This window comes from Sturnus vulgaris, chromosome 9 (assembly GCF_052056855.1).
Source record: "Sturnus vulgaris isolate bStuVul1 chromosome 9, bStuVul1.hap1, whole genome shotgun sequence".
Classification (NCBI taxonomy): Eukaryota; Metazoa; Chordata; class Aves; order Passeriformes; family Sturnidae; genus Sturnus; species Sturnus vulgaris.
The window spans coordinates 16,120,555-16,192,136 of NC_142251.1; the positions used below are offsets into that span (position 1 = coordinate 16,120,555).

The following is a 71,582-nucleotide window of genomic DNA, read 5'->3' on the forward strand; positions in this document are numbered from 1 at the left end:
GACGCACAGTATGGCTATTTAAGTGAAAGAAGGAAAGAACTGGAAATCATCTCAGAATAAATGGTCAGCTTTCAAGCTGGCCAAAACCATAACTCTGTTGGAGAGCTGATATTTTCTAAAAAAATTTAATGATATGAAAATAACAATAAGGTTGAAAAATATGACATATTTGGCTACTCAAGGTTATGGAATTTGAAAAATTGAAACTAAAATGCTGTTGTAAAACCAAACAGGGTTGGTTTATTCTGTGAGGCATATGGCTGCATTGCTATTGCTTGTTAATGTAATCACTAACTCAGTTTTCTGAGCCACAAATCAAAATAACAATATTAGTTTATTTAATTGTAAAGGGTCAATGTCAAAACTGTGCAAGTGGAAAAGAGCCATTTCCCCCCCACAGCCTCTGTTTTCTGGCATCTTTTCTATCACATGGAGTAACTTGGAGTTGGCCGACTTGTACTTTTGCCTATGGACTAGAGCAGGATAACAGAACAGTTGGGATTTTTATTTGCCCCAAACTGAGCTCTTTTAGATTTATCATTCCCTTCCTCTCTTTTCTATCCCACTTCAGCATGTCCTAGGTGGTTAGAGCCAGAAACAGCAAACTAGAAAGAGCTGCCTAAAAGTACTCAGACAAGCCTGGGAACTTGAAAGAAAGAGAGTAGAAAGGTTTAAATTGAAACCCATTTGCGTACCTTTAAATACATACCAAAATGAGTGAAAAAAAACCCAACATACCAAAACAAAAACCAACCAAGCAACCCAGCATATGTTCTGTAGGAGGTAAGTCCTTCACGCTTGTGTTTGCCCTGTCAGAAAGGGAATCTTAATTGGATCCGGATCTGCCCAGTTCCAGGTGTCTTCTCTCTCAGGTCCCCAGAGCCATTTGTTTGTTTTGCTGGTGTGCCTCAGCTTGGCAAAGTATCTTGATTGCTAAGTGAATGTGGATTCAGCCAGCTCTGACCAGCTCTGGCATCCGAAAAAATCCTTTTTTCTTCCGCTTGAATTTCTCTGCCAGCTGCCTTCGACTCAGGATTTCCCAGCCAGCAGCTCTTGTTATTATCTGTTTTCACTTGCCTTGATGTTTACCAGATTGGACTGCTTTTATCTCTATTAACCCTCCCTTACTGTGGAGCCCCAGTACTACACACCCTGTGTGCCTTTGCCGCTGGGTCAGAGCAGAAATAAGTAAACAGATACTAAATCACCTTATTGAGAAAAGTGAGGTCTAAAATGTTGGACAAAAATAACACAAGTGATGATGATCTCAGGGAAGAAAATAACTAAAAGGCCAAATGAAGGTAGTAAAAATCAAAGCTTAAAATAATTGACAGCTCATTAGACTAAATCTGAGCTCTGCTAAAATTCCCCACCAGATGAAAACTCTGGTATGAAAATAGTGTCGAACAGCTGAGAGCAGGACAAGCTGGCCTGATTTTTTCTGGTCTCCGAAGTGAATTGTTGCTAAGAAATGCTTTCATTTGTAACCTTAGATACATCATATAGTCATTTAGACCAGAAGGTCTGATTAAAAATGCATCTAAAAATATTAAGGGGAAATTCTCATTCGATAAAGGGATATAAAGCTATTCTGAACAAGCACCAAAAGATCACCTCCCATCTCCTCCAGTGCTTGAAAACATGGGAAAGAAATAAAACATGGAAAAAATTAGCTTGTATATATATATATATATATTTTTTTTTTTAAATTCCATTCTGATCAAGACCAATATACTTTCAAAGGTAACAGATTACCTCTAGTTCAAAAGACCCGCACGTCTGGTCGCGTGTCGGCTCAGTGTTCAAGAAATATTTAAGGATATCGGTGGTTTTTCAGTTAAAGGAGGAAAATAAATTTTCTAGTGGATTTCGGGGTGAGATCAGGATCAGTTCGGCTTCTTCATCAGTGTCCTGTATCCAGCCTCTGGAGCCGCCGTGCAGGAATCCGTCCCTGCGGTCCCAGCGGTGCCGCCCCCCGCCCGAGCTAAAGCTGCCTTCGACTTTTTGGTTCCCTCAAGGGCTCATGATAGACATATAAAATAACTTTCCTCCTTCCCCATGATAATACTTTAATAATTAAGCCACGCAATTTGAACTTGTCGCTGTTTTCTTTGGCTCACGCACCAGGTTCCGTTTACCTGCGCACCGACAACACCCCGCAGGTTTTGCCTCCCGCCTCGGCCTCGGCCCCGTCCCCGCTCCCCAGCGCGGCCCCGGCGGGTCCCGCCTCCGCCCCCGGCCCGCGGGCACCTGAGCGCGGCGGCTGCGCGGGGGGCGAGCGGGCGGGGCCGGCCCAGCCCGGCCCTCACATGCGCGGCGCCGCGGGAGCCATTGGCCGCCGCCCGCCGGCCCCGCCGCCGCCGGCAGCCGGTGCTGTCCGCTCGCCGAGCCATGCGGGTGCGCGCTGCAGGGCGCTGCTAGGAGCCGAGCCCGCCCCGCCTCTGCCCGCCCGCATGGCAGCGCCGCGGGACTGACCGCCGCCGAGAAGCTCTGCGCCCCCGCCGCACGCACGGCTCGGCTCGGCCGGGCGGCTCTCGCGGTCCGCAGCCCGCAGAGCCGTCCCTGAGGTGAGGCGAGCGCGGGGCCGGCGGGGGGCGGTCGGGCAGGCGGCGGAGGGGCCGCGGGGAAGGGGCGGCATCTTCACCGGCGCCCCCGCCGCTCCCTCTCCTCGCTTTCCGTCGCGCTTCTCTTTATCTTTTTCTGCGTGCAGACCGGCCTGGGCCGGTTCGCTGGTGCTGCTCCAACGCCGGTGTGCCTCGGCGGAGCCCCGGGGGCGGCTGCGCTCGTGGCGCTGCTCTCCCGCGGGATGCGCATCCACGCAGGACGTGCCCGCATGGGCGGGGGGCAGCGGCGAGAGCGGAGCTGGCCCGGGCGGGTTCGGGAGCACGGCGCGGTACTGGGGAATGCGGCTGGAACTGCGAGCCCCTTTCGAGGCCAGTGGGGTTGGATCCGGCCCTCCGGGGGCCGCCAGCTGTGCGGCTTTTGTGTGGGGTCAGCTGTGCTTCGTGTTGCAGCACACGCAGATTGAAGGGGCCCAAGCCAGTCAATAAAGCACATCTTCAGGGCAGAACCAGCCCTTGTCAGATAACCATCTCTGTTTTCTCGAGGCGCGTCTCCTCCCTTCCCCCTGCTCCCCAGTACGTGGCAATACCGACTCCTGCTCCTTTAGGATCCCTGAGCTTGGCACAGCAGCTCGTGTCTTCAACCTCCATTTCCCCCCCGTCACAAGTGCTGCCACTGCTATTAAACAAACACGAATTCAGGCGCAGAAGCCTTGTGACTTGCCCAGCATCCTTTAAGGGAGCTGGTCTGCGGTCACTGGGGGGATTCGGGCTCTGCGTTTACAGCACGCCTGCAGCCCGTGGCACTTTCTCCGCTGGACGTTCCCAGTGTGTAAGAGCCATGAGATAGGTTATTCAGACTTGAAAATGGAGGACGGTAGTGGTGGTGGTGTTGTTTGGTGGATAAGTCTTAGCAGTACTTCCTGTAATGGTGGTGCTGAAAGTGATGTTTTACTTGACTTAGCTGCTGGTGCAGAGAGCACTTTGGCGTACCTGCCACTCGTAAGCTTTGCCAGTTACAGCTTTAAAAAATTCTCAAACACTATAGGGAAGTATTTGGGTTTTTTTCAGCGTTGTATCTGTCACTGTGATAGGAAAGGATAGTGTTTTCTGCCTCTAAAACTGAAGGTGGGGAGTGATAATGCTCGCTTGTTTGGGAGAGAGGGCTTTAGGATGGGAGAAATTTGCATGAACAGGGCTGAGATTTTAAACACACAGCTCTGAGCTATCAAAAAAGCGCTCTCATGCCAGATGGGGTAGCTAAGACCCTTTCTCTGTGCTGTTATTTTTTTCTCTTGTATTTCTGTCTTTGTTGTTTCTGGTTGTGGTGTTTTGTTTTGTTTTGTTTTTTCCTTCACCTCTTCCTGGAGGCAAAGGAAACCATCTTTCTTCAAACTTAGGGTAAGGTTAGTGTTGTTATTTGCTCTTGATTGCCATCTTAAATTGATTCACCAAGCTTTACTTGGGGCCAGGATCCTATTCATTCCTTGTGCCTTACAAATGCCCTATAAACCTTTTATTGTTAGTTAGAACTGATTTATGGGGTCCTGACCTATGAATATGCTTCTGTGGCTGGTTTTTTTTACACAATTTTCTCCTGTGTCTCTAGGCAAGCATAGCCTTTATAGTAAACTCATTTGGTGCTTTTCCTGTATCTTGCTTAGAGTCACAAACACTTCTGTTTGCTGTGTCTATTTTCTTGCACATAATAGCAGGGAATATTAAATAGATGCTGTTATTTGTAATTTTGATTACTTCAGCACAAAAGATTAAAAGTTTACAGCGACTGTGTGAGGTTATGTGGGGAAGTGAGCAGCGTTAAGCTGTCATTTGTTTTGTAAGATCTAGGTATGCACAATAGAGATCTCTACCAGTCCTGACATCCTCTCAAGGATGGTAATCTGTTTGGTGTGTTGAGATCTGGAAAAGGAATTCTGAGCAGCAGTACCAACAACGAAGAAAAACTGTGTGCTGCAGTCATAGGAAGGTAATTATTAATAGGAGCCAACCTCTATAATAACAATGCAGAGAGTGAAAGCACTCGGGTGCTTGCCCTGCAAAGATTAACTAGTGAACATTGTACCAACACATAGCTGTGCACCTGAAATGTAGTTCTTGCATTCTTAGCCCTTTGTGCTTATTGCCTCCTTCTCTTGTATACCAATACGTAAGTGGTGGTACAGAGATACCACAGCTCTGCCTCCTTTTTATGGACAGTTTTCTTGCCTGCATAGGCAGGGAAAATGCTAATGCTGTTTGTGCTGGGCTTGCAGTAAGTCCTGCCAGTGACAGGAGGATAAGAAAATAAAGGCTAGTGGAGAAGAGGGTATGTCCATGCCTGTGGTGAAAAGCACTTGCAGCTATGTGTGTTGTGGCTTGGCACAATTTTATAAGAAGGGACCGTACTAAAGTTTTCTGGGTTGACTTGGTTCTTTTAAATTCTCTAGGTCTTCCCATTTCTTCTGTGTATTGAGGTCCCATTCGAAGTCTGCTAAAGCCAGTGGCAGTAAGTGGATTTTGAATCAGGCTGAGTTTCTTACCTGCTGTGTGTTCTCTGACGCACCAGGGGCTGCGTCAGGTCCTGCTTTTGTGGCGTCCTGGAGGCTTGGGCTGCTGTGCAGTCAGAGTGCTGAGTCAGCATCCCAGCCCGGGGGCTCCCTTTGCTTTCTCCTGCACCCCTAAGAGCCAGAGGGGAGTTTTGGTGCAGGTACATGGACGCTGGGATCACTGAGGTAGTGCCTGAGACTTAATGCACTTAATCTGTATGGGGCTGCTGAAGGCTGTTTTGCTGAGAAGGAGCTTGAGTCACAAATGGGGGAACATGAGGGAACTCGGTAAACAAGTTTCTCAACTGGGTGCCAAAAAAAACCTGGGAGTTCCAGGGTAAGTATTGCATGAAATGATGAACTCTGAAGGTTTTCATTTCCTTTCAAAAAAGCAGTCTTTATCTTCCAATTCGCTAAGTTGCTGTAGATTCCTAAATATCATAAAACACAATTAGCAATATTTGTTATACTCAGATGTTACATATAGTGGCACAGAACATTAAATGTAAAGAACAAAACCTGTTATTTCAGTTTCTGCTATTTAAATTCTTCCATTTCTTGCTAGCATTGAAATAGGGCTGCACAGTTGTCCTCTTGTGTTTTTTTTTTTTTCTTTCTGTTTTATTTATTTATTTGTCTCTTGGTGGTGGGAAGATTATATCCTAACCAACATAATAAGAAAAAACTAATGCTGTGTTAAGAAAAATGGAAATATTTTCCCCCAGAAACCTTAGATTTAGATAAAGAATTGTCTATGCCTTTGCATAACTGACATTTTAAACATGTTTTTTTAACAAGCAGTGAAAAGTCTGTGGATTTCACCATGCAAAGACTTGTGTTCATGACTGATTTTCCATGTATGTGTAGTTTCATGAGTCCACATGTATGCAGGAGGCTCTCTGGGGTCACACTAGAGCTGCTTGATCTTGGAAGTGTTTATTCTTGGCTGTGATGATGAGCTGCTGTGAGTCCACACAGGGCTGAAATATGAAGGAAAGTGCTTGTGAAATGTAGTTTTCTAGCAGCTGCTAGCATTATGTTTTGTGAAAGCAATGGTAATTAGTGTTTCAAGGCTATCCTGTGCCTCTAACCTTGAGAACACTTCGAGCTACGGTTTTTGACTTGCTTGCATTGGGGATGGGTTTGGCTCAAGATCATTTGGTCGGAGCAAATTGAGTACAATTTTCTTTTAGCCATATAACAAAGAATAGGTACCACTTGCTTGCCAAACAATTTCTCCTCTCAGAGATTACAAACAAATTTAGGAAAGAACAAAGCCAGGATTTCTAGTGTTTAACTTCTTGAGAATCATCTTGGTTTTGGCATGTTAGAAAGAAAAATGCGTCACGAGTCAAGTTGGCACCTAACACTGTCAGTAATACTAATTTCCACGTCATTAATTTTAACTGACTGAAAACTGCTTCAGTCTTTCTCTTACCACAAATTTATTTAATTAAAAGAATTGAAGCTCTTTTAATTTATTTCTATATTCTCTTCAGCTGTAGCAAGAACAGGTTCTTGTCCCCCTTCAGGAAGAGAAGTTAAAAGATATTCATGTAGCAGCTGCCAGAATGCTCAGAAAGATATCCTTGGAAGACGAGAACTTGTTTTCATGAAATCAAGCCAGCAAAATGCCACTTCTGCCCAATGCTTGGTGGCAAGCAGTAGTATGGGAAGTGAGTATGGCTGCACCAAAGACTCATTTGTTATAACGGTTTTAAAAGAAATACCTTAGTTTTTCTTTTCCCTCTTCAAGTATAAATCAGGACACAAAACCATATTGTTCATGTAGCCTCAAAACTAGTATTCCTTCTTTCCACTTGAGCTCTTTCCTCAGAAGTGATTTGTTCTGAGACTGAAGTAATTGCAACATCCAAGACTTAGTGGTGTAAAATACAGCCACCCTTAGGGAGGAGGAAGGATAGTTGTTGGTCAGATACTTTTTCTTTTTGGAGGCCCTTTTTTGTTGAAGGTAACTGATTAAGAAGCAGAAAGAAATAACTAGGCTGAAAGCATGTGGCATCCAGCAGTGGGTGAGGATAGCATTTATGTTTATTCATCATAGTCTTGCTTTTTGTCTTGTGTGATCAGTAGAAGAAATAGTCTAGTTCTTGTGATCTGCCTTGCTCCTTGTTAGTGTTAAAAAAAAGCAACAACAAAACAAAACCCCTCTGTATATGGTCTTCTTGTCAAAAGGTAGGCATCTCAGGTGTCCTATCTTATGGTGGTCTACTTTGAAGACCAGAAAATTGCAGTGGAAGATTTCTCAGACCTAAGGGGTGGGCACTACAGATAATTAAATGCTGTTGTTACCTTTTCCCATCAGATATCTCTTCAAACTGTTTGTTGTGTGTATAAATGAAAAAAGAGTTCTCAAACTGGAGTTTCAAAATTTCTCTGTTCATTTGCTCAGGATTTTCTGTCTGAGTTGTATCTCCTGATGATTTCCCCTGGTTAGGGGACCATGGGTGAGGTGGATCAAGTGTCTGTTGCTGTTTTAAATGTCTTACCTGTGACATTGACATGGAGCTGGTAATTATGATGAGACCATCTGCTGGAGACAGCGATGCTCAAGGTGAGCCCCCTTCCTGCGTTCCTTATGTAAAGGTACACAGAGAAAGGAAAAACCTCATACATGAAGGCTCTTTATAGTCCTGAGGAGGCAGTGAGACAGGCTCCTACCTGTCCTCATGCAACCTAATGGCTACAAGTCACAGCCAAGATACAGCTTTGTCTTTTTTTCCTCTCTTGAACTTCATTCTTTACAAGTCAGCATTGAGATAAGTTTCTTTGTAAAAGCTATTCGTGATTGCCCTTGGGTCCTATGGAAGCCAGGGCTGCCACACCTCTAGTGTTTTCAAGTCTGGCCAATGGCACAGATACCAACATGCCTGTTGGGGATTTTTTTGTATGGAAAAGATTTTGAAGCACTTTACTCTTGCTGCAGTGATTTTCCAATCTGTGATTATAGCTTTAAGAACAGAACAAATGCATGGGGTGTGTATATGAATATGATGGCTGAATATTTAATATTTACCTGTTCTTCATCCATTCCAGGACAGGAAGGAAAGGAAGCTTACATGCTTTCAGCTGGTGTGAGAAGTTGAATAAAAAATGTGGATGCCTGCAATTATCCCAGTGCAGGGTTGCTGAATCTGTGTGTGGTAGGGATGGATATATTTTGACTTGTGCACATAAAAAGTTTTTTTTCATGTTATGTCAATAAAATATATGGCTTATTGTCCGTCTCAAATAAACTGATTAAATAACCAAGCTTATATAACACTGATTTGGTAATCATTGAAAATAACCTTTTGGTTCAAGAGCTTCCTCTGTGAAAATTAATATTTTATACAGAAGTGTTATGTAATAGACATTTTGTTGCCTTTGCAGTCCTGCACAGAGGAACACGGTGTTAAGCTGATGTAGTTTGGATTGTTCTGTTTAAATTTGTCCACTAAACCAATGCAAATACCAGTGAATAATGGGGAAAAAAAGTCCATATTGCATATTTGTAGGTGGTGGTTAGTGTACAGATCATGGAAAGGGAGGTCTGACAGTCTCTGCATTAAAACTTGAGGGAGCAGAGGTAGTGCAGTGGCTTGCTTTGTTTCCAGGCACCACTGTGGTTGCACTCGCTTTCCACATGCATTAGCAATTGCCTTCATCAAGGATGCGTGGAGGAGCCGGACTTCACGCTTAAGCTGACTGGTGTTTAAAAATACAAACTGAGAAGTCCACGTACAGGGTTCCTCTCAATGAAGAAACTTTTATGCACTTACTTTCTGACTAATTAAATTAAGAAACAAAGCCTAACCTTCCTAGTTCCTAGCTGAGGAACTGACAAAAGGGAAATGAAACTTTTCATGCGCTTGAATTTTTTAAAGTAGCGTTTGCTGGTTTATAACTCGTAGTAAATTTCTTCACAGTTTTGCCTTGTTGGCCTTAATAGTAGAGAGAAAGGGAAAGCTGGCTTGATAGTTTTCCTCCTCTCCTTTTCTCTCCTTCTTGCAACAAATCTATTGGCTCTGGAAACAAGGAAGTGGAGGAATGCAGATACGTAAAGGCTTGTTGGTGCTGCAGAAATTGTGAGTTTAACTACTGCTGGTGTCCCAATGAAAAGTGGGTAGGAAAGGGTCTAACAGAAGAGTAATAGAAGAAAAGTGTTCTGAGAAAAAAGAGTGGACTGAGAGAGAAACAAAATTGTGCTAATAATCATTCAGAAAAGTGAAAAATGCGCAGGTTTGGACAAGATTTTTTTTCCAGTGTTTGAAACTTGTATTTATGCTATATTTATTCTTAGTGAAAGTTAATTTAGGATGTGCTTAGATTGAAAGGTGAATTTAAGAGTGTCTTTATTAGCATTGATCAGTTTAACCCAAACAGATTTTAAAGAAAAAAGCCACTGAGGCCAGAGTTACAAGAAAACAAAGATAGTAAAGCCTGAAAATAAAAACATGAGAAACATGCAAAATTACGAAAGAAAATAGTAATAGTGAGGCATAGGAAAGGATATAACAAAACTGTGACGTGTGAGTAAATATAACATAAAATTATAAAGCATGAGGTTATATTTACTTTTCTACAAGTGGAAAAATTATGAATTCTGTTTGTTTGAGGGTGCCTCATTCCAGAAACAAGGCTTTCGTGCTCACAGTGGGATGACCAAGTTTTCTCTGTTTGGAGTCAGCCTGAAAGCAAAGTATTTGAAGAATATCATTGCATGAAATGTAATGGGTACCTGAAGCTTATGGGTTGAATAAGTACAAGCCTGGTTTTGGCTAATGGTTTGCACATGCCTCATTAGTATTTTAAGACTGTAGTCTGTCCATGTGCACAGGGGCCCAGAGCAGCCTGGAAACAGCCAGTGAGCAGCTGGTCAGTGTGAGGAGCAGAGAGCCCCTTCTCTGCTGTTTCTTTTCTGCATGAAGAGAGGATGGTGGCCCTACACTCTCACGGCTGCCGATTTCTGTCACCTCATCCATATTAAGACTTCTTCGGTGTCTGATTATTTACCTATTTGCTGTTTTGAACTTGTAAAATCTTAGATCTGTGTTGTCATCTGCTAAAGAGTGTAATACCAGAGCTACCAGCAGCAGCCCCCTCTCATACTGCCTGTGGGTCAAACAATGAGTTAGCTGTAGCAGGGAGAAGTTTTGCCTGCTTGACCAGCAAGGTTTGGTTAGTTTGTCTTTGCTATATTCCTGCTGTCTGCAGCAGAAGAGAGGAAGGGGAGGAATTTGCACTCGGCCTCTGGCTCATGGATGGGGGAAGAGGAGGTGGCCACCAAGAGAAGGGTGGAATTACAGGGAGCTCCCAAATTAAACTGGGTGTTGGGTGTCATGTGAAAAACTACAGCAAGAGCCTAGAATGGACAATGAGCTCCGCAGGGAGGGGCAGTAGGATCTTGTTGGATCCCATGGAGCAGGAGCAATGCCTAAGGTGCTTTCCAAGGGGAGTGTGGTTTCAAGACCAGCTGGAGCAAATTTGAGCTTGCACTGCTGTTGAAAGGGGAAGTCCTGCCTTCCAGCCCACTCTCTGCTTTGGGCAAGATGCCTTTCCCAGGCACACACCATAGAGAGAGCAGGAATGCTAAGTAGCAGGGTGGCCACAAATCAGCTTCAGCTAATTGCAAAACTTACTGAGAGATAGCAACAAAATCTAGTATTCATCTGGTTAGGTTACATGCTACTTTTGACAGTATTTCTGCAGTACGTATCTGTGCTGGGTTTTTTTTCTCTCCTGATGGCATGACACTTCTCCTGTGTGCTGTTTTGTTGTTTTTCTTATGCAGCAGCAAGGGAGGAAGATGGCATTTTAACTGAAAAGATTGTCAAATGTCTGCTGTTGTCTGGGTGTGTGGAGATATATGTAGAACTGAGAATTATTCAGTTGTGCTGAAACTGAGCCTCTAATGGCTGGAACTGCTTACTTATTTAATTAGCTGAGGTTGTTGGGTTTTTTCCCCCCAAAATCTCTACTTCCCCAAAATACTGTGACTTCCCTCCCTTTCTTTTATCTACAGAATTCGTAATGATTTGTTCTGAGTGCATTGTTTGGGTTCTTTTCACTCTTTTAACAATGATTATTTCCCTGTTAAAAGCATCAAAAGTATTGTTTTCCTTAATAGAAAAGATGTTTGATCAAACGACTGTACAAATGGAGGCAGCCACATGTAGGCTACTGTATGTAGGACGTGGCATTTGGAGGTTGCACGTGTTGTGCCTGAAGTGCCAAGTGCCTGGCTGCGATTCAGATGAAATTGGCACTGGCTGATGCCAACACCCCAATGTAAATGTGGTGTCTTTCCCTATGCTGTAGGGCCCTGAAAGGAAAGTATTGAAGTGCATGAGTGCCAGAGGGGATGAGGTTAAAAGAGGAGTGGTGCATGTGCTTCTTATTCAATCTCCTTCATAGCCACAGTCCCACATACTCACTATACCAGTGGGTATGTATTCTTGTATCAAAGCAGATGTTTCTGTAAGAAAGATGTTGCTTTGTTTTAATAAATTGAGGTTGTCACTTCAAAAGTGGGAGAGGGAGGTGAAGGAAGTAGCATAAAGTGAGAACTTGTCAAATGGGATTTGGAACAAAATCCATGAGAATTTTTGTGGTAAGAACTGCAGGGAAGAATTCTTCAGTAGACTTGGCATTGCCCAAACATCTACTTATGCACTGCTATGATTTATGTAAGAATTTCTGCTTTTAGATTGGTTTTTGTTTTCTTTTGTTTGTTTTAAACCAAAATTTTGTAAGTGTTTTGTTGTTTGTTATTCTTTACATTTCCTCCAGGTATGATCCAATCCATGTGCTCAGCCTGTTCTGGGAAGGGGAGGGTGGCAGTGATGGACCTCAGCAGTCTTTCAGATTGTGATTCAGCTCTTGAAGAGAAGCTCTCCTGTTCTTCCATGCCTTACCAAGTGTGGTGGTGGTGCTGTTCAGCCTCTCCTGGCCCCTTTCCTTAAATGCTGATACATTCTCAAAAAACACAGTCCTCCTACTTTGAATGTGGGAGCTGCCTTTGCCTGCTGTTTTTGGGAATGGCTTTGGGGCAGTGTTGAGGAGGGATTGGAGGGCATGGTGAATTCTGTGTAGGCCCTTCTTACATGGCTCTCTGACCTCGTGAAAAAAAAGGGTTACAGAAGCAGCCAAGGTGAATGGCCCCGTGGCTGTGAGCATTTTCTCCTAGACTTCAAGTATGATCCAAAGGTCTGTTCTGAAGTCTACTTGCTTTAGACCTTTGGAAAGTATCTGGTCACAGTTTTTTCTTCCATGTATTTAAAAACCTAGAGTCTCTGAAAACTCCAGTTCTGCATAAAAAGATTTGCTCCTCCTGAGATCACTTGACCACTCCCAAGCCCTTTCAAGAAGAAAAGTCTGAGGCATATTTTATTTGAGGATTTGACAATGTTTTCACCATCTCCTTATCCTGGGTCTCTACTGCTAAGAAAAAACCCGGAACAGCAGGTTCCTGCTGACCTTTAAAATGATCTCAGTGGAAAGCCTGACACAGGGCTTGTTCCTGTGTGCTTCTGAATTCCAGTGGGTGCCACCCCTGAAAAAGCCTCGGAAAAAAATTAGAGGGAGATCTGGGGGGGAGGCTTGGTTTGCATTTTTTTCTGCAGTGGTTTGGGAGCAGCTCAGGTGGGTGAGTGCCCTGCTCTTGGTGCTGGGTGCAGACCCCTACGGCAGAGCAGCTCTGCTGGAGGCACTGCTGGGGTGGAGGCAGTGGGCTGGGGGCTGAAGCAGGGGATGCAGGGATGCAGCTGGTTGTCCCTGGCTGTGGAGCATCCTCTGCTCTGGAGGGCTGTCCCTGTACCTGTACTGTGTGCCCAGGGCTTGCTGCCCTCACAGTGCGTGCCTGCTGCACTGGTGTTGCCACCCTGGCACAGTGCTGTGGTTGGCAGTGCTAGGAACGCCTTGGGCACACAGCAGTGTTGCTTGGGGTGCAGCAAGGCAGTGGCAGCCAGCTCTGCTCTACAACATGTCCTGTGGAATCCTGGCTGTTGCTAAGGGACTCCTTTTGGATGTGGAGCAACATTGGTTTACACAGCAGCTTTCCCCATGTTTGTTGATTGGAGGCAATTACTGTAAAATACTTGATTTATAACAAGGCATACTTAATAAGCAACAAACTAAAATAAATATTCATGAATTACCTGCTGGAGTCTGGCTGTTCTTTTTGCTGGTTGTTGCTTTCTGTCTGTGTGCTCTGCACAGCCCTGGAGCCTCTGGGTCTCTGGAGGTGAAGGCAGCCATGCTGAGTCTTAGGTGGTGGAAGTTTTGGGCTGAAGAAGGAGGGAGACAATCCCACTTCTTCTCTATTTTATTCATTGCAGAGGGTAGAGCTGCTTTCCTAGGATTTCTCCAAGCAGCTCATTTGACTCAAGGTGATCTGCTTGCCTGGCATAGGGCTGTAATGCAGTAGTTGAAGTGTCATTGAAGTGTTTGTGTGAAGCACATGCATGTGCAGCTACCACATCGTTGGGGTCTGGTCTGGCTTTTGTGATGGTATAGGGAGGTGATGATAGAGAAGTAGCAGTGCTCTTGGTTAAGTCAGGATGTGCCAGTATGTTTAAAAAAATATGTGGAAATGACAAATTGCTCATTTGGGATCTATGCTCTTCAAGAACAGGATGGCTCATTTAGAGTAGTTCCAAAGTTATTATAAAAAGGATGTGCTCAGTCTTCCCCAGAGATGAAGCACTGTCAGCAAAAGGATGAGTAACCTTTGTCTTCTGTGTTGCAGAGTGGCATTCCTCTGACCCCCGCTACCATGACCACTTCATTTGGCCAGTTTGATTCACAGCAGTTTATTTTTATATAGGAGGAGTCTGTGGCGCTTGTCAAAATGAGAAAGTGATCATCAGAGTCTGGCTTGGTATTCCTGCTGCTGGAGCCTTCAGGAGCCAGCACTCAGCCCAGCTGAAGCCAGAGGAGGAGGGCGGAGAAGCACAGCCTGATCAGGTACTGAGCCAGTAATGGGAAAAGTTGTCTGATGCAGAGTTAAGTTATGGATGATCATTAGTTATAAAAAGTTACATTTTTAGAAGGTCTTGTTAACATGTGTGATGCAGTGGAGGCCCAGCCACATCTGTGAGCCTGGCATGGCTGTGTGTCTGAAACAGATCTGAGGTGAGCATAAACAAATATAAGAAGTTTTCTGGGATATTTGATTTGCACATGTAATGTGCAGTACTGCTCAGTACGTGTTTGCAAATACCATTTTCAGACTTCATGGAAGTTCTAAAGAATGGGCTAGGAATACTCTTAACGAAAGTTTGAATGTTGAAGAGCAGTTTGTCTTGAGGAAAGACTTTTCCTCAGCTTTATTCTTTGGTCTAGTAGGGAGACTGCAGTGCCAGCTTTTGATGAGCAGTGTGTAATGTGGGAACTGTAGAGCAGAAGAGAGGTAGCAGACTGAGGGGTTTTAAGACAAAACCAGCTGTCAGCTTGCTTGCTGTGTTTTTATTTGCTGAGATGTTCGTAACCATTCCAGGAAACTGGTATTTATTCTTGCATTCACATCTTTCAGATTGTCATACTTGAGAAGATTTAGTTAGGTTCATCTTTTATGAAGACAGAGAAGTTCAAGGTTTTGGTTTATTGTATTCAGTCTGGGGTTTTTGCCTTATGTAACTGTACCTTCCAGTTTAGATTGAACTCCTGCTCTGAGGACCGTATTTTGAAAAGACTTTGCATATTTTTATGTGCCATTAGAGATCCTTTAAGAACAGGGCTATTACTTATGTGATCTTGTACAACGCTTGGGATGGCAGTGGCATGCAATTCACTGTTAGCGGGAGCATTCTTTAAAGAGGCATAATTTTTTTTTCACCTCAAGTGGTGCTTTCTCTCCAGAAAGGCCAGCCTCTGTTGCTTAGACTGTCTGAATTTATTAGTCACATTTTTGTTATTTTATTTATTGACCCAGGTGGAAGCAGTGAGGATTTGTTTAAAATCTGTTAAGAAAATTATTCCTAGTGTTCTAGAGGTAATTTCCAGCTCTGATTTTATCTTTCCTGGTGTGGTTAAAAGATAGGGACTCTTTTTTCCTAGTATCCATTGTGAATACTTCACTTTTTTTTTTTTTTTTTTTTTTTTTTTTTTTTTTTTTTTTTGTCTTGGGAAATAAGAATCAGCATTTATTTGATTCAACAACCAGCTTCCTGCTTCCCAAGGAAAAGATAGTGGCTCATTTGCCTGCAAACATCCCTCCTGTGGAGAGTCTTTGTTGGGGAGCTAGAGGAAAGCTAGTAGTTCCTAGTGAAATAGCTGCATAGCAGGATAAAGAGGGATTATTGAAGCATTACTAGGAAATTCATGGCTGTGTGGAAGACCTTATGTACTCCACAGACGAGCTGACCTAAATTCTGCAGCCAGGCCTTACTGGTTTCTGTGTTGATGTGATGTGGCAGTCTGGATAACCTGCAGCAGATCTGGGGTTTAAAAAAAAGGCAGAGAGAGTACAGAGAACATTTGTATTTGAGTGGAAACACAGACAGGCAAGTTGTTAAAAGTGTACTGAATTTGTCTGATTGTTTTGTTGTTTTCTAACCCACACTTCTCTATTCTTAGTACTGTGTGTTTTTCACATAGCCAGGATGCGTCTGTATTATAAGGATGCTCATTAGGAAAAGTGGAGATGTTGTTTACTCCTGGATGGGGAATACGTGGATGGTTTTGCTCATAAGAGGCTTTTGCAGATGGCTTGGAGTTCTGAGATAGGCTTTAACAAAGAAATTGTGCTAAGTATCTTATCTTTCTTAGTGAAACAGTTAACACAACTGACTCTTGAACTCTTAGGGAGAATAGGGTTAATACCCACTTGACATAAATGGAATGGCTTATGCTTGAGTTTCTAGGCGATGTTTGTTTCTCAAGATTATACGTCACACAAAACATGACACAAAAATCCAAATAGAAAACAAAATGCCAGGTCTATCACAGTCAAGTTGGTCACTCTGACCTGTGTGCAGTGTTTTCATGCTGTTATTTCTTGTAGTAGTGTTGTGATTTTGCAGTTTAGTTTCAGCTGGCACAAACGTGGTGTGAGGGCAGTTACTGCTTCCTGCCTTTTTCTGTACACATTAGCTGGACTGATGCAATGCTCTCCTTTGCTTTCACTCTTCCCACTTGCACACTTCTGTTACCTGGTCTCACCACTTCCTTCTCAGGTTCCTCTACAGGTATGAGTGGAGTTTTTTTGCTAGTACTGCTTATACCATGTCCTGGGAAAGGAATGGTTTATGCAGGCAGAAAAATTTTGCAATCACTAGAAGGGCTTTTACATTAACATTTTTGCTGGCATAGTTGGGAAGCAAGAAAAAAAATATTGGCTGATACAGTTCAATAAACAAAATGTTAAAGTGTGGCTAGAGGCTTTCCTGTATGAGTGTTCTGGTCTGGTTACTGTGATGGAGTCTGTGTATATTTATAATACATTTTTGTCTGGAAACCCTTTTTTATGGGAACATAAGCTTTAAGTCTTGAATTGTTGTAGAGGAATTTCTGCAGCTGCAGCATCCTGAAGTGCCAGGGGAAGTAGTGATATTCTGAAACACTGCTGGCTTATTTTAGATCACATTTCACTTGATGTGATTTTGATGTGTTTTAAGAACAACTTGTCTGTATAAGCTATTTGTTTACTATACTGGCATAGTAAGCAGCAGTGCTGACCTTCGACTGGAAACCAGAATGACTGCTGGTCCTGCTGCCCCACTGCCAGGGACAGGTATGGTGAGGGGATTGGAGAGCAAAGGCTGTTTCCCTTCTGTGTGTTTCAACACCACAAGTAGTAATTAGAAGCTTATTAAGTGACAAATAAATTAAATTGATTGAAAATCCCTCAGAAATGATAAACCGGTTTTTGCTTGCAACAGTGTTATTTCCAAGGCTACCTCAAGGCAGCAGCAATGTTTTCCTTAGTGCTGATATAGATGTCGTTTTGAGTAATTCTTTGCAATGAAAAGAACTTCTGTGTGTCTTACTCCAGTGTTGCAATTTTCATGTTGGTTTATCTTTTCTTTTTTCCTGTCCTTCCAGCAGAATTTTCAATGTTATTGTTAGAGACAGAAACTGAAAAATAACTAGAAAATAGCAGGAAAGCAGCCCCACTTCAGTGGTTTTTTCGCTGTTTTTGCTCTCATATTTTTTTACCTAGACAGGTGACTTGTCCATTGCTTGTCCATTGCAAAAGCCAGTCCCCACAGCCATGGGTCAGTGAGCTGAGCTGCTTCCAGCTTGTCCTGCTGGAGCCTGACCCCAGCCTGGCCACGGGCAGTGGCACTGACACAGCACGGGAGAGGAAGGAGATGGCACCGGCAGGGCTTGTCACCAGCTGGCTATAGCAGAGAAAAATCTGAACAGGGTCAGAATGCAGCACTGCTCTCTTCTAGTCTTCCCTGGAGTAATGTCTTGTTGCATGGTTTTGTGTTCACAGACCTGTTTTGTACTGAATGTGTCTCACATTCAGTGGGCTGCAGCATTCTTAGCTCTGTGTTTTGACAAATTATGATTTTGTTTTGAAATACCTACCTGCTCTCAGTTCTTGACTGGAATTTCAGACAGTGCCTTTTGGATGGATGGGAAGTAATTCTCAATATGTTGCTCCCTCAAGCTTTGTCTGTTGTCTTTGGTGGGTGATGGTGTTTTGAAGAAGGCAGCACCATCACAGTTCTTGTTCTTGGAGGTAGAACCCAGGAGCACTAAATTAGTGTAGTGAGGTGCAGCATCAAAGAGTGAGATCTGCCCGTCCTAGTCCATGCCTGATTTGGTTTCAGGAGAGGTGAAACACTTCCAGCAATTGAGAAACCATAGGAGCGGTTGGACTGGGGAAGAGTTGACCTTCCCAACACCAGGTTTTCCTTGTGTAGATTCGTCCAACACATCTTTAATGCTGTATTTGCACATGATGGTAAAAAGGACATGCCATAAGATATTGGTGACATTATTGCCTTGCACCTCAGATAGTAGAGATGGGTGAAGAGAGAGATTTGCAAGGGAAAAAATGAACAAACAGCTCTTTGTTGCTCAATTATTTTAGTGGTTCTGTGGTTTGGTTGTTATATTGTGTTACTCTGTCCACAGCTTTTTATGGGCCTCTTTTAGAAAAATTTTAAATTTACATAAATAATACATTTCTCTAGTTTTATTTATTATTTCAAGTGCTAAAATATGCTTGAAATTATAACATTCCACTGCCTCTGGTGATTGGATATATAAAATTCTGACCTTTGTTGCTGAACAATGAGCTCCCAAACTTTCTGCTTATCTGACTGCATTTCATGAAGTAGATTTTGCTCAGTGTATTACTGGAAACATGGAAAAGTCTTCTATGCATAATTAGAATTGTTTTGATCAATAAAGCATCAGTCTCTTTTCCATTGCATTAACTCTTATATTCTGCAGGAGCTGGGAAAAAAAGTTTGGTTTTTTTTTTTCTGCTTATAAACTGAGTCTGCTACCTTTTGAGGTAAAACGTTTTTCTAGGCAGACTGCAAAACAATTTTCATGGGCAGTTCAAATAATTATTTAAGGAATGTAATGGTTGTTAACATTACTGATATTTAAACACTGGGGGAAAGCAATTCTATGAAAAGAAATCTTTAAGAAAGGAAAACGCCATACAGCCCTTTCGTCCTGGCCCTGCCACATGCTGTTTTGAAATTCTGTGGTAGTTAAGGGGAGCACTGCCCAGGTTTGGATTTGGTTTGTTTTTTTCCAATCTTTACTATGGAGGAAGAGTTGTAGTTCAAGGCTTTAGAGGCAGAGCTCAAACATCACTGCGCTCTTTGCCTGCAAAACCCCACCAGATGGTTGCTTGTACCAGAGCTGCACTCTGGTGTCCAGCTGTCCAGTTTGCAGCTGGATCTGACAGTCCCACACACTTTGCCTTTTTGGCAGGTCATGTGTTTTGGTGACTTGCTGCCTCCCATGACACTAGGCTGAGGTGCTGGTAGTGCTGCCAAAGGCTGGGAGCAGCAGACATTCCTGTGCCATAGCTAACATGGGAAGGACTGGAAATAGGGGTGCTGCATGGGTTTTTCTTTAGATGCAAGAAACGGTGAGCTGTGATAGAACCAGACAATCACCTCTCAAGTCACCACCTTTTGGCTGATGGCTAATGGCTGTTTTTTTCCTAAGTCTCTGTGCTCTCTAGTCCTTGGGCAGTTACTGATTGGTGGTAACTTGCAGTCACAGCAATACCGGCTTTTCCTTCTCAGCTCAGGGAATGGGATAGGGAGCCGCAGGTAACCTCTGCAGGACCTGGGTGAGTATTTGTGAAGGCAGAGGTGGGTGGTGATGGAGCTGGGAGGTATCAGAAGGGAGAACATGGAACATAAAGCACAGCTAATCTTGCAGGAGTGTTTTGGCCCACTCCTCTGGATTGTGCTGTCCTGGTATGTGTATTTAAACTGAGACAATCTGAAATAACTGGCTGTCAACTTGTTAAAATAATCAGGTTGCCAAGAACTCTATCATTCTGTTAAGCTTCATTTCAGGTTTATTGCATATTTTTTCACCTTTAATGGAACTAATTCAGGGGATGTAAACAAGAGGTTTAGCACACTAGTTCCACTCCTTGCAGTTCATTTAAATTTTCTTTTGTTTGCTTTTGCACCCCTGCTCTGTCTCAAGCAGAGTTCAGTCTGAAGGCAGCAACTGAGAAACTCTTCCCTTCACTGAAAGGGTATGTCTAGCTTGTAGGAGATGGGAAAATGAGAATTGGAGCTCTCGTCCATAAACATCAAACAAAGTTTATTTCAACAACCTCTTTTGTCTTTGTTAGAATAGCTGGAGGTATGCCGACCAAAAAAGCCCCAAACCTGCTTTGATTGAACTTTCATCTAGGTCTTTATGTATAGTATCCTAACAAGGCAGAGCTACTTCTGTTTTTCTTGTATGTTGGATAGCACTTTCATACATTGGTGGTGGAACTTGGGTGGGTTTTTTGCAGTGCCATTGAGTTTCTTTTCCTTGTGTGGGTTGTTCAAATAACTGTGCTAGAGGGAAGACAAACACTTGAAATTGAAAAATATGATGAGGCAAGGGCTGTCAAGTATCATGCATCAATTTTGTACTTTGCATGCTGAGGTCCTGACCTGCTTGAGGTCTCTACGTACTTCTGCAGTGTAAGTGTTTAGCAATGATAAACTGCAATGTCTGGCAGAGGGATTTGGTGTGCAAGGACACCTGAAAAAACAACCTTTAATCCTTTCCCTGAAATGAGCCGGTTTCCAGGTTTCTGTTTTTTCAGAGAGGTTGGACAGGGTGCTTCCATTCAGAGTGTGCTGGCATGACATTCAGTGGTCAGCACCTTGTTTTAGTAGTTGTCAGCCAAGTCATATTGATAGAGATGACTTATTGGAATTTTTTTCCCCTGCATTGTATGACACATTAATTCTTTGAATGTATTTTTTTTTCTCAGAAGTAATCATTATACTAGGAAAAGCCCTATTCACCAATAACATCTGAAAACAGCAAAAAGAAGAGAAGACCAGAAAGCCCCCAGATATCCCTGAACAGCAAGAACAAAATGAGCTATAGTTTGGTTAAGGAGAGAGCTGCTCGTAGCCAAGGGCACTTGCTAAGAGAGAGACAGATTATGAAAGCCCACCATTTATCTTTCATTTTTGAATGAGGGAAAATGTAATGGTGTTCTCTAAATAAATATCTGGAGTAGTTGCATTAGGTGTTGTTCCTTACAGTATTAAATGGCTTGTTAATATTTATAGTTTCACAGCTTGTCACAAAAGGCCTTGGTGTTTATTCTTGGTTTTCTAGATAGTCTGATTACAGATGATGGAACTAGACAAGCTAAAAGGTCATGGCGTTTTAGAAAGAAATTCTCTAAAGAATATCTCAAGGACCATTTAGAGTTAGAGGTGTCCCCCAGATAAGCTGTTACTGATCTGAGGCCATGGATATGAGTGTTTCTTGCTTGTGAAAAGCCCCAAGCATGAGTAGATGTGTGTATGGTTAAAAGGCTCTGTGAAACAGCACTGACTGAAAATGTTTTCTGAAGTTTGTATGGGTTAAACAGTGATGTTTCTTGACACCTTTTCTGCAGTGTCATCTACCCTATTAACAGCATATTTAGGGGATGGGCTTGTTTTCCTTCTGCACAATCAGAGTGCACATAAGGAATGTGCATCTTGTTTTCGTAGCAGTCATAGACCAGTCCTCAGGAGCTGACTCACTGCTATTTTGTAAGCAGGGTTTGCCTTCCTTTTATGCGGTTCTGCATTTTTCCATTCCACAGTCCATGGTAATTTAGATCTTAAGTGTGCTGGTGTTAAAAAGCCTGCTTCCTGGAGTTGATTTTATCCCCATGTATGTGGTGTGTGCTTGGCCTAATTTGATACTAACAAAAGTAATTTTTGATTATTTCACTTTTTTCTAGTTGGGTCTTAATCACAATATGTTACAAAGGCACCTTCCCTGCAGCTAATATGATCATGGAAAAACAAGTATTAATGATTTGGGGAGATTTGTTAGTTACTGTTACACTGTCACACTTGTAGGGGCTTGTTTTCAGAGTTTCCTGTACGATATTTGACTTTCTTGAGTTTCAGATTAATTGTCTGTCTGGTTCTACTTGCATTTTAACTGAGTTTTGCTATTGGGTTGTGTTGGATGGGACTGGTAAAAATGGGCTGCTGGAAGGATACAGAAGAAAGGCCATGGCTCCCTATAACTTGAGCATTCAAGTTAGAATTTCTAGTGTGTATCATACCTTGAATAACACTGGATTCCATTATTGACTTCCAAAATCACTTAAACTCACTCTCATAACTTAGTAACACTTTATTCATGGCAAGTCAGATATTTTGCTGTGACTTTTTATTACTTGCTTTTACTTGGCTCAATTAAATTATTTTTTTTTTCCACACTGGCATCTTTGGAAAAAGTAATGTGCTAGAAATCTTCAGTGCTGTTGTGATTTCTATTTTTTAATGAAAATAACTGCGCACCAACGTGTAAATCAAACTTTTCCCAAAGTTCTGCTACCTTGGTAATTTTTTTATAGCTTTCCTAGGTAAAAGTTGAAAGAGCAGATTGTTTTAATTGATGTTTTTGCAAAACTTGTGTGGCTGGAAAACTGACAGTAGTCATGTGAATTTCGTATTACTTCTGCATGATTAAAATCAACAGCAGCACTCTGGGCTGCTACTAGAAATACTTCCAGAAAAACCACACAGGAGAGACTAGGGGAGATAACCCAGCAGAGACTTTTTTTTCGTTCCCCTATTTCTCGTATTCTGTGGTAGCTCCGAGGCTGAGCATAGTAAAAGGGAAAGATGTAAACCATTCTGATGGAAAAAGGGTGAAGTGACACTGCTTTTCCTGGTAGTAGCCAGGAGGCTGCGGAGACGGGAGAAACAATAGGAAGCTTTTTTGTTTCCTGGGTGGAGTTTCACATTTGACACTGTTAAGTGGGAGCCTGATCCAAAGGCATCCGGCCCTAGAGCAGCAGCACCTTCTCTGGGAGCTGCTGGACTTCAGCCTGGGTGTTCCTGCAGGAAACTCCACCCTCTCCTTCTATCTCTTTCTGGTACGTTTTTTAAGACTTGATGTCGTCTTGTTACTGCTGGCAAAAAGTTACATGTGTGGGAGATATGCAAATGTGTTGTAATGTTCTGATATAAATTTAGCACAGGAAAAGAGCAAGCTCTGTACATAGGTATCACCAACTGAGCTCCAGTCTTGCAGCTCAGTTTATTTAGTAGAGCTGTCAAACTTTGAGAAGAGATGTGCATGGATGTGGGGTATAGGATCAAGTTCATAATTTTGTAAACTTAAAAAGTAGCTTCTGTCAATCTACAGTTGTCTAAATTCCTTTACAGACAGTAGAAACTGTCTGAATGGGTGTAGAAGAATTGTATAGTTCAATGACATGATAATTGAGGATTTCTGGTGATGTGAATCCTCTTATTATTTACAGTGTATACTGTTGCTGGAAGAATACTGGCTTTGCAATGAATGACTGAGGTGGACTTTATCTTCTCTCGTTTCTCTCAGTGTAAAGTTCTAAATACTGTTTTGCCTTTTCTCTTTTTTTTTCTTTATTTCTTTTTCCTTTATTTGGATTGGGTTTTTGGTGGTTTTTTTTTGTAATTTTTCTTTCGAGATATAATGAGGGCTTGATGATCTTGTGGGAGAGGGATGAATCTACTAAAATCCTTTGTCATACATACAGGGCTAAGTATCACACTCAGGAGGGTAATGTTCCAGTGGAATTGCAGTCTCCCATAACAGTTTAGACTTTGGTAAAGCAAGTGGATGAGTCATTGCAGGGATTTGATGGCTGAAAAGATTGATTAATAATTAATTTAAAAACAAGATGCCCTTTCCTCTGTGTCCTAGCTTTTAGCCATTCAAAATATCATCAGATTCCCACATGTAGTTTAACATTTGAGTACTGGGGACGTGTTTATTTTCATGTCTTTCCCTGAACTGCAAATGTTGCTTTGTCTTTGCATTTGCTCACACATTATTTATAGAGATATAAATGTCAAATTTGATTTAAGTGTTCTGATGAGGTTACAGCACTTAGAAGGAGCCAAATGTTCCCATTTGGTGTGCTGGGGTTATCTTTGTCTCATGACCTCTTTGAAGCACTGATATACCAGGTGCTTCATGGATAATGGCATTCCTGATTTTCAGGAATTCTCACATACAGGTTCTTTGCTTCAGTAGACATTTGTCAGTCAAGGATTTATATTTCTACAGGTGTGGATTTGAGCTGGATGTCCAATGGGAAACCCTGAGTCCAGGGTGTTTTCTGTCTTTATGCTGGGATAGTGGTAAAAGTGAAGAATGCTGCTGACTGCAGTGTGACCCTGAAAGGATGACTCAAAATGGGCCTTTTGAATTCAGTTAAGTTAACATAAATAATGTCTATTTGAGGGGGCGTTCAACAGCAGTAGGTCAAAGATGTGGGGTCAGTCAAAACCAATCCATGAAAGGCACGAAAGGGTCAGCAACCTTTTGGAATCCTTTAAGATTCCAAAAAGGAGCACCTTCTTGAGTGTTCCTGTCTGGGACAGATCTTTGATACAAAGGTCTTGTGACTCTCATATTAGAAGAAGTAATAACCTGTGTTTTGTCTTTTTGGTTAATTAAAAGCTCACTATGTGCAATCCTGGACAAATTAGGTACTGAATCTTGAATATTTAATCCATGGTGAACATACATCAAGGCATTTGTTTGCTGACAGTGTACAAAAAAACCACTCTCCAAGCTTTCATTTTTACTTATTTATAAGAGTGAAAGGTGAATGAAAATGCATAATAATCTTACCTTGAGCTCTTGCTATCATTCATAATTTAAACCTGAAATGCTTCACATTTTCAGTGTAATGATCCCCTTAATTCTGAACTATGGCTTGGCTGTTGTCTTCTCATCAGGCTTCTGTAAAAAGAAAAATGCTGCCAGATAAGTGGTACTAAGATGTAGCTACAACTTTCTGATGTTGGTGTTTGTGACATTTCATGTTGTCAGATATTTAAGGTACAGCAGCTGATCCCTTGCACTTTGAAAAATCTCAGTCTTTGAAGATTTGTCTAAATTTCCAGCCTGCAGATAATGAAATACTTTGGCCTCCTGTAACTGCAAACATTATTTTACTGTGGTCAAAAGTTAAGATTTAGTTGCACTGCTTTATAAATGCTGTATAATAGTTATTGCATACTGCAGAGTTTCTATGAGTCGGGATTTTAGCCTTTACAAGAGTAGCATTGGAGTTAGGCTTCAGGAAGTTTTGTAAAAAGAGGTTCTTTTTTGACCTTTGTGATAAAACTACCGTTTGCCTGGGCACAGAATATGGAAGGAGAAAGCTCTCCCTCCCACTACCTCTTTAATTTGTGTTAAAAGCACTGAAAATAAGAAATGTGGACATGAGATTTCAGCTGCAGGGAAGAATATGTAATCTGATTTATAGAATTAGACCTTCTTGAATGCTTGTTTTACTCCAGCAAAACCTCCTTTGGTAAACGTCATGTGCAGGTTTGAGTGGGTGTTCACCTGCTGGTTTGTAAAGAGAGGAGGACAGGAAAGCAGTTTGCTCTTGAGGGGTGCTGGGGAAGAAGTGGATGATTTAACAGCTTGAAGCATATAAAACTTGCTCTGGTGTCAGTATGGGCAGTGGAATTTGACAAGAAGTGGGAGGGGAGAAGTGTGTGTGTGACTAGGGTGATACTTTGCATTCTGGAAGGAAGAAGCAGGGTCTGGAATTCATGGTTTGACATTTCTGAATATGAGAAGGAAGCCAAAGGAAGCTAGTGGGTGTTGGGACATGACTGATTTGCTCCAGTTTGCAAAGTAGGTGTGGACAGCAGAAATCAGAAGGACGGCAAGAAATCACCAGGTTTTGTTTTAATCCAAGGGACAAAAACCTGCCAGTGGAATGGTCACTCAAGGCACCCTAGCCTGCTCTAGGTCCTGATGTTGGAGCCTGGCAGTGCAGCTGTTTTCATTTCACAACTTGAGAGCCACTTTGCTCTGGATTCCTGCCATTGGAAACATCCTAAGGCAGAGAAATCTCTAAAGAGAAGTAGCTGCAGTTCATTAGCTTTTTCTCTGGGATCACTGCAGAGATCCTGGATGGATGAGATAGGGGTCAGAGATGGATTGGTGTTTCCTCCAGACCGTATCAGATTTGCCTGTGGAGAGAGATTTGTGAGTTGAGCAATGGAGCTGTAAGAGGATTCCATGGCAGAGTGGGTGAATGTGGCTACTGGAACTTGCCCTAAGGAGCCAGCCACAACAGGGCACCTCCCCTGAGTGTCTTGGTCCAGAGCCTGTGAAGTGGGAGTTCACATACACAAAGTATGGCTGGACAATCTTTTGGCATTAACTTTGGTAATTTTTATAAGGTATCTCCTGTTAATTACCTCACTGCTGAATAGGTGAGAAGTGAGATTAGGTTTTTTTTTTCTTTTTATTAAGCCGAACTAGAAATAGTCCCTATGGGTTTTGAGACTTGGTCACAAGAACATTACTTATCATGTGGTGTCACATCAGCTGAAATCCTCAGACAGTAAGCTTGCTGGATTTCCTGACGCTTGCCTTTCTCCTAGTCTGTCACAATTCTTCCACCGTTCAGATTGGTGTTTGGGTTATGGGGGCAACAAAGCTTGTGAAACATGACAGTCTGTGAAAAATAAGTCTGTAATGTTCCTTCAGCTTTTCCACTGGGATAATTTTTCACATGTACATTTGCATTAATAGCAGTTAGCTTCTAGTTAATAAATACAGTGCCCTGTGAAATTAATGGGTTATTAGGGTTGGATGGGTTCCTATGGCAGCCTTAGTGCTGCAGCTTTCACTAGCTAGCTGTGCCTTTGCCTGTGTGCACAGCAGAGTTGTTTACATGTTAGGAATATGCTAGAGGCAAGGAGAAAGGAACAGCTTTAATGTAATGCAGCTTAGATGCTCTGTGGGGGAGGCCTCAGAATTGTTCATAACAGGATCAAATGTCAATCAATGTTGCGAGAAGAATAAAGTTACTGTTTATGAGAAAATTAAAGAGTAGTTTATTACACGCTTTTCCTCCATCTATTTTTGCCCCTGTCTAGGAAAATGTCCCTCTCCCGTGGTTCTTTTGGACCCTGTAAGAGTATCAGTGGTGCCTAGGAGAAGCATCTATGCAGACCTCTCCTTTTGGTTCCAGACACTTCTCTGGGCTGCCTTTGGTAAGAAAACAAGTAATTTGCCAGCCAGCTTTTTTCAGCTCTTCCATGAGAAGCTGCTGAGTGTGTTGCTGAGGATGCTGCTGGAGCATTGTGGCTACTATTAAATTTCTTTTAAAGGCACGTCTGTGGATTTACTGCTCTATAGAGTAAGAAAACAGTTACTGACATCAAGCCATGAACATGAGAAAATGGCTTCTCCCTTATTGCAAGGGAGGAGAGAGAAGTGGAGAAGAAAACAGCTGAAAACCTCCTCCTCTCCCTCCAGAGCTATTTTTGCCAGTGACAGAGAACGGTGGGATGAGCAAAGCTGATCTATATCTGCAGCAGGCTGTGGCTCTGATCTGAAGATGTATCCTCAGGAAAAAACAATGAGAGCCTAGCTGTGGGGGAGGGAGCATCTGAAGTCAAAGCACTTCTCTGCTGTTTCTGCACCTGCAGTTTCTGTTCCAAGCTGCTTTGCGTTGTAGGCTGGTGATGCTTAAAATTTGTCAAGAAGGGACTGTCACATTTTGTCTTAGATTGTGCCCCATGTGTCAGCTATTAGGGCAACAGGCTGGGGTTTAGAAGAGCAGCTGGGGAGTGCAACTCCTGGAGAAAGGTAGGGATGGGGAGGGAAGGACTAGAGAGGAATCATGGATAATAGTGTCAGAATAAAAGGCTTTTAAAGCCAAGGCTAGGTGTCTGCTAGAAATGCTTCTCTAAAACCTGACAAATACGGAGTCAGGAATTCCATTTACCAGAATTCAAGCTTTTCTGATTGTGTGGCTTCTTGCATTCTTCTTAGAATGGTTTGGTGTTGAACCAGTGTCCTGATGTGTTGTGTTGTCTGGGCCTGTCTCCTGAGGGAGATATTTTGGACAGTTACTCCCAAATAAATTCTGTGTGTCATTCTGGAGTTAAGAGCTTGTCTTCACATGCCATTAAGAAATTATTCAAGTCAGCTGAAGGTGTGAATTTAAAGTGAATTGTTTCAACGGTTCTACATCTTTGAGGCAGAATAATTGAGAGTCACTATGATTCTGAAGAAGAGCATCTAAAGAAGGTCTCAAGCAGTTTAATCAAGTCAGTTTTTTAATTTGCATGGTTTTTGTCTTAAGAATTAATCCGAAGTGCCTTATGCAGACAAAGCCTCAAAGTGGATTATATTATAATAGGAAGGCTATTCTTAAGGATTTGGGAGAGTTTATGTGGATGCAAATGTGTTACTAGTTAGGAATAGCACTTATATTTTAAAGTCACATTGTACTTTCATCTGAATTCATTTTTCAACCTTCTACTCTGCTAACCTTAGTCAGAAATTATGAGAGGATGCGAACTGGCTTTAGTCTTTGCAATAGACCTTTGAAATGCTGCTGATGGCATCCGTAAAGCTGTCACTAACCATGTAATTTCAGTAGAAACTTCTAGTTCACATATTTAATTGTTTACAGTGAATGGAATGCACTTTAGTGAGTAAAGCTGCTGATTTCTTCTGAGATTTTCTAAGCTGATGGGAGGAGGGTGAAGGAAGTTAGAGGAGTACAAGTCCTCTGAACAAATCTTGGCCTTCCACCACAAACTGAAATTCTTCCCATCCCATACAAAGTCTTTTTTCAGATGTGTGTATGAAATAGGGACCTTTAGCAAAATCTGGGTAGTAGAAAAAGGCTGAATGTTCTGTTATCTGAGGCTTTTGGCATAGTTATGTTTACCTCAAGGGTAAGGGACACGGAATCTGGCCCAGGGATTGTGCACTTCAGACTGAACTGTCTGTGCAGACTGGCAACTTTCAATATTTGCTGTCTAATTGAGGGAGAATTCGTTGGAGAAGTTATGGGCAGAGCTCTCAATTTTGCATTTTAATTGCTACAGTCTTTTTTTTCCTTCTTTTCTTCCTGCTTTAATAAAAAGAGTAATGTCTGAACTACTGTAGGTGTTTTTCCTTAGTAATTTTCACTTATGCAAAATAAGTTGCAGTGGCTGATGTACAGCAAGAACACAGATTATTGCCTTTTCAGTTACTGAGTTTAGACTTGTGAAACATAGGAAGGAATTTCTAATTTAACTTAATTCATGTAAGTATGTATTTCAGCAGCCTTGTGAGATTAGGTGGAAAGGTCCATCATGTATGTTGAACTGCAGAATTCCATCCAGTAGATTGCTACTAGAATTGCTATGCTTCTAGAACACACAACAGATCACTGTGTGTGGATAGTTAGCATATTATTTAAATAAGGCTGTGAAAATTGAAGATTCTGAATGTTTTTCTTACTGTTGAGGCAATTATAAAGTCAAATGTTGTTTTCTTGCTGAATGTTTGGTTTTATTGCCCTGTGAAAGACTTGGTCCTAGAGACTAAGGACTGATTCTGTACTAAGGTTTAATTGACAGGATGGAGAAATGCAGGTAGAGCCCAGATGCCTTCACCTTGGGCAGAGGAGGGATCTACAGGAGAGGACTGTACATGGGTGGTGCCTCTTGGCATGAGATACATAGCTTCTCTGTTAAATATTTCAAGAGGAGAGATCTTGTGTGTACACTCGGTGCATGTGCTTTGCACTGCCTTTCTTGGCTGAGGAGCTGTGCAGTTTCTGTGGCAGTGTCCCACTGGGATCACATTGAGATCAGTTCATTCTGCCTTGTTCATCAAACAAGCAGCAGATGGCTGGGCTGTGCAGAAACTGCTAACCAGAGAGGGGCAGGCTGATGGTAGGAGTCTGAATTTGTATGTTGTCCAGTCTGGTTGACTTAGCAAGTTGGTTACTTGGTAAATACCTCATCTTTAAAGTCAAGGACTAGATTTTGAGGTGCTTTTTAGAGATGGCTGATGAGCACACACACAGGTTTGTTTCCCTTTGTATACTCTGTTAAGTTTTGTTTTGGTTGCCTTCAGAGTGCTGAACATCCTGTTGGCACCATGGAAAGATCTTCAGTGCCATGGAAATTTAGCCCACTGCAGGTCAATTCCTGTTTCAGGTCTTCAGCTATAAAAGCTGCTGTGGACTTTGGTATCACACAGATAGAAGTTGGTGGTTGCCATGGGACCATCGAGTGTGACCCATTTATGTAAAGGATAGACAAACAGAGAGTAGCCCCAAAGAAGTTAGACTTAATGCTTCAAAAGAGCATATTTGTCATCACAGAGAACTTCATGTCATTGTAGGAAAAAAAAAAAGTATGGAAAACAGATCTCTATAAGAAGATACTAAATAGTCCAAAAGCTGAAATTCTGGTTTAAAGAAAGAAGACATCTAAACTAACAGCCCTCTGGTTTCAGGACACATCTAGACATTTCAAAGAAAAAGCAGTAATTAAGGGGAAAATGGATATATGAGAATGCAAGTTAGAAGTTAATGAGGTATGTTAGAAAATTAAGTGAGTATTTTCTACAGCTCAACTATGTTAGAAATAATTCCAGTTACTAGACAGAGATAATAAAATAGCTCATGCAAAAAAAGTAGAAATATTTGTTAATACTCTTCTGTAAAAGTGTAAAATAAAAGTAGGTTGTGAAAAAAAAGAAAAGGTAGGTCGTGTAGGTTGTGATACTATCATTGCAATTTCAACAGAGAATGAAGTCTGATTTACTAAATGAAGATTTCTTCTAGGGATGCCTGTATGTAAACCAGCAGTGCTGTGACTTGATTGTTCTAAAGACCTTGATGAAAAGTCTGTAGGCATACAGACAGTTTTTAATAACTGTTGTTATTGGGGGTCTGAAAATAGACAAGGAAAGAGTGGGAGACTGACTTAATCATATTCCAGCTAACTTGACATTAATAGTCACCAAAATACTGGAAAAATTAGAGCAGCCAGGACTCTGAGATGTAGTAAAGCTATGTCTTCAAAGGCATCTGATGCAAGGGGGATGGAGACAGTTCAAACCCACTGTGGTCCTCTGCTGCTGCCTGGCTCCTTCCACGTCCTGTCTCTTGTTCTCCTTCTCAGCAGCAGCAGAGGTATTCAGTGAGGACTGCTGTGCCCCTTGGGGACTCCTGTCCTGACATGTTACTGCTCTCTGATATTGCAAAAGTAAACGAATTAAGAACTGACTAACTGATGTTTAAAAGTTAGTCACTTGTGGTGAATCACTGTCAAATGGGAATGCTTCTAGAAATCTTGCTTTAAAGATTGAGGTGACGCCAAGATTCCATTGAGCCTTTTCATCAAGTAGCTCGAGACAAGGATAGGATCTGTACTGATAGAATTGGCAGTCCATATCACACTCGGCAGTGTGATAAACAAGGACGAGGCAGCTTGTACAATGGAATTCACACAGCCCGGTGAACTGTAGCAGTCAAAGGTGCAATTTAATATATTCTGCAATATCATGGGGCCTGCAGGTGTTGTACTTCAGTGTAGTGACAGAATAGGAGCTTGGGGGTATAGTGAGTAAACAATTGAACATGACTGCTGTCTTGCAGGGCAGCAAAGGGGTATAACTTTGGGTATAGGAGGGGCAATGGGTGAAGGAAGGGTAATTGTGCACAATTCTGAGATCACAAGCAGCCTATTGAAAATGGGAGTGAATTCACGTAAGTCAGAGGAGATATTTGAAGGCTGACTGGTGTTCCCCAAGGAGAGCCTGAAAGGCTCAGTCTCTTGCTGGATTTGTTTTTTGAGAAGTGGAGGAACTTGGTAATTGGTGAGAAGCACCTTGTGAGGGAGAGTACACTGGAGGCTAAAATGCAAACAGGCATGACACAGAGCTGATGGCTGGGAGCTGCAGTCAGGCGGTTGGAAATAAGTGCATTTGTAATGTGAGAGAGAATGAGTGCTAGAACAAATAAGTTACAGAGAAAAGTGGTGGATTCCACCCAAAATGTTCACAGGGCTGAAGGATTTTCTGAAAGTATCTTCTGTGCTAAGCACAGGAATTATTAAGAGTAGTGGTACTGTACAGTTGAGCATCAGCTGGCCTCTCTCCTAGAAAGTGTGTGTATATATACATACGTATATATAGCATGTGTGTGTGTATACTACAGGAGAGGCATATACATGGGTGGAGCCTTTTGGCCTGAGATACATAGCTTCTCTGTTAAATATTTCAAGAGCAACTGAAGAAACTGGAACCCACAAGTGGTGACCAAGAGTTTCCTAACCATGCATATGATTCTTCATGGGTTCAGACTGGGAAACATGAGTGCATTTCCACTCTGCTTATGCTAGGGAGTAATTGCTGTCTGCAGGGTGGACTAACTTGTGTGTAATGCTGTCTGAACTCTTCTCTCTCTGGAACTGACCTTTCTTGCATATAAAGAGTTTTGGAATCTTTGTGCTGCTTTTCTCTCACAAAGCAGCAGCTTAGATCTTTCTGTTCCTCTTCTTGAAGGCGCATCTAAAGGATTGTTGAGGAAAAGTAGAACGGCACAGAGTAAGTGCAGCAGCAGGCTCACAAGCAATGAGTTTATAAGTAATATTTGAGGGGGAGGTTGAGTATGGTTTTGTTTGTTTTTTTTTTCCTTTTTTATAGTGGACAGTTAATTTCTGAAAGTCACTGCTGTGTGATACCATTATGGGTAAGAATTGATAGGAATCCAAGCAGGATTAGACACTCAGGAAATTGTTTTACTTAGTTCCATGTAAATTTGTATGATTCTGTTCTGGACTTATAAAACAGTTGGTAACAATGGGGTGTAATGTGGTGGACTGATTCTATAGCTGTTTACTAGGAGACTTCTTTTGCTGTATCTGTTTCTAGCTACTTTCACAACAGGAAAGGGTGATTCAGAGTTCTGTTTCTAAATTTGATATGAGAAGGAGCATAATTCAGGCTGAAGGAACACTGAGGGTGTGCGTATGAAGGGGAGGTGGTGATAAAAGGAGAACGCACCCTGTGTGCTAAAATGTGTCATTGTACCTCTGATTGCAGGGCATACATGCTGATCTACAAACAGAATATGCATGGATCAGAGTAGCAAACTGCTTTTTGAACACTCAGCTTTTCAGTGATGGTACTTATGCAGTATTTGTTGTATTAAAGTAATTAATCTGCAGGGAAAAGGAAGCATCTTTGAGGATTGATAGAATTAGAAGTGGAGAGAGAAATTGAGCAAGGAGATTTAAGTTATGGAAAGAAGAAGATTTAGCTGTGTTTTTGTCAGGCAAAGTCTTCAGTTTCCTTTGTAATTGCCTCTTGACACTTGTTTCAGAGAAGGCTTGTCTCTGTTCTTAAATGGAGAGTAACAAATGCTGTAATTTTCATTACTTTTTTTCTTTTCCCTTTTTTTCCTTCCCAAGCTTACATGTAGGTGGGACAGGCACACCCACAACTTTATTTGGTGTGACACTTGCATCTGGTAAACACAAGTGGACAGAAAGTATTGATGGGAAGATGCAGGTACAGGCATAATGGCTGTGAGGGTTCAGTGCTGCTTCCCTTTCGTGGTTTCCAAGCCCTGGGATAGCTGCTCAGCACTGTTAGCAGGGTATGCTCAGCGTGCTCCTGAGATGTCACATGAAGAGCAGAGAGCTCCTCTGTTTGTCACTGTCCACACAAACACATGAACGTGGTCAAGGAAAACCCGTCAGTTCTGCACGGGTCTTGCAACCCACGTCTGTTCCCCACCCGAGTCGTGGTGGAAAGCAATCTGCAGGATTGTAAAGAGAGGGAAGACTTAGAACAGGAACATGAGAAAAATGGTGATGTAGTTAAAGTTTTAGAACTTGAGCAGGTTCAAAAACAAAGCATTTTAGCATTTCTGTCCTTGTAGATGGGAATGGTTATTTTGTTGTCATGCTATTTGTGGCCCAAAGATGGGGACCAGTGAGCAGACCTTATTGGAAGTTCTATGCCAAGATGAAAGGAGCACTTCAGTCCTACCTCTACAGGCTGCCCTTCTAGCTTAATGTGGCATTAATGTAGCAAAGAATCAGGCAAGGATACTGGACAGTGAACAGAGGAAAACACGACGTGGAAGTCATAGATGCTATGAATTGGCTCTTAGGAGCTGCATCAAGAAACACAGTGAGTTGTGATATTTTGTGGCTTTGTATGACTGCCATATTTTTCCCTGCATGCAGTCATTCTAACACAAGTTAAATTCTTTGTTGTAGGAAAGCTAAATATTTTTGAATGCTGAGTCTGAAACACAGATGATATACTGCAGCAAAAGACTCTCATGGGATTTTTTTACGAGATGGCTTTTATTTGTTAAATGAGTTTTCAGTAGTTCTTCAGTACATGCTATTGTATTGTTTGTGTGATGTCTTACAGTGTCACTGGTCTGATCTGGACTGTGATGACTGAATAAATTGCATCATTTGCTGACTGTGGAAAGATGGCTTGATCTGTAAGACACATTTGTGTATATGTGCATTTTGTAATGTAATTGTAATCATAAATTAAAGATGTTCAGTTAATGCCAAATACGAGCTGTATTCATAACTCTTGCTATTCTTGTCTACCCACAGGAGTTCTAAGAGTCAGAGGGGATCACAGAGGAAACTGAAGCTGCTTTTGTACTTTAAGGGGGAAAAGTATTGAAATAAGTTATGTAGTCTAAGACATCTTGAAAATTGAGACTTTTAAGTGGTCTTTGGGCTTCTACCAAGAAACATGCTGCTGGCATTTAGGTTTTGTGCATTAGAGGAAATGAAACACTAGAAATCCCTTGGCTTTCATCTACAGAGAAATAGCTACACTTTGCTGCTCTGTTTTGGCCATGTTGGGTTTTGGCATGGTTATGGTGATTTATAATTTTATGTCCTGTGGGTTTTCAGTGACTTCAAATTACTAGGAAGAAGTAGTTTGCCCTGAAGTGGTTGGTGAGATGGTGTTACAGCTGGCAGGGAGACCTCTAGCAGTTGGAGGGTCAGACTCTGTAGTGTGGTGTGACTTTGACAGTGACAGATGTCACAGAGGAGGACTGGAGAAAACTTTAGTAGCTGGCTGTGGTGTTGTGATGTGGTTGATTGTTCCTTGCTGATCCTTGCTGAGGATGATAGAGGTGTAGACACTGTAATTAAAAAACTCAAGTGCAAGTCTCACTGGGAAAAGTTGAATATTTTATGTGAATATGATTGTACTTTTGCTCATTGCTAAAAAAACTTCCAATTTTGAGTCTGTGTTATAGTGAAGATTTATTGAGATCTCTGTTCAAATTGCAGCTGTTCACAAACAGCAACTCAGAGGCGCAAGAAATCATTTTATGTAACTTAATTTCAAGCGGTGTCATCGTCACTTTTTTTTGTTAACTGAAGGCAATAAAGATTCTCTAATAAATGAGTCATAATAGCATTATTGCTGTTATTTATATAACTTGAGGTCTTGTAGTCTAATCCTGTTGGCCTTTACTTCCATGACTGTTTTAATTTTTAATGGGGATTTTGTTTCTTTTTTAAACCACTTCATGATTGCTCATTTCATACATTCAGTTTTTTCTCCCCCCTTTAGAGATAGAAGTAAAACTTTATTTACGACTTGCTTCTCATAATTTGACAAAGCAAGTATCAGTGAATATTGCCAGCTTCATCAAGTAAGTCTGTGCAGAGCACTAGGAAGCACTATACTCAGATCAGCTATGTGTGGAAAACTTGGCTACACTCCCAAAAGAAGAATTTCAGTAACAGGAGAGAAATGGTTTTATTTGTGAATTGTACACCTGCATGCAAATACAAAAATTTCCTGCTAATTTGTATCTTTCAGTGATGCATTAGTTCAATCACTTTTCACAGTAGAGTTGCATAGTAAGGAATAATGCCAATACTTGAAAATTTTTTTTAGGATGAATTTACCCTGTGGTTACTCCTGAGGTCAAAGTATTGCTGATGTAGAGAATAAAAGATTTATTCCAATTTCTAGCCCGTGGCAGAAACTTAAAGGTTCTTCCTTTTCAGAATTGGCCAGTCTTGAAACTCTGCCTTCCTCAAATGCTCTGCTGTGTTACACAGTATGAAATCTGATGAAATTCAACTGAATTTTTGGGCCATAATCCTTTTGAAACAGGATGACAAACTGTATAATGCAGTAAGGCTTTGATAGAGATTAGGGAATTGAACCTTTTATGAACTATAAATATCAAGTGCTACCAGAGTCTAAGTCTTGTTCAAAAATCACTTTTTTTTGTTTGTGTCAATTTGAAGAAACTGACCAAGATCCAGGAGCTGGAGATGCAAGGCACATGGAGCATCCAACTGTTGTGAAAGGTAGTGAGTGATGTCTGAGGCATGGCAGAGACAGTGTCCCTACCGAGTCAGGAGGAGGATTGTCACAGTGCTGTGTCTCATACAGAAAGTTTAACCCAGCAGGAGCAAGCAGCACAATACAAGCCCTTAGCCATGCTTCAGGACTAGGCTGCAACAACAGCTCCTGCTTATGTGTGGTGAGCAAGGATGCAGCTCTGGCATTGTGATCCAGGGCTGTGTCCATATGCAAGAATTTAGAGCTCACAGCAGTACCACATCACCTGCCTTTTTAAAGTCACCATTTTGGGCCTTAACCTGCTAGGTCAGCTGGTGCTTGTGTGTGAATGTCCCAAGCTTTGTGATGGGTGTAGAGAGCAGTACTTCATTTGGCTTCCTAAAGCAAATCTGTTATTGGGAAATCTAAACCAGTGAAGACTTAAAGGAATACTTAAATTTTCATTAATCCAAAGTTGTTTGGTGGTTTTATGTCTAAGAGAAAGAATCTATGTTTTTCTTTTAGCCTTTGAGGAACTTGAAACTGAGATTAGAATTGCTGTTTAGTCTAAAAGGGAACAAAAGCTGTCAGAGTTCTGGGCCTTTTCTTCTTTAAAAAAAATGTACTTCAGGCATAATTTGGCAGGCAGAACACTTGGTCAAAGACAGGCTGTTACAGAACTTTATCTCAAATGGATGGTTTCAGGCTGGCCATGACAAATCCTAAACTCTTGACTGATGGCCGATGGGTATGTAGTCATATGTATATTATTGCTGTACACCCACATACACAGGCAGTTGTCCAAGTGTGCAATGAGATTACAGGAAAATGTAAATAAAGCTAGTTGTCCTAATGTTCTTGAGTAGACCCTTGTGAAAATAATGCCAGTCAGGCTTACAAATAGGTCTGTATAGAAGATGACTTGTGTTCAGCTGTGACGTGATACAGGTCACTGTGTGGGAAATTGTGGTCGTTTTATGTTTTATTTTGTGTTGAGTCAACAACCTGAAATGCAAACCAAGAGCTCAAATAATCCCTGCTGGCCCTGGTAGTTGCAGGATGTCTCCAGATACCCTGTTCTGAGAGGGCTGTTTGCTGGCCCATGCCATCTGATCACTGTGAGTGCCTGGAGATCCCTGCATGCCTGAGAGGAGAGCTCTCTGGTTGTCCACCACCACTGCACCAAAGCTGGTGTTCTCTGGTGTTGTTACAAGATAGAAACATCATTTGCTCCATTGTTCCTGATTTGTGCATAGGTGATGCCTAGTCTGTTACACATGCCTATAGAAATGCTGCTGCATGTGATGTTAAGAATTTGCCTTAGAACAAGTTCTTGTTCTGCTCAGGACACCTGGGCAGCTGGGGGGGCTGGACTGAACCTCTTCCTGAAAGTCTTGCATTATGCTGGATGGAAGTCACAATGAGAGCCAGGATGCTGAAATCATTGATGTACTTGAACAAGCTCAGACTTTGCATTTCCACTTTTTATTTTTGAAATCTTGGCATGTTGGTGGAAGGGCTAGAAGATGATTTAGAGGGTAAGGATCCTTCTTCTGCCAGTTCAGTACGATGCAATGTTGTGTCTTGAGCTTGCCTTGCTGGTTATTCATGCTTTGCACAGAATCTCCTGGGGACCTGGCTGGGGCCTGCTGATGGATGTGAAAAGGCAACAACAAAACCTGATTGTTTTGTTTTCTTCCTGTTAGAAGGCACTCTGCTTTTATTTCTGTAGCAGCTGGGGAACAGCTATTATGCTACCCTTAAGTGATGTGAAACTTGCTAAAACCAGTTCAAATGGAGAGCACCTGGGATAAGGGGAAGCTGCCCGCAGAACAAAAAAGCTGCCTCTGCACTGGTTTTCTGATGTGGCCATCCAAGCAGATGTCAACTGTAAAAGTCAAACAGTGACATGGTTCATGGCTGCCTGTCTGTGAAGGTGGCTGCCCAAAACTTCATTGCAAGTTTGTGTGGAAGTCTGGAGTAATCACAGAAAAGTTATAAGTGCTGGAGCAGGAGTGATATCTGTCTGTAAATGAGATTGAATAAAGTGTCTCCTTTCTGTATTTTTATTTTACTTGAAGTGAAGTATGCACTCAGCTTTATTATCTATTTTAAAACAAATTTGATTGGAAAGGCAATCTTCATTGTCCATTTCAATGGAAAGGTAGGTTTCAGGAGCTGTTACATTTAGTGCCTTATTTTTGAGATAGCATCATCCTGAAACCAGTGGGAAGGAGTATGGCTAAGTAGGAGTGCTGTAATTGTAAAAGGATTTAGCTGGACATAATGTTAAGCCTTCTCAAAGATTGCAGTGCATTAAAACGTTAAATTTGATTATACTTTAATCAGGCTGTTATCCCACTTTTTAAAATCTTTTTCTGGAAGCCTGAGGGAGTTTGGTTTTTTCTTTGAATGTTACAGCCACAAACATGCTTATTATTGCCTAACAAATAATCACTTTTAGATTGTGAGCCTTCAGGGGCAAGGGTTGTCTGCCCATTCCCGGCTGGAGGGCCTTCAGTGAAGAGGTTACAATGCCAGCTGGAGCATTTGAATCAAATCATAATATAAATTTAGCAATAGTAAATATTTAAATTGGAGGTTGTATACATCTGTTAGTCCTGGTGAATGGCATCAAACAATACAATGGAACCTTACTGAAACTTTTTGCAGAGCTGAAAGCTTGCTTTTGTTAGAGCAGGAATGCTGCAATCTCCAGGAGGACAACAAGTCTTGGAACATTCTTTCTGTTCTTAAGGCAATGTTTTGAAAGGGTTTTGAGAAAATAAGGCATAAAAAGGAAGGAGGTGATCTGAACTAATCAGCAAAATTTCAAAAGAGCTCCTAAAAATGTGTTGCAGCGCAATTTCTTTTTATATTAAAGTACTGAAGTACACACCCTGAACCAACCAATTATGGGACTAGATGGACTAAGCAAATAGCTTATCTCTTACAGAAAGCAGCTTAAGTTTAGAAGAGGAAAAAGAATTATAGTAAACTTAAATAAATCCCTTTGAGGATAAATGCTTCAGCTGCAGGCTTTTTTTCCTGGCATGAAACCACTGGAGGTTCAGCTATTGGAAGCTTGGCAGGAATGTGGTAACATTAATAACTCATCCTTCATCTGCTGATCAGAGTTTTATGTGAGAAGTCGTAGTTGTTGCCCATCTGGCAGGATGTCTGAGGTGTAGAAGATTCTCTGCTCGATAAAGAGCAGGTAGAGTTGGCAGCAGGCTGTCAGTGTGGTGCCTGCCCTGGCTCAGGGGAGACAAGATGCTGGGGGGTGTCAGGGGCTGCCTGGCTGTTACCTCGAGTATTTTGTGTGACATGGCTTTACAGCTGGACCTTGGCTTGAGCAATGAAGTATCCCCTTCTCCCTGGGGATAAAAGAAGCTATGTGACATTTAAGTAGGAACAAAGTTACTGTTATCCCATAAAGAGTAGAGAGACTGTGTGTTTGAAAATTGAGGGTGCAGCCTATTGAGCTGTAAACTAGCATTTTAATTTTTTTATCAAAGCAGCAGTGTGGGTAAAAGGAAAGGTGGACTTTGAGTGTGTTTTTTCGTATTATGGTTTTCAATTGCATTTAGTGCACCTTCCTACTGCTCTTGCCACAGAAAAGATCTCGGCAGAAACAGAGGAACTCTGATGTGTGAATAGGAGGCTCGTGTTTACATGTAGCTTCTTGTGTACTGGGCACTTCTGTGTGTGTATTCATATGTGTAATTTACTTTTGTTATTTTAAGTTTTTGTTTGTTTTTTTTTAAGTGTGACCTTTCCTAGATTGCTTTTAGCTAATGGGTATAATGAAAGTGCCACTGCAGATATTAGAAAATACAGCAGCTTGTATGTGTGCAAATCTTTATGGAACTTCTGTTCAATTTGTAACCCAGGGAGAGTCACTGTGTTTGCAGGCTTGAAGAGATGAACCAGCTCTGATAGGGAACAATGGAGCCTATTCTTTAGTTAAAGGAACTTTTTGTCTGGTCTTGGCTCTAGGTCTCCATGAGGATGCTGTAAATGTTCCAGTTCAAGGTTGCTGACATGGCCATTAAAAATAAAAGGAAGGAGAAAGTATTCGCTGAAAATAATTTTCTTCAGTAAAATAAACCTGCTTCCATATGGATGGGAATGCAGTTTAGAAATTTAGTAAAACAAGACTTTAGAACCATGAGTTAAGATGGAGAGTTTGTTTTGCACTGAAGAGGGGCTATTAAAATCTATGGCAAAGTGAACTTTAGCAACGCATTTCTTTTTCTTTGGTAGGCACTCCTCCTTATTCTTTAGGTGCATTTAGGGTGTGTACTTAGAGCTACTAATATATTCTATAATATTTCTATCTTTACATTCTGTGGGTTAAAATCTCCAAACTATCGGCTCCATGTATGCCAGGTTCAATTTCTTACCACTTGGAAGTTGCCCCATTTCCAAGTGAATTCAGAAGAAGGAGACAGAGACACTGGCAGAGTGTGTGGCTGTGTATCAGAGTGGAGTATTTTTCAGAGGAATTGATGAGTTGCTAAGTGCTGTCTTTATCTGAGATAAAGCAATTTCATGTAACAAGCTTTGTAGCCATGTGGATTTACTTATGTAAAAGCAAATTTGAATAACTTGGATTTAATCCATTTTTAACTGTTCAATTTTTCAGGTTTCTAAGCTAAAAAGGAAATAAAAGTTTGTTATATTCTCTTATTTCTTTTCTCTTCTAATCCTTTAAATTTATTTTTAATTGTATTGCTGGGTTGTTTTTAGTGATGAAAAGCAGCCTCTAGGGACAAGAGTTACCAGATGTACTTTTATTTTGGTGCAGCTTGCTTTTGCAACTTGATAAATTCCCAAAGTGCTCTGGTTAGTAGAAGTGACAGATGTTTACTGTGTGTTCCTCTACTGATAGTGGTCATGAAAACTTCAGAAACCTCATAGTCTAAAAGATAGGGAACAGCAGATTTAGAGATGGCAAAAGGATTAAATATTTATACTTGAGCAGAAGCAGCTGTTAGTTTATTGTATGGTGTAACTTCTAATTGCATTTTACATCCATGCCAGAGCAGGTTAAATGTACTTCAGTAGCTTTCAGTTGTGTCTGCACTTGAGTAAAAGTACTTGGTGTTAAACTGGGAGTCCTGCACGCACAAGTTGGACTGTCTTTTCAAGGTTACTGCTCTGGCTGTTTTGGGAATTCTATGAAATGAGATACAAAGTGTCTGCTCACTGTTTTTTTTCTCTCTGGCTAGGTAAAACAGGAAATGCTGTTGGAAATTTGGTTATTCACTCTTGGTAATGTGACTTTGATCACTGGGGATCTGCTCCCTGAGATAGAAGGATGAATTGGCATTGTATAAATAAGAGGGGTTGTAGCAGCGGTGTAAGGGTGGCAGTGCATGTGCCAGGGTACATCCAAGGTGTGTTCTTTCCCTTTGTGTGCCAGGTCCTTCCCACTCTGCTGTAGAGTTTCTGTTCTGGCAGCTGTGCCCATGAAATGCCTGTGCATTCATGGACTGTTGCTTACAGGCATGAAAAGCATCTTAAGTTGAGTATTTACCCTGCTGGTGTCTCATTAGCCACCTCTTTTGGTTTCTTGCATGTTGCCTTGCTGGATGGTTTGTTTTGTAGCTGTAAAATCACATGTGGTTAACTGACTTCAACTGGAGCACATCTAATCCTGAGCTCTTCACCAGCTATAGAGACCTCTGATGAGAGATGCTCAAGGACCACTCCCTCCAGTCTCGTTTGCTTCTTCCATCTCTTTTCTCCTGCCCTTCATGGTCTCTGACCCTGCTAATCTGTGAGAAATAAAGATGGAGCAGTGTTGTTAAACATCCAGCTTAGGGTCTCTTGAGCTTTCTGAAGTATACTGGATACCTGCTCTGCACTCTGAAGCCTGGGGATAAATGTCAATAAAACCTGAAGCTTGCACTTTTGGTCAAAGCAGCTCTTTTATAAGAGCTCAGGAGTACTACATTAGGTAGAATGGGAAGTTGTTAGTTTTCTGTGCTCTTGCAGACACAGAGTTTGCATATGGCAAACACAGAGTTAATTGCGTTAATAATTCTGGGGTTTTTTTTGGGAGCTTTAATTGTGTTAATAATCTTTGGGTGCTTTGGATAACTACTAACTAAAAACGAGCTCCTGTTTTGAAAGTCATCTTTAAACAGATGTCTCTGGTCATTTACAGCAAGGCCAGAATGAGGTAAGATTTGACAGGTTATTGTTAGGGAAATAATGGCTGCTAATACTGCTTTTTAAATATCACACCGATTACAAAACCATTTGTGTAGGAGTGGTGTATGGCACTAGACCTTCAAAGAACTGGTAAACAAGGAAGATTCAGTGTAAACACTTAAATTGCAGCATCCAAAAGTAGGTTAGAGTGTTACACAACCTGAAAAAGCCCAGCTTTGAAGGGCAGCATTTTTGAAGATTTAAAAAAACAAAAAAGTGGTTTTTATAGATTGCATTTTTGTAAATTGTACTAATTTGACACTGATTATGTAAAGAATTTTATTTTTGTCTCCAGCTTACTGAAGCCTAGTATTTCTTGATGCAGTCTAAGAGAAATAAGAATTTGATAATTTTTTGTTTTGCAAGTTACTGTCAGTGAGATTCATGTTGTTCATAAAGGTGATACTTCCTTAACTGGAGAATGTATTTGCAGACTTTATCAGAGATTACATATATTATGTATATAAATATAAATAGAGATATTATATATCTGCTTTAAGGGAAAGTCCAAAACTATAGCTGTGCAGTTTGGGCAGTGGGATGGGGGAACTGGGGAGATGGGTTAGATGTCAGGGGTTTTGTCTGGTTGCTTTTTTGGTTTCTCAAATAATGAGTGTACAAGTCATGCTAATTATTCCTCCTTGATCATTTAATTGTGTTATCAAATAAGAGTATCATATGTTTCCTTATATGTTTATCTAACAAAATTTAATTAAAAGCTATTGTGGAACTCTTGTCCCTTAGTTGAAATGTTTTTCTCTATAGGAAATAGCCTTTCAGCCTTGTGTTCATTGCTTTTCCTTATCCAGTCATCATCCATTACAGGGTGGCCGTACAAAAATAAACCAAACTAGGCCTTACAGATAGATTTCAATTGGATAGATTGGGTTGCTGTCAGATGTTTAGGGAAGAAACAGTAAGTGGGAATTCTTGTCATTCTAATTGGGTGGAAAGAAATAATGGAAATCTTTTTCTATTCGGTTTTTATGTTAAAGCTGTTTTTTATTTTCCAGAGATAAAAGCACTAATCAGGAAGTATGTGATCATGTAAGCCCCGTCCTGGTGTTAACGTTCTGCAAAGCCTTCCATCACTGAAGTAGCACCAAAACATTTCCTATAGCAGAGAAATACTGTAAAAACACCCATGCTGTATTTTCCTGTGAAATATTTCCTGGACTTGTCAGGCAAGGGAGACACTCGTAACACAAATCCATGCTTAGCTGAATTTTGGGGGATGCAGGATGGTTGAGAGGAGGAGCTGTAGTCACAGCTGTACCTGTGGCTGTTGTTTTAGCTTGAGTAGACTCGCATAGAGTAAAGCACAATAATCCTGTGTGAAATGGAGCAGCAGAGAGCTAAGTCCTCTTAGCCAGTGTACTAGGAGCTGCAAACCAGGCTAGGGGTAGTTGTAATATTCCCACCTAGTTTAGCAGGGCAATTTTCCTCTATTGCTTGATTGCAAAGCCTACTGGTGGTTAAACCTTCAGTTTGTTTTAAACTTCACATCTCAGAACTGAATAACCAATGCAGTTGTGGATGTGTCTGTATGCTCAGAATGCCTAACCTAATTTGTAGACTTTCCTGTATGTCTTTGTGCATTATTTCACAAGGGTTCTGGAGCTTCTTAGTTCTGTGGAGAAGAAAAGGAAGGGGAAAAAAAAAAGTGATAATGCCATTTTTTTGACCTTTGCAGATTGTCCATGGGACAGTTGGTATTGGCAGGGTCCTGGCTAACAGGAATCTCATAATCCATTCTTACCACATTAAGGTCTAATAGTCTGCTTTAATGGGATATTGCAGAAGTGGAAATGGTTGGTGGAAAGAGACAACAAAATATAGAGTAGAAATAACATTGAACTTATGGTCACTTTATCAAAACAAGCTAGCAAAGCCTTTAAGTTATGGGAAAACTTTTCTTCTCCTTAATTTCCTGTGGGAAGGGAGAAAACAATTTTGTTCATGGTAGCACTTTCTCTTTTCAGCTAGAAATGTTGAGTTTTTTTAGGAAATTGTTTAGCAGATGCAGTAACAAGGCGAATTCAAGAATCTTTTTGTTTCCTGAGACAAAGTGGACTTGTTTGGAGTCTTGGGAACCTGAGAGTAAATGAGTGTATCATGTGCTACAATGCTTGTTTTGTTTGTTTGTTCTGACTGAATTTGCTTTAACTTTAAATATGCTTTTAAGACAGGAGGGCCAGTGAGTTACAGGACAGATAGTTTTTATCTGTAAGTACAGGAAGAAGTAGGATGTAAATAAACATTAGTGACATACCAATCTGCCGCTTCCTTTCGTGCTAACTTCTGTATTTAAGCTAGAACAGCTTCTTAGGAAATATCCCAAATATGTCCATTTTGTATTTCAGCATTATAGTCTAAAATGTGTCAGAAATTCACAAGGCTAATCGCATTCTGACCTCTATTGCAGCTTTTCTTTAAGATTAATTAAATTATTATAATTGTTAAGAAGAATGATTTATTAAATTAGTTGCTACCCTTGCTGATTTAATGTGGGCCTATGACAATTGTATTGTCATTGTTAATTTTTTTCTCTATATTCCAGTTTCACTGTAATTTGTACAACTGCAAAATAAAACAAAGTAGGTTTAATTCTAGAGCTCCAAATCACGTGACTGCACTACTTTCAGAACTTCACGTTTATCCACTTAAAATCTTAGAAGGTAGGAAGAAACAGCTGTGCTTAGAACAGTTGCATTTATTTTGGCTAAATACTTTTTTGTTTGTTTCAGGAAAAAGAATACACCTAGTAGATAGCTAGAAGTGATAGATGGAGCTGAAAGAAGTTGATGCTATCCTAGAATGTCATCCATGGTACAGAACTGGAGACAGGATTTGGGAGGAAAAAATGTTATTTGTTAAAATTAAAGCCTTAATGTAAGGATCATACTGCATAGGCTTGAATTAAAACCTGTGCTTATTAAAACGAAACAAAAACGTGCTATTTAAAAAAGGAGTCTGTCCTGACATTCCATATTGGGAATGAAAAAATTTCATTTCAAGGACCTCCACTTTTTCTAGTGTGGATCTCTCTGGATGTTGAGTATGTTAAAACCCCATGTTCTGCTGAGCCTCAGGGTCCATTTGGTGCCTTGTAAGCTTTGAAGAGGGCTGAGAGAAGTGCGTGTTCTCACCATGAGAAACCAGGTGTTGTAACATCTCAGCTGCACAGGACACTGTTGTTCAGTTTGACCTACCTGCTCACAGATGTTTTCTGCATTGGGGTTGTGAGTTCATGACTGGTTTTGAGGGGAGACCACCTATGGCAGGGTGCTGCAGGCTCTGCCTGCCAGACACAGACTGGAGTTTGCATCTTTCTTTTTTTTTCTTTGTTTCCTTAATTCTGTGTTACCACTGTAACTTACAATGGAATTCAAAGCCCAATTTGTCACTCTTAAAAGGAGTTGAAAATTAGCAGTGAAAATACCATTCACCTACTCTAAGGTATATTCCAGACAGTAGGTTTTAAAAGCTTTGAATAGTTTAAATTCAATTGGAATAAAGAAAATCCAAACCCATTCCAATACTGTACAGACTCTTTGTTCTGAGTGCCTCTTAATTGTTTGATTTCTAAGTGTGCACATAAATATAATAAGAGATAACTTCTATGGTTATTAGCTTAGTAAAATCAAACAGCAATACATGTTATGATGGATTTAAAAGAGAAAATACCAAAGTTATTTGCAGCCTGTCCGAATGTGTCTTATACTGTGTGTAGGTTTATAGTTTTTTGTTTTGGTTTTTAAGACTCAGAACATTAAACATTTTGGATATGTAAGGAGGCAAATCTGTGCTCAGCTTTTGGAATGTATTTTTGCTGTCTTTTATGAGACGGTGTTAGTAGTCCCACAGAGGAGTTTTTTGTGCTTTATAACTGCTGATCTCTGCCAGAACAGGAGCTCTTCTCTGAGTATCAGTAACTTGAAAGAAAAGATGTGTTCAAAACATTGAATGTGGTAGTTCTTGGTGTAAAGCTCCTGTTACACCATGCTACCTACAGCCTCACAAAGAGGATTACTCAGGCTCTTTTTTGGAATGATTTTGTGTGTGCAAGACACAGGTCTGGTAGAGACAATTTTTAACTTTTGCTTTTATTGCTGTTCTTTCTAAGTCTTCAGCTGGAACCACTTTGTACTCTGCCATTTCTTTTCCATTATTTCAGTTGTTTAGAGCAGTCATGTCTGCAGTGCCTGGGTTTCTGTGCTTTATTATCCACGTGTTTGTGCAGAAGCACAAAAATCACCTTCTTTCTGTGAAAGGAATTCTGGAGGCCATGCCCCAAACCACAGTGAAGTAACTTCCCACGTAATTAGCCAGTGCAAAGTTGAGGGAAAGGCTGGCCCCAGAGGAACAAGCAGCAGCAGTACTCGTGTTTGTTCCAGCAGTTCTTGTTCCTCCTGCCCTGCTCTCCCTGCCCTGGCCATGGCTGTGTGAGCTGGGCTGGCCTTTGTCCTTGCTCTGCCTCTGGCTTTGTGCTCTCCTGCTGCACTCACCTGCTGGGGGAGTTCTTGTGGCAGCCAAGGTAGGTGAAACCACAGTGCAAACAGCGTGGGGATCGACAGTATGCCTCCAGAGAGCTTCCTAGAAAGATAAAAAATCCATTTTGGGGAAAAAAATCTCCTCTCCTGTTGCTTTGTGGTTGTCCTGTTCTGGGCAGGTGCCGGGCAGTCGGGCCCTAGGAGTTAGGAGGGTCCTTTTATTTCAATCAGTTCACATTAGCACAAATGGCTAATGCTGTTCATTTGCACACTGTTGTTCAAATGTCAAAGGTGGCAATTCTAGGGCAAGCAGTCATGCTGTGACTGGGTGTAGGTAAAGCACTGGGGGACATTAAAGATGGGAGTTTGTAGCTGACTTCCAGCTAAGGCACTGCAGGCTGTGATGGCTGGGGTGTGTTGCTGCTCTGTGTCCTTCAGCACTTGGTGCTGCAGCTGCACCCTGGAGGTGTTTGGGGGCTGCCTCGGGAACCTCGCATCAAGGAGGTCCTTGTGGAGCTGGGGGGACTGTGGCACCTCAGAAACTTCGAATGAGGGAGGAGTGCTTGACGTGCCCACAGGAAAATAAAGAAGGCAAGAACGGGAAGCTCCTTCTGCTAGTTCCCTGAGAAGCTCAGCCCTAACTTTTAAGTTTTGGCAGCTGTGCCAAGAGCACTGAGATGAGTGCTGCAGTGTGATAAAGTCCTTCCCTCGCTGGCTGCCTCCACCACAGCCTAGGCTTGGTATGCAGGACTGGTAAAAGCGTCTGGGAGGAGTGTGGGAGGGTAGGGGCTGGCTGTGTCCCTGTGTTGGAGGAGACACTTGGATCCTGAGCTCTGTGGTAGTACAGACAAGTGCTGGCCTTTCCCACAGACTGAGAAGTGGGAGCTGCTTGCACTGGTGTGGGGAAGGAAGGGTGCTAGTGCGTGGCGTTGACCATATAGGCAATTGCTGAATTCTGTGTGTAGAAACGTCTGTTAACTAATTTAATTATCAAATTGTATATATGTTGCCTGTGACACTGTTGTTTAGAGTGTGCAAGGTGCAGATCTGTATGAAATGTTATGCTACAAGTTAAAAATAATAAATCTAATGCATCTTGTTACTTCCTGCTTTGATCTCCTTGGGCTCTGCTAAGCTGTTCTTCACCCAGGCAAAGGGAGACAGACCCTGTGGGATAGTGTACATACTATCTCCTTCTCAGCTGCATGTGTGCACACAAGCTAGATATTTTTCTTTAGAAATGGCAAATTTGGGTCCCACATTCAGCAGTCAAAATGATGATTTTACCACATCCTGCTTGCCCAGGAAGCTTATTTTTTTTAAAGCTGATAAGTTGATTCCTCCATATTTGTCAAAACAAAAAGCAAAGTATTTAAAGCTGCAGAGAGGTTTGAATCTCATATGGTCAGTTTGCTGCTTTGTCTCATGTGCATATGTTTAAGGTAAAGTGAAAACGTTGCAGTCAGCTCCTGTCCTACCTGTACTAACCAGCTTTCTGTTATCACTAGGATGTGATGATAATCTGAAAAAATGTTTTCCTCATTATATTAAGAAAGAGTTGTGGGGTTTGTTCTTGGTTAGCTGAGTTAAATCAACTGGGGAGAAAAGTGTATACAGTACTAATACTTGGTCCAATCATAGAATAAGGTTCCTAAAAATAGCTTCTAGTTCCAAGACCCCTGCCATGGGCAGAGATGCCACTTACTAGATCAGGTTGCTCAGGGCCCTGTCCAACTGTTTTTTACTTTAAAACATCCAAATATGTTAAAAAAGGCTGTGCCAAATATTCACATAGTAGCTGCAAGGCTTTCACTTGTGCAGTGATGCTTAAAAGGGAAAGGAACCAATCAATCTGATAAGATACCTGTGGATGCTCAGGGGAAAGGAGTGGAAGATACTGTGTTGTGCTAGATGAAAAAGAAATTACCTTGCTGACAACAAAACAGGACCTAAAATGTGCTGTCCAAGTCATGAGCAGAGTGCAAAGCATTTAGAAAAATGCTATTCTTAATGCTTGTTTAAATGCAAGGTACTGTTAGTATTGGATTTTACATGCTCAGACTCAAGAAATCATTTTTAAAGAACTGGATTTTGTGCTGTGTAGTCTATTGTTGCTCTTCCTTTTATTAATATATGTCAGCTACAGTATTTTACCTTTCAGATATTTCACTTGCACAGAGCAGGCTTTGGTGCTATGAAGTGGCAAAGATATGTAAACATGATCTAGCCTGAAGTGATAAGCCTTTTGTTTTGCTAAAATACAGCAGTGTTTTGGTCATATCCTTTAGAAAAACTGTGAAGTGGAATGATGGACAGTATGTGACAGGCAAAAAACCATAAGAAAAAGCAAAACCTTCTGAGGGATGTGTGTGTCATGCTGGGATTGTTTTTAAATGGTAAAATTCATGTCCTCAGACAACAATTCTGATTTTGTTTTTGTTCTCTTGTAGGAATGTTTACCCTTGCAGAAGTTGCATCGCTCAGTGACATCCAGCCAACTTACCGTATCTTGAAACCATGGTGGGATGTATTTATGGATTATCTCGCTGTTGTTATGTTAATGGTTGCCATTTTTGCTGGAACCATGCAGCTGACAAAAGACCAGGTGGTCTGCTTGCCAGTTTTGCAGTCTACTGTAAATCCAAAAGTGCAGCCTGATACAGCAGGGAAGGCTGACTTTACCACTGTTGAAACAACCACTGGTCAAGAAGAAGCATCAATGAGAACTGTTTCCTTTGGTGCCCCTACAGTAATACCTGACATTCTGAGCAGAGCTACTACCTCTTCTCAGTATCAACCCACTGAATCAGACCAGGAGCTGAAGAAGGAGCAGAAAGATTCCTCAGGCCGTAAAACAAATTTGGATTTTCAGCAGTATGTATTTATTAACCAAATGTGCTATCATTTGGCTCTTCCTTGGTACTCAAAGTATTTTCCCTATCTTGTTCTCATCCATACTATCATTTTAATAGTGAGTAGTAATTTTTGGTTCAAGTATCCCAAGACTTGCTCAAAAATTGAGCATTTTGTGTCTATATTGGGGAAGTGCTTTGAGTCTCCTTGGACTACAAAAGCATTGTCTGAAACGGCATGTGAGGACTCTGAGGAGAACAAACAGAGGTTAACTGGTGCCCAGTCCCTTCCCAAGTACGTTTCCACTAGCAGTGATGAAGGAAGCCCAAGTGCTAGCACTCCCATGATAACCAAATCTGGCTTCAAATTTTCAGCCGACAAGCCGATGATCGAGATTCCCAGTGTCACGATTTTAGATAAGAAAGATGGAGAGCAAGCCAAGGCACTGTTTGAGAAAGTCCGCAAGTTCCGGGCTCACGTGGAAGACAGTGATCTGATTTATAAGCTCTATGTTGGCCAGACTGTCATCAAGACTGTCAAGTTCATATTTATTCTCTGCTATACTGCGAACTTTGTCAACACCATTAGTTTTGAACACATCTGCAACCCAAAAGTGGAACACCTGATTGGCTACACACAGTTTGAATGTACACACAATATGGCTTATATGCTGAAGAAGCTGCTTATCAGCTATATTTCCCTTATCTGTGTCTATGGTTTTATCTGCCTCTACACGCTTTTCTGGCTGTTCCGAATACCTTTAAAAGAATACTCTTTTGAAAAGGTCAGAGAAGAGAGCAGCTTCAGCGATATCCCCGATGTCAAAAACGATTTTGCCTTTCTCTTGCACATGGTAGATCAGTATGACCAGCTGTATTCCAAGCGATTTGGTGTCTTTTTGTCAGAGGTAAGCGAGAACAAACTGCGTGGGATTAGTTTAAACCACGAGTGGACTTACGAAAAGCTTCGGCAGCACGTCTCCCGCAACGCCCAGGACAAGCAGGAGCTGCATCTCTTCATGCTGTCAGGAGTCCCCGATGCCGTGTTTGATCTGACGGATCTGGATGTTTTGAAATTGGAGCTGATTCCTGAAGCAAAAATTACAGCCAAAATTTCCCAGATGACAAATCTTCAGGAGCTTCATCTGTACCACTGCCCTGCCAAGGTTGAGCAGACTGCCTTCAGCTTCCTCCGGGACCACTTGAGATGCCTTCATGTGAAATTCACAGATGTTGCAGAAATTCCTGCGTGGGTGTATTTGCTCAAAACCCTCCGTGAATTGTATTTGATAGGCAACTTGAACTCTGAAAATAATAAAATGATAGGGCTTGAGTCTCTTAGAGAGCTGAGACACCTTAAAATTCTCCACGTGAAGAGCAATTTGACCAAAATTCCCCCCAATATCACAGATGTAGCACCGCATCTGACGAAACTAGTTATTCATAATGATGGCACTAAGCTTGTGGTACTCAATAGCCTTAAGAAAATGACAAATGTTGCAGAGTTGGAACTGCAGAACTGTGAACTGGAGAGAATTCCCCATGCCATCTTCAGTCTCTCTAACTTACAGGAACTGGATTTAAAGTCAAATAGCATACGCACAATTGAAGAAATCATCAGTTTCCAGCATTTAAAAAGATTGACTTGTTTAAAGCTATGGCACAATAAAATAGTCAGCATTCCTTCATCCATTACCCACGTAAAGAATTTGGAATCTCTTTATCTCTCCAATAACAAACTTGAAACCTTACCTGTCGCAGTGTTCAGTTTACAGAAGCTTAGGTATTTGGATGTAAGCTACAACTCCATTGCGGTGATTCCAGTAGAAATAGGTTTGCTTCAAAATCTTCAGCATTTTCACATCACAGGAAACAAAGTCGACGTTTTGCCAAAACAATTGTTTAAATGTGTTAAATTGAGGACTTTGAGTCTGGGACAAAACTGTATTACCTCAATCCCAGATAAAGTAAGTCAGCTCTTGCAGCTGACTTACCTGGAACTGAAGGGAAACTGCTTGGACCGTCTGCCAGCTACACTGGGGCAGTGTCAGCTTCTCAGGAAAAGTGGGCTCATAGTGGAAGATCACCTCTTTGACACTTTACCCTCAGAGGTTAAAGAGGTGTTGAACCAAGATACAGGCATTCCCTTTGCTAATGGGATTTAGACTGAGGTGAAATGCTCTGGTAGCTGACTTCCAAATGGCAAAAGCTGAAACGTATGGCAATTGTGAGATCGTGTGTTTTAGAAAGCAGAATTCCTTGGAAGGCAGGATTAGAAGTGCAACTTGAGTGTTCAATGTTTGCAGTGTTTTAAAAGTTCATTTCCAAAATTTTTGAGAGGATAAAGAACCTTAATAATCTCAATTCTTTTTTCCTTAAATTGTTTGTAACTTGGATGCTGCCGCTTTTGAATGTTTACAAATTTGCTTGCCTGCTTAAAGTAAATGATTAAATTGATGACCTTTTCTTACTATGCAAGTTATTCCTTAAGGTCTGGTTTTACTTTAGTGCATTATGGGGAGGCAAACCAAGGCCAAATGTTGTATGTGGTATGGGCCTAACAGCACTTGAAACACACGTTGAATTGTGTTGTTAGTGTTTACCTGTCCTTGGCAAATGAAACCAGTTTGGCTGTGATTTGAACTGCACCACAACCATCATTTTCCTGCATTAAGGTATGTGGTTTCATAGAATCATTTCGGTTGGCAAAGACCTGTAAGATCATCAAGTCCAACCATTAACCTGACACTGCCAGGTCTACCATGTCCCTAATCACCATGTCTGCGCTTTTGTTGAGTGCCTCTGAGGATGGTGATTCCACCACTTCCCTGGGCAGCCTATTCCAATGTTTGACCACCCTGTCAGGGAAAAATTTTTTCCTAATATTCTAAACCTTTCCTAGCACAACTTGTGTCTTCTTGTGCTATTGCTTGTTACCTGGGAGAAAAGACTGACCCCCATCTCACTGCACCATCCTTTCAGGTACTTGTAGGGAGTGATAAGGGTCCCTCCTGAGCCTCATTTTCTCCAGGCTCAACACCCCCAGCTCCCTCAGCTAGTCCTAACAGGATTTGTGTTCCAGACCCTTCACCAGCTCCACTGCCCTTCTCTGGACACTCTGCAGTACTTCCATGTTTTGCATCAGGCTAAGTGTGTTTGCCTTCATTCTTCTCCTCAAGGCTTCCTGTTTTTGGGTGAGATTCCTTCTGTGGACCAGTGTGCTAGTCCTTCACACGGGCAAAGGCTGGGCAGCTGGTGTCCCCGTAGCCTCCAAAATGCTCCTCTGTCCCATGCAGCAGTGGGTGGCAAAAGGGAGAATATTGCCAAATGGCTTTCAAGTTGGAGATAGTTTTGATGTTTGAATTCTTTTGGAAGGTGACTTTGAGAGCCATTGAGCACCAAGTGACTTTACTGCTCATATTTTGCTCTTCTGAGTTTTTATCTGGAAAACTCAAGGCGTTTTATGAGTTGGTGATTGTTCTGTTTCACAGCCCTTGCTTAGGATGTGGGGCATCATCTCCATTTACTAGACTAATAACAGACATAAGATCTGCTTTTTCACTCAACCATGATTATTAATCTTTATCACCTATTGTGATATCTTCCACACCTGGACTTTACCATACCCCAGCCCAACTAATCTGATGTCTTTGAACACTCACTGTTAGAAATCCTAACTGTGTGTCAGATAAGTCATCCAATAAAGAAAAACGTAGACAGCAGTGAGCTTGGGATTTTTTTTGTTGGCCTTTTTGGTGTTTTTTAACTGAGTTTGCATTGCCAGAACCATTAGAGAAATATAATCCATTAAATCTGCAAAATCATCAGTTGTAAATCTCAGTCATTTACATTCCATGTGTGCAGAAAAGAAGTACTATGCTGGGAGATGATTGCATGATTACTCATGGTTTAAACACAATTCCCTATTGTAGTGTGGTCAGGACTGAACTAGTCTGTAGTTCAAGGGACTGTTCTTCTCACACAGAAATCCTCATGCACAGTGATTTCTACTGTAACTTCACCAGAGCTGCCCTGACTTACACCACTATTAACGAGCAGATAGTTTAGGCCTAGAGGCATTGAGCAGGCAGGAACATTTCAAATACTGCTCTTAGAAGTCTTGCACATTTTATTGTTAATAATTTACTGTTAGTCATGCTGGGAGGACTGTTCTCAGCTGTAGGTAGCAGTCTCTGAATACATACCTGCACCATATGTTTATGTATCTCAGAAGACCAGTTTATGAATAGTGGTTTTCCTATTTCTCATGGGGATAGAGTCTGTTTTCCACTTGCCAGCAGGTAGTAAACTTGGGATGTTGACAGTTTTGCAACACCAAGTCACAGGTTAGGCAGAGTACTTGGAGTTACTGATCTATCCTCCACTGGGAAATTTAGTGCTAATCCTCAGATTCTTTTTTTAAAGTAGAATTTAAAGCTGCAGCAGACTTTCCTTTTTTTAAGAAACTCTTTCATTTGTTTATTTTTTTGCACATAGATCACTTTAAAATTGCTGGACTATTGACTCTTTAGAAAAACTGTGGACTATACTATTGGTGTATGCTTTGTATTTGCTGTTGAGTGTCATTTCAGTTTCCAAGAAAATGTGTGTAGGAGGGAGGAAGAGTTGGAGGATGACAAAATGATTAAAATATTTAGAAAAATAGTTCTATTTTTCATCTTTTTCCCCCTTTTTTAATAGCAAAGTCGCACAGAACGTGGCTGTGTATCAATCTAGTTTTTAAAAGGTGTTTTTGGTGTTTCTGATTCTCCTGCTGGCCCTACTGATGTTCAAAAAATAAACCCGTGTCTATCTCATATGACTATGGTATACTGAAAAATTTAACCCATGTCCAGTTAATGAGTATGGTATACATACCATTATATACTTAGACCACTGTTTTGACTAGTTAGTAGCCAACTGTACTTCTTTAGACAATTTCCTCCGAAATAAGTGTATGTTAAAATTAATTTTAGGCTTCTAATGCTTGCTTAGCATAAACTTCATTCTTGTTTTTAGGAGATCTTTCTCAGAGTGAGGAGGAACTGCCCAGCACCCCCATGTCACCTCCCCCCAGTCCTTCCTCCTCGTTGTAACTGTTCATAATGTTCCTGTTTCCTGCGTGTCAACTGACACAGTTTTGCTTTAAAGTCTTGGAAGTTCATCTCTTTTCCATGTAAGGCATGTGAAATATATTTTGCATTTCTATTTGATTTAATAAATAAGATGTTTATATCTTCCTCTAATCTATTTTTTTAATGGGTGAAAAGTGTGTTTGCATAGTAAAAGCTCTGATTTCAAGTACCTCATGCTGAACTTGTTCTCTGGTGCCTGTACTCTAAGAAGGAAGAGGTATGAGTTGCCACTCCCAGTAAATCCTGTAGGTATGTTTCTATCTAGAATACAGTACTTTAGGAAAATTTTTCTTTTTTTTTTCATGTACACAATGTAAATGACCTACCACTGTTTTTATTTGGCTAATTGAATTCTGCAGAACGTACGTATGGCCATAGGTATGTATCTTTCTCAAAATGAGTTACAGTGGCAGAAGCAAACAGAATGGACAATTTCTTACTTCCTCTCCTTTGAACAAACACAGGTTTTTCTTCCAGGGCCATATCGTTTTCCAATAAATTGACCTTTTGGGAACTGCTTCCAATGATGCAAACTGAACTATGGCATTTCTGGGCAGGTATCAAGCCTCTTGGTGTAAGGGAAAAGGCTGACATTGGTGAAAGGGTTTCTGCTGCCACATAAATGGCTTTCCAGTCCTCACTCTAGTAGCAAAGCAGGATGCCAAGGCAGTCTACATCATGTCTGAATATGGGGGTTCTGCTTTGTGGACTGCATTTTTAATAAAAATCTTACAGAAATAGCTGTATATTGTGTTTCCATGGCTGTACAGCAAAGTTAGTGGTGTATGGTTACACGAATTAGATTGTGGATTAGATTGTAATTCCTTTACTTAAAGTCAAGGTAAACAAAGCAGATGCTTCTACAGCTGTAGTGTTGATGTCATTCTCATTTCTTGCAGATTCTGGCTTTCAGGCCTCAGTACTCAAGACAGGGAGTTGAGCAGGAAACTTGACAGTCCCCCATGTAACTTGTGCAGCTTGTTGTGAACATGAAAAATGAGGCTTCTGTTGAGTCTCTGGGTGCAGCCCTGTTAGGGTGCTAAACATGAGAACAAAAGTGTTGGATTTGCTGAGGGATTGTAGTATTGATAACAGAGCCATGGGGCACAGTGACACAATGGGGTGAGGGGAGCAGAGCCATGGGGCACAGTGACACAATGGGGTGAGGGGAGCAGAGCCATGGAGCACAGTGACAATGGGGTGAGGGGAGCAGAGCCATGGGGCACAGTGACACAATGGGGTGAGGGGAGCAGAGCCATGGGGCACAGTGACACAATGGGATGAGGGGAGCAGAGCCATGGGGCACAGTGGCACTGGGCTCAGGGGAGCAGAGCCATGGGGCACAGTGGCACTGGGTTCAGGGGAGTTTATCTGGGCAGCTGTCACCCAGTGTGATAGGATTATTTTCTATGCAATAACTGACCTCAAAGCCACTGTGTACCATGGCACTGCTTTGCAGTCCACAGCAAGGAGGGACACTAAGGCTGTGACTTGAGAGCTACTTTAAGGTCTCATGCAGCCTTCCCCTCACCTAGGGTAAGGGATATTGAAAATGCTTTCCTATCTATAAGATGTGGATTCTTTAAGGGAGGTAAAATGCCTGAATGATTATGAAAAACACAGATTATGTCATGTAGAAAGGATTCAAGAGGCAGTCTCATCATCAGCTGCATGGCAGAGCCCTGTCAATGTGTTTCTAACGTGTGATCCCAGCACAATTTAATTTAGGCAGCAAATCGTCATCAGTCTGGATGGGACTAGAAGATACCTCAGGATGTCTTTAAGCTTGCCACCCTGCCTCAAGCAGAAATAAGGTTCCCTAACTCATTCCTGCCACATGTTTGTCAATATTAGGATGGGTTAGACAGCAATGGAAATTCCAGCCTCTCTAGACAAGCTGTTTACTTCATCATCTTGTGTTGTAGAAACACAGCAAGACAAACTGCTAATGCTCTGTTTAAGGCAAACCAAATGGTTAGAAATATATTGACCTATCTGCTTCCAGAGGTGTGGATATGTTGCATTCTGAGCAGCTTGGGAGGCCTGAAGTTTAGGATTCCTTTGAAAAAAGGCCAGAGGGACAGCCCTCATCAGTTCAGTTACAGGTACAGTGCTGACAGTTGTGTTCTCTAGTGACAACAGGGCCAACCACGGTGCAGAGCATCCGTGACTGCTCTGCCTTGTCTTAGGCTGGAGACCTTGCCCTTGCAAAGCCTGGGTGCTCTGTTTCTTCAGAAAAACATTTTACGAAGGCATTTAAATAAAAAGTTTCTTGAGCAAGTTTACTGTAGGAACACGCAAATTGATCCTTAAGATTACTAAAATTGAAAGATTTGAGATGAATTCTGTAGGGATTTTGACCCTGGCATTAATCCCTTGTCTCCTTCCTCTGTGAATTGATAAAATTACTGCACAAACTAATGATTAACTCACAGCATTACCCACATGATTAGCATTTCAGCACTACTGAAGTGTTCCCAGTTCAGGCTGCCCGCTTGTGCTTATATAGTGTGTTCAGCACTTCAACCAAAGGCATCAAACACTGAGGTTGCAAAACCCTGTGGGTTTATGCTGTGACCAATTTCCCAGGATAGCAAATCATTCCTCATGCTGCTCAAGGGAGGGTACTCTGTGTCACTGAGTGCAGTTGTTTCTGTAGCAAAGATGAGGCTTTAGAATTAAGCTCAGAAACAGATTTTCCAAGCTGATTACAAACAAGCACTCATTCCACGATAAAAGTCATGGGAGATGTCGTTTCTGGCTGAGATGCTGAAAATAGTTCCTGTAACTCAGCCAGGCATGGGTGCAGAAGTGGCAGCTCTGTAATGCTGCACATTAACACAATACAACTCAAGTGAGGATCTTTAAAACCACACAGCCTGGAGTTTGGCCAGGCTGCATCTCTCTCCCTTCCCTGAAGAGAACAGCCCCTAAGCCCTTTTGCAATTACTATCGTTGGGATCTTTGTTCTGTCTTGCCTCCTACAGCACATTGCCCCTTGATGCTGGAGGTAACACAGGGTTATTGGTTTAATGATGACTATTTGGGAAGAAAGCCATCTTCTAAATTAACACCACTGTTGCTTGCAGGAAGTCTTCCAGTACAGAGCAGGTCTGTTCCCATAAAATGAACATGCTGTGCCCATAAACAATAAAATTTCAAGTTAGGACTGGGTTGTGTAGACCATTAGGAATAAATGCACGAACACGTTGCTGTTCTGCTAACCAGTTGTGGGTATTTTTGCTGCTTCACGTAGTTTGTAAAAATGGATTTTAAAACCATTTTTCCTAACACCATCCTGCAGCATCTCCAGAGCCAAAGTTGCTGGCTGGCCTGGGGCAGGCAGGCTAACCTCCAGTGTTGCTGGAGGTGCTCTGGCAGAGCTGAGGTGGGAGAAGCTCTGGGTGTTGTGGCTGCTGCTAGCACGCCATGGAGGGTTTGTTCTTCTGGGGAAGCCAGATTTACCTCACTCCTCCTGAGGCATCTATTGGAGATGCCATACAAGAAAGAGTGTGCCCTTAACCACAAAATAAAGGAAATACTGTTGAATGAAACATGCAATGTTTCTGAGAGATGGAGATTATGATAATAGGAGGAAATACATGAGTGGGAGAAAAAAAAGGAATAAATGATTCTGAGAGGAGGTAGAGCCCCCACATCTGGCTTCAAATTTCAGAAGTGTAAAATCTGGAATGCAAGTTACAGGTACTCCTGCCTAGAGCCAATTTCAAATTCTCAGGGCACTGTGACTTTGCCTTTTTTTTTTTCTATTTTCTTTCTTCACATCTGTCCCATCTGCCTCTCAGAGCAGGGCCTCAGGGTGCCTGTGCAGCTGGCTGCTTACATGCTGTCCTTCCCCTCCTGCTCCTGTGCAAGTGTCTGTGATAAGCTCGTCTTGGCATGTCCCCAGCAGGGCTCTACCACGAGCTGCACCCCTGCCCTGCTGCGTGCTCTGCAGGGAAGCCGTGGCACTATCAGGGGCCAGAGTCTAATCTGGAAGCTGCAGCTTCCCTGTGAAGGGATTGTCCCTGCTCTGGCTGGCAGGAGATACCCACGTGGGGCTGAGCTCTGCCAGCACAGCAGGGCTTGAAGCACCCCCCGAGCTCCCAGCCTCCCATTCCAGGGCTGCTGCAGGAAAGTGCTGGGGCAGGCAGGGTCCTGTCCACTTCCAGCTAACACAGCTGCTGGGAACCACGTTCTTCCTGCAGCCTTCCAAGGAAAGGGTTGCCATAACATCCTTAAATTGCATTTTCCGTAGGCATTCCCTATGGCTCCTGGCAGTTTTTGTGTCTCAAGAGCCTCCCATGTCTTTGTTGGAAATTGGGTTGTGTGTTTCTAACCCTGTTCAAAGGGGATGCAGAAAACACCTGATTGTCACAGCCTCTCCTGCAGAGAGTGCTTCTCCTCCACCCTTTTTTTTCTCTCTGCCCTGGGTTAAACCTCTTCTTTCAGCCTTTCTTGTTTGAGTGTGGTTTGTAACTCCTGTTTCTCCTTTCAATCCTCTCAGTTTATCAAGTTTGATAAAATAGTGGTGTCTGTAATTGGGATGTGGGACGTGGGCTGAGCCTCCCAGTGTGAAGCCTTGATGCTGAGGATGGACACACAGCCAGCAGGAGACTCCCCAGGAGCACCAGTGTCACACAATGTCTGGTTTGCCCAGCCCTCCATCTAGCCACGACTTCTGGTGCCCTCCACAGAAAGGGAATTCAGAAGCTATTTTGCAGCGTGCCTTTGGTCTGGTGGCTGGCCAGGCAGTGGCAGGATGTTACACAGGTTCTGCTGCCCTCGTTTGCTCTTTGACTTCTCTGAGCTCTGGGGGTGGTTGATCTCCAAGACCTCCAGGTTATTACCTATCATGCGAGCTTTATTGTGGAGTTCTTCCCACACTAGCTGCAAGAATGTCCTATGGATGTAAAATGCTGCCAAGTGGAGACTCTGAGTATGTACCCAGGTCTATAGGGCTGTAATGCACAGCAGAGCTGGAAACCAGGTGCCTTTCAGGGCCTTGGGTTTTATGCTATTGAAATTGTGAAATGTGCTTAACCAAAGGCGAAGGCCAGCTGGGTTGTAAATTGCTCATTGTCACTATCGTTTTGTGTATTTGAGACCTAAGAAAATGCCAGCATGATCTGACCCAGGAGAATGAGATAGGTTTCTAGCTGTCTTTGTACTACAATCCAGTTAAGTAAATTGGCTTTAAAATTGAGCGTGTGTGCGGTGGCGCTGTCCCTGCGAGTCAGCACTTGTGTGGATGAATAATAGTACTTGGAAATATTCCTCACACCTTCTGAGCTGCTCATGGCTGAGTGCATGTTCCCCTCAGCACAGATTTCAGCCTGTTTTCCCCAGGTGCTGCTGATCTGAAACCCCAGTGATTCAGTGTCATGTCTGCAAGACAGGTCAGCTCCAGCAGCCACATAGGCATTGCACAAAGGAGCTTTAGCGTGTTCTCTCTCAGGGACCTCCTCTTCTTTCAGTTTAGGACCAGTAAAGCTGACAAGCTGCAGTTTTGAACTAGAACTCTGCAGAAGAGGTCTTAATTAAAACATTTTTCTGAAGTAATTAAAAGACTGTAAAATAATCATGTAGACAGCAGCTATAGCATGGTTTGAAACCTGCCTTTCTCCTCCCTGCCCGGAAGTCAAGTGAATCTTGGCCACATCTATCCCAGAGCAGCAGGTATGCTCCCAGCCAGGCTGTCTCTGAAGGATTTACCCCACAGAAGAATTACACCCACTGTGAAAGGTAATTTCAGAGGAAGACAGGCAGGGTTTCTCCCCTGTGTACAGGTCCTTGTGCCTGTGGAGCTTTGTTTGTGTTTGTTCTTGCATTGATCATCCTTACCAACATCTTTAACTCTGAATCTATTTGTTTAATTAAATGATTTTAACATTCTTTACAGGGCTTCTAACTGCTGAGTGCACCAGAGGAGCTCACCACAGACAGCATGGGTTGTGAAACACTGAACAGCCTTGTTGGGGCTCTGAGGCTCCAAAAATGAGCATTTTAGCTTTATATTCTGCTGCTCTCTCCTCACCAGACTGAGAAGGGGCTGGTAATGGAGGGGACTCCGAGATGTGGCATCGCTGAGGTTTGGTTAGGCAGCAATCAGTGCTCCTGACAGCCTGAAGGGCTGCTGCTATTATTAGCAGAATGGTGGTGGTGTGATTAGCTCTGTGCAAGACTGGAGTTCAAAGAAGCTTAAAGGATGAATGGACAGATACAAACTGGACTAGACACTGAGTATTATAAAACTTCATCAGTCCTGTGTGATGTGGAAAAAAATGTGTAGATGCTGGTTCTCCATTTGTTATCTTGCTGGCCATAGCGTTTCCAGTGCTAAACAGCTGAGTTAAGCTGAGCTCAGTGTGAGCTGCTGCTCCTCAGTGTATGAGAGTGGAGCAGGTGGGTGCCTGGGATGGATTTCCCACGCTGTGATGTGTAGTGGGGCTGGGCTGTTTACAAGGACTTGGGTTAAAAATGTCCTGAGCCCCAAGATCATTGTCCCTCAGCAGCCCCACTGCCTGCAGGGGTGTGTCTTCCTGTCAGTAACTCTGAATGACACTTTTTGGGGAAGAAAAACAACACATTTTAGTACAAAAGTATTTTGCTGTGGTGCTGTTTAGGAGGTTTACTGCTACGAAATGCCTTGCTACAGGATATTGGGATGATACGAGTTTTCTTAGTCTCAAGAGGATGCAAAGGAAGTTCATGGGAGAGAACTCCCATGGAGCAGGAGATTAGCAAATACATGGAAACCACCTCTGCTGTGGCGTGGCCCTGGCTTTTGCCCTGATTTCCCTATGATCTGCAGCACCTCCTTTGGCTGGGGAAAGGAGGTTCTCCCACAAAATGCCCTGGAGGAAAGCTTCCCATCAGGAGGCACCACAACTACAGAGTGCTCACGCTGCAGAGCACACAGGATGGCTGCCAGCCTCAGGCAATGGCTTCAGTTCCTCCATCCTGACACCTTTATTACAGGCTGCTTGAGATAACTTTCTGTGACAGGAAAGCTAAATTCTCTGTCCTTCTCTCTCTCATTTTTGTCCATCCTTCAGAGCACATACTAATTTTGCTTTTTCCAGACCAGCCAGTGGTGTCATCTGGGCACACAGGTACCATCTGTTCAGAGGGGAGAAGCTTTACTCCTTGATGTAAGCCACAGATGTATTTGATAGATACGTCTTAGATTGTGTCACACAAACAGACCCAAACAATGCCACGTGCTCCCTGTTTGGGGGCTCCTTCCTGGCAGGACCCCTTTCCCCCCTGCTGCTTGCAGATCGCTCCATCATTTGCTGGTTCCTGAGTGATCAGAGCTTGTATGGCCTCCCAGGACTGGCTCCAGCGTGGGCTCCTGTGCAGGAGACAAGGATGGGACTTCAGTCACTGCTGGCAGAGGATATTTGAGTCCTACTCCTGCTCACACAGGGGGAGAAGGGGCTGCCAGACACCCCCATCCTCCCTGCTCTATACTAAAGACAGGCAGGTCCCTCTGGTCTGACACATGGAGAGGAAGGGATGGATGGCTGGTACCCAGCTTTTGCTGAGTTTGTCTCTCCAGAGCACTGTCCACAAAAGGGCCCAGACGGGGCTCCTCCACCTCACCTGCATGCTGGGGGTTGCTGAGGGGTGTGCTGATTTTGGGGCAGAATGAGCCAACCGTTTTGGAGCTCTTTTGAGCTGACTTAAAAATGCAAAGGTTTTTTCAGACTGAGCAGACAGAGACTCTTACTGTCTCCTGGAGCAGTCACGACATTTGGAGATGCAGGTCTTGTTTCCTTCTGTGAGGTTTTGCACAAAGGCAATAGCTGTCAAAGGCCAGGGAATGGAAATTTCCTGTTTCTAATGTTGCAGAATTGAAGTGAGGCACAGCTTGTGAGATTAATGCAATGATTATGAGGAGTTTGGAACTGGTCCTAACACATCACAGAAAGCAAAAAAATCCTGCAGTTCAATGTGCTGACTGTTCACAGGGCTGTTCTGCCTCTTCACTGCTCACCTCCTGAAGCTCTGTCATACAAAGCATATGGTTAAATGAGCTCCAGTGAAACAATAATCTAAAAAACCTGGGTTGCTTCTCAGAGCTTCATCACCAACTGGGGTAGAGGTGAACTGCTCTAAACCCTCTTAAAGGACGTTTTTCTTTTATCAAAATGTTTGTTCTGAATTTCTTTGGCTTTACATTCAAAATTAATTGAAACTTGTTTTTTTCCAGATGCTTCTTTTGAAAACTGCAGATTTGAGCCATTGTGCATGGTAGTGCTGATTTCAACCTGATGAAAGTTTGACAACAATATCTGCGGTTTTTATTTTCTCTGTGGGTTTTGTTTTGGTTTCTTCTTTTTTACTGCTTCTCATCTGAAGGAACCATTCTAATGTATCCTCCTATTAGTATGTGGGGAACATTTACTTCCTGAAAGGATGTTACTGTACATTTATGCCAACTTTATCAGAAAAGAACCCCACTCTCCAAAATTCAGGGCCGTTTTGGGGATGCTGCCATCCTTCATTAACTAATTTGTTGTTCTATTGAAACCACAGAATTGTGGGGAACATTTCTGTGCCAGGCCTTCTCAATGGGCTGGTTGTGTTCAGGTAAGTGCTCAGTGCTGCAAGGGTTGTACAACCCAGTCCTTCAGCTTCTGTAAGTATCTTTTTACAAGCTCTAGGATCAGTACCTGCAATGTTTTTACTTTGGTGCAGTTCTCTTAAGTAGTAAAGCACTGTGTATGGGGTGGTTATTGGGGAAACACCATGGGTTCAAACTCCTGCAAGTGAAACTGCCTTTGTTTTATTGATTTTCACTGTTCCAGGCATACCAAGAGAAAATACAAACACCATATAGAATGTGGATCTTCAGATACCATTTGGGGATAAATATTTACAAAGACACGAGTTACAGGTAAAGAAACGTGCTTGTGGCTGAAAAGGAACTCCAATCTTTATGTTGTCCCCCTGTCTGTGCTGATGTGGCTCAGCCAGGGAAATAGCAGTGAGCACCTGGCTGGTCAGCCCTGCCCTGGCACTTGGATCCAGAGCTGCATACAGGGAGCTGAGAAGGGAGCTCCTTTGCTCTGCTCTGTGTGTTCTGCTGAAGAAGAGAGCCAGATGGTGGCATTCATTCCAGTGGCACGGAGCAGTGGACACCAGCCTGCTGGGAAAAGATCCAAGACCATCAATTCATTTTCATTTCCCATGAATGGAGAGTGTATCGATTTAATACAGAGCTAGAATTGACAGTGCCATATCCACGGTTGTTGATACATAGCTTTGCTTTTCTTCTGACTTGGAGCATCTGGAGAATAGCTTTAAACAAATAGCTTGTACATCTTCTTTCAGGAGGGAACTGGTAAAAGTTCATGGAGACACAATTGCTCTGGCACAGTCCTCATTAGGCTGGAGGAATCCTGGGCAGATTGGGAACTACCTTGGTTGTGCTCGGCTTACAAATTTCTTAATTTGCTGAAGGAATCAGACCTTTCACAGCTATAGGATTTCATAAACAACTTTAATTTTCTTTTTCCCTGTTCTTACTTAGATTCTCAGGCAAAGAAGACACTGAGTTTTAATTCAAAACCCTACATCCTACAATTGATCGTCTAGGTGTCTCACATTTAACAGCACGTTGATTTGGTTTCTGTGTTTTAAAAAAATACGTGATCTCTGACCTTTTTACTTGAGCTGAACTTACATGATAAGGCAGAGTATGATCACAGCACAGTTCCAGTGCTGCTGGCTTTTATTGGTTTGACCAGCAGTGGTATGGATGTCAGCAAAGGGTCTTGAGACTTTCTACTTCAGATGTCTGTAAAAATATCTCTCCTACTGTTGCTGGCACAGCCCTGACTGTGCACACAGGAACCCCACCTTCACTGGCTAGTAGGTGGCTCTGATTTCCCATGTTTCTGGTGCCAAGGAATTTTTGTGTAACTTGGATGAAAAGTGATATTTCGGTGTTTTTTTCTGTTATTGCTGCTTTTGCTCTCCTTCCCCTGGTATATATCTTGGAGAGTTTATACATCTTAATGAAATTATGCAAAGGGAGATGGTGCCCAGAGGAAAGGAGAAAGTGGAAAAAATTGTATATAAGCTTCCAGAAATAACACAGAAACCATTTTTTTCCTGTAATACTGCAAGCCTGTTGTAGATGAGTAAAGTAAAAGTGTTTGTTAGTAATACACTGAAAAGGTAATATAAATGTATGGGTGTCTGCTAGGAATTCCTGTTGGAACAGGATTCCACCTCCAGAAGCACTGCTACCAGAGAATTTTGCTGGTACAGCCAGGGGTTTTCCAGGGGACAGACACTGGGGTGGCCCTTTTCAAATTCTGCCTTTTCAAATTTCAAATGATGGATCACACTTTTCTGAGGAGGTTGTGCTGCAGAGCTTTGGCTCTGCATACAAATTCCACTGAAAATGCAGGAAAAATTCCCTGAGTGTAATACAAGGATAAGGCTAGAGCCAGTCTAGCCCACATCAGCTCCTGAGTCAGCCAAGTCCCACCTGGACTCTGACCCATGTGGAGCCTGAACTTTGCTTGTGGGTGTGAGCTGAGCACCCAGCGTGCTTGGGGCCAGTGTGAGGCTTTGCCCATGGTATATTCATTTCCAAAGCGTGCTAGCTTGTGTGCAGGAATGCTGCAGGAGGCAGGGCCAGCCCATTGCTTCATGGAACATTAATCCTGGTGTTCTGGGTCTCTGGGCCTAACTTTATGTTAGATGTATATGTTTGCATTTGGTTATTGCCTCTCATAGAAAAAATACATAAGCAGATATCCCTCACACTGTAGCTCTCTGTTAGTTTGCCTGTAGTTGCTGCAGTCAAAACTGTGAAGGGAGAAAGAAAAAGGAGGAGAGGTGTATCTCAGCCACAGGTTAGATCTGGTTCAGAGCCCATAACAATACCAGTTCACCAGTGCCCGTGTCTGGAGACAACTGAGTTGGGTGGGAATCATTGACAGGAGGGGGGAGTGTATAGTGGGAGGTTTTTTCTTTATTTTTTGTTTGTTTTGTTTGTTTGCTTTTGTTTGTTTCTTGATTTGACCTTTCTGTCACAGAATGCTTAACATACACCTTTTAGAAGGTTAAAATACAAATCTTCACAGTTCCCTCCCAGAGCTACCTAAAATACTTCTGGGATTTGTGCAGGGCAATCTCAGCAGTGAAGGGGGTGAATCCATTAACCTAGCAGTACATGGGGAGTGAAAATAGGTGAGGAAAACTGCCTTTGAATCTCCCATTACCACAATACTCACTCCTGCCCTCTCAGAAATTCCCTTCAGGAGTGCTGATTCAGCTATTTATGTGACTGCACATAAACTGGATCAAGGAATGAGATTTTTAAAACCCTCAAAAAGGGGGAAATCGTGCACCTGTCCAGAAAAAACGTGTTGTGCATGCACATTAAGTTGTGGTTAGGTGAGATTATCTACGCTTAAAGTGTTTCTGGATTGGGACCACAGATAATGAATCTCACTGGAACCACATGCCCAACAAATATATGACCCTGAAGCACAGATGTGAGTGAAATCCATGTTTCACGAGGATTTTTGAGAGACAGCCAGCACTGTTTTCAAAGTGCTCTCAAATGTTGTGGAGGACATAGTGACAGATACTGTGATGCTCATGCTGATGAATATGCACAGGCTCTGTAGAGCGTCACTACATTCATGCCAGGACTTGAGACCCAGAGTAACAAGTGCAGTGCAAGAGGAGGAGGAAGGAAAAGCTGCTAATGAGCAGATGCTTTCTATCATTTTCTGCATGAGCTGCTTTGGCCTGAGCAGAAGAAGCTGCCTCCTGGCAGGCAGAGCTGCACTGCAGAGCAGAGCAGGCAGAATTACCAGGGCACAAGTCATTTTCAGACCATAAAGTGAAGTTTCTTTCCCAGAAAAGAGCTGGGGGATGCAAGACCTCCATCAGTGCCAAGACACTCATATTCATGACACCCTGAGAGCTGCTGCCCTGGCTGCTGACATGTGGAGGGTGGCACAGCAGCCACCTTTTGCAGTGAATAAACCTATCCTGTCTCCAGACCAAAGCTCCAAAGTGAGTTTACCAGCACAATTATTGAGCTACCAGAGTGTGTAATCATCTGACATTTCACAGAAACTGCATTATTTGTATGTGAGGCTCCTCACTGTAGATTAATTCAAAACAAATGGAAAGCACAGACAATTATTATTTTCTGCATTAAATGTTCTTGTTGCACTACATACACAAATCTGATGTAGAAACATGTGCAGCATATGTAGATTTTATGAGCCTTGAACAGTAAAGGGTTTGCTGTAACTTCTGTCATTCTTGAAGTGCATGGGAAGTAAGTATGAATGCAGTGTGAGAAAGAAGCTGTAGCTGTTTTCTTCTCTTACACTTTTTAGAGGGTTTTGCATATGTGCCTTGTTTTCATAAAACTATGCAGCAGTTCCCTATAAAATGCCACTAACCTGGAAATAAACTATTACATTAAAGTTTGACTGTCCATGTTGTACACACTTGTTCCATGATGTACACACTGTATCAGAGACCCAGCAAAAACACAGGACAAATTTCCGTTCCTGCACTGTAGGAAAAATCCTTCTAGGTCCTTCAGTAATACTCACCAACATAACACAATTTAAAGGAAGAAATGCTGAGCACTCTCATAGCAGGATGTATCAGGCCATGTGGAAATTGTTCCTGGCATGAAGTACTTAGAAAACACAGAGAAAAAATATGTGATATGTCAAATCATATGCTGACATTCTGGTGATTCTATCACAACTCTTGTAACAGTGTTTGCTGTACACCTCTGCACTCTGACTCAAGAGAGCATGAAAACTTGAGCTTTAAGTAACAATAAAAACTATACATTAAAAATGTGAAAAAATACTGCTCAGTCACACTGAAAAGTGCAAGAATAAAACTCAAGAGCAAAGGCTCACAAAGTGGCCTGCAAATGTAAATATATATACACACTCAACCTTTGTTTGTTCTTCCCTTCTCTTTTTTAAATGTATTTTTAAAGTCTCTGTGACTTCATGGCAGTTTTGAGGAAGGAAGCACAGGCGCATGGGCAGTCCTGTACCTCTGTGAACAGTTCCTGTAGGAAGCCCACATCCAAGCCTACTGCAGCATGGAAGAAAAGGAACTGGGTTTGTGTTCTTTCTGATACAGAATTACCTGTACAGAAGGGTTGAAAAATACTGGCAATGAGTATGTATGTTTGTGTTAGTTTATTGTCTTGTTTGGCCCTTTTTCAGGAAAGAGAAAGTTAGGAAGGGGTATGGCACAGGTACCTCTAACATGGGAGCAAATGGGAACATAATAAGCAACTGAAAGAAATGCTCCAGGACATAAGTGGGCTGGCTGAGAGGGAAAGAGCAATGACAATTCCAGTTCTGTCCCTGCTTAGGGCACCTACACAGCTCTGACTTGCCCAATGTGGAGGCCATAGGGCAAACAGCCTGACCAGAGTCACACACACCTCTTGCAGCACTTTTCTGCATGATTAGGTAATAACTACAGCTGCACTCCAAGGAGTGTAAAGTTGTAGATATACAACTACATATATATCTACAGTTGCAAGCTGTAGATATAAAAAGCAATAAGCATAATTGCTTATTTTCTTGTAGTTGCATTCAAGAAAACTAAAGCACGTCATTAATAATTTGGCAATTACTAGAAAGTTGTTCTGCACAGATTCTTTCTCCTCTAGGGCTGTGTCATAATGAAGCTGATACCCTCTCTCTATTCCCAATTAACCAGCTGTTGGCAAGCATGCCAAAAACCAAACCAAACCCTGAGAAGGGTTTTGTTACCCTGACTTCAGTGTTCTACTGTGGCCCAAGAGTTACAGCAATGACTGTCTCTGCTGCTGGTGGGATGCTGATAGGCTCCAACAGGGCCATCCAGCATGCAAGTTCCAGCAGGTCTGTGTTATGGCACATTTGAAGGCTTCTAGTCTTTCCTCTAAAGGAGCTACATAAAGAAGTTTTTTAAGTTTGGTTGATTTTTAATCTATATACTAAGTGGTTTTGTTTTTCTTTTCCCCTGGAGGAAAGGATAACATGATTAGTTTCTGCATTAGGATGTTTCCACTCCCTCCTGCTGAATTTTAGGGCGTCTTTTATGCTTGTGGTCTCAATATATACATTCAGAGAGCATATTTAAGCTTTGGATATCCATATTATGGCTCTGATTTATGCTGTGATGACAGGCATAAGAACCCTGAAATCAGTGTGGCTCTGGATGGTTACCATGGTTCTTCTGTGAAGCTGGGATGGAAGGATTTGCTTCTATGTTAATATGTAAGAAGAAACAAAGGGGTTTAGATTTCATGTTCTTGAAAGAATCAGTGTAATTTTCATGTTCCTGCCCTAGTCCCCATCATCCTAAAATGCAAAGAAGGCTACTTCCTGAAAATGTCAAGTGTCAGTGGACATCCATATTAAATATTTGTGTGTGTATATATATATATATATATGTATATATATATATAAATCCCTGATGATCACTGCTTTAATGGCACTGGACAGAGGTGCTATTAGAGAGATGCACTCCTGTAGGTTTAAACACTATGTCAGTCACACCTGCTCTGAACAGGTTTAATAGACAGCTTTCATCAAAGGCCAGAAAAACCCTCTCCCTTATTTTCAGTGAGTTGTAAATCAATTCCACTGCAGTTAAACTGTGCTAGTGTTAGGCCTCCATGATTGCTGGTACCTGGTTGCTAACAACTGTTAGCAGCAATTGATAGTTGTTTGATAGAATTTCTTCAGGTTTTAGACAATGCTTTAAAAGAAAGGGCAGAGGAAAACACAGCGCTTGGGAAGAGGAGGAGAGAGTGTGCGTAATCACAGTACTGAACTGCAGAAAATCTGTATTTCACAGTAACTGTGCTGCTATTTGTTCTTGGAAAAAATCACTTCTTGTTCTCTTATCCCTGTACTCTCTGAAGAATCTACAAAAAAAAAACAAAAAAAACAAAACACAACAAAACCAACAATCCCTGAGAAAACAAACCCAAGGAAGCAGTAGAACGTGAATACAAGAGCAGAATGTGATTGCACAGGGAGATTCTACACTGAACTGAAACATTCATGTTTTTGATCATTGAGAACAAATGAAGTACAGTACTGGTCTGTTCTCCTTCTCTTCTTATGTCTCCATTTTGTTTTACTTTGCTTAGCTTAGATTTTTTCCTTTTTGGAGCCCTGCAGGGAGGAAAGAAGGAGCCTTTGTTTTAAAAAGTCTGAAACCAACAGTGGCCCATTGATCATAATTAAGTCTAAAATAATACGCTTTTGCTGACCTGTTTGTATTGAATCCAAAAAATTGTGTGTTATACCTGCTGTAGTCTTGATCTTCCCCCAGATCCAGTTTCTTCTCCTTGAGCTTCTCGTTCTGGGACTGTAAGCCCAAACAAACCTCTGTGTTTTCAGGGCTATACTTCCTCTTCTCTATGAAACTAAATTTTTCATAATCAGGTATTCTCTTTGTCACATACCCTCATTTCTTTGGCAGATGCCTGTCCCCATAACAACCACCTCTGTTGTCAATAACTTCTTCAGACCATGAAAGGACACACAGGACAGCAGTAGTTTTCACAGGAACACTGGGGGGTTGCACACAAATTTTAAGTAATCTTAACGTGATGTGCATGGCCCAATTCAGAGCCTCCTGAAGTCCATTTGAAACTGCTGATTTCAACGATCACTCATCTCTTCAGGGGATGCTTATGACTGTATGAATTCAGATTTTTAACATGACAAGCTATAGAGGCTTAATCCCGTGACTCTTGGTAGTCTAGTATACTCTAATGAGTAAATTTGCTGATAATTAGTCACAGAATAGATGTGCTCTAGGAGAATAGTGGAGACGTTAAAAAAAAAGTATTTTGACATAATTTTCCTATGAATGAGGAGTGTTAGGTGCCTTGGTCCTGCTTCTGCCCATTCTCAGTCTTGGTGAGAGACCCCCAATATGCATGCAGGCAGCATGCACAACCTGATCCTGCTTCTAAGGATGTGCATAGGGACAAATCTCCCAGGTCTCCCAGCACTTCCCAGACTACTCATGTGATTCACCAAGCCCACTGCATTGGAGTTCATTATCAGCTCATATGCATGGACACAGAACAGAGGACACAATGACATGAAAAACAGATAAAAACAAAATTTGAAAAAAATATTGGACAGACAGTGGCAGTTAGCCATGGGGCTCAGTCATGCAAACATACTGCCCAGCAGCCTGCTTCCCAGCAGCCTGCTTCCCTGCAAATAGTCCTTTTTACTCCCTTTTCCAATGCACCTCAATCTTTTTAGTTTTCCCTGGTCTACCATTGGCTCCCCTTCCTTGTCTATGGCCTTTTGCCTAAAGATCTCATAATGATTATCATTTTAACAGTCTCCTGTTCTGAGTTTCCCTCTCAGACACTTCAGTATAAATCCTGCTCTCCTTTAAACAATATTCCCCTTAGGGAATATGTGCTAATGTCTTTACCAAAAATTCGATGGGTGAATGTATGGGTGTTTACGTCTTTGAAATAGGTCTTAATGTCTCTATTAACTTCAAGCAGCAGCTTTGCTACAGAGCCCAGAGGCTTGGCTTCTGAAACAGACAAGTGGGTCTGCACAAGCTTGATTGCCTGAAGTTCAGTGTAAAATTATAAGTTCAGAGAGGGATATGTAGGCGGTTTGGGTACCTCAGCAATGGGGAAAGGAATAGGGCAACATGCAGCCGGGAGTTTAGGATTAAAGGAGGCTGCACCCTCTGAAATCTCAAGAGGGAAAACCTGCTGGCATATGCTCCAGTGGACTCTCTCCCTTTATTCGAATAAAGCAGGATTCCTCTGTCTCCTTTATGGACATCTGCTTTTCATAGCGTGATTTTCATACAGTTGCATAGTCAGCCAGAGACTTTCAGTTGTTGAGTCCCTCAACAGGTTTTGTGCCAGGAAAACTGCTAAAACATTCACCTTTGATAGACTTAT

The 71,582-nt window shown here is 42.0% G+C and overlaps 1 protein-coding gene across 6 annotated transcripts; it reads left to right on the forward strand.

Annotated features, from left to right (window-relative positions):
• Positions 1–1,933: 1,933 nt before the first annotated feature.
• LRRC8D (leucine rich repeat containing 8 VRAC subunit D) lies at positions 1,934–54,715 on the forward strand. 6 transcript variants are annotated; one of them, XR_015805414.1, is made up of 6 exons: positions 1,934–2,567; positions 4,404–4,548; positions 5,009–5,067; positions 6,607–6,783; positions 7,521–7,682; positions 8,165–13,922. XR_015805414.1 is itself a non-coding variant. In XM_014884024.2 (3 exons), exon 3 carries the CDS (start codon positions 49,073–49,075, stop codon positions 51,635–51,637), a length of 2,565 nt encoding a protein of 854 aa, XP_014739510.2. In that variant the 5' UTR covers positions 2,330–2,567; positions 13,935–14,074; positions 49,071–49,072; the 3' UTR covers positions 51,638–54,715. The 6 variants fall into 6 exon arrangements, 3 of the variants coding, with proteins under 3 accessions (XP_014739510.2, XP_088026076.1, XP_088026077.1); XR_015805413.1 differs by lacking the exon at positions 6,607–6,783; XR_015805415.1 differs by lacking the exons at positions 4,404–4,548; positions 5,009–5,067; positions 6,607–6,783.
• The last annotated feature ends 16,867 nt before the right edge of the window (positions 54,716–71,582 follow it).

Excerpts from the sequence above, each read along its gene's own strand:
- LRRC8D (XM_014884024.2), top strand. The coding sequence starts at position 49,073 with ATGTTTACCCTTGCAGAAGTTGCATCGCTCAGTGACATCCAGCCAACT.